The sequence below is a fragment of the Citrus sinensis genome, chromosome 2, assembly GCF_022201045.2.
Source record: "Citrus sinensis cultivar Valencia sweet orange chromosome 2, DVS_A1.0, whole genome shotgun sequence".
Taxonomy (NCBI): Eukaryota; Viridiplantae; Streptophyta; class Magnoliopsida; order Sapindales; family Rutaceae; genus Citrus; species Citrus sinensis.
Window position 1 is genome coordinate 18,743,787 of NC_068557.1, and position 71,213 is coordinate 18,814,999.

The 71,213-nt window shown below is 34.5% G+C and overlaps 7 protein-coding genes across 10 annotated transcripts; 2 read left to right on the forward strand and 5 right to left on the reverse strand.

Annotated features, from left to right (window-relative positions):
- Positions 1-16,329: 16,329 nt before the first annotated feature.
- Positions 16,330-17,402, forward strand: LOC102612230 (uncharacterized). The gene is made up of 3 exons (XM_006469630.3): positions 16,330-16,549; positions 16,785-16,864; positions 17,106-17,402. Exons 1-3 carry the CDS (start codon positions 16,436-16,438, stop codon positions 17,173-17,175), a joined length of 264 nt encoding a protein of 87 aa, XP_006469693.1. The 5' UTR covers positions 16,330-16,435; the 3' UTR covers positions 17,176-17,402.
- A 698-nt stretch (positions 17,403-18,100) lies between these two features.
- On the reverse strand, positions 18,101-20,127 carry LOC102611931 (septum-promoting GTP-binding protein 1). Its single transcript, XM_006469629.4, has 6 exons — positions 19,406-20,127; positions 19,142-19,262; positions 18,933-19,029; positions 18,807-18,846; positions 18,624-18,707; positions 18,101-18,518 (listed from the first exon to the last, which is right to left on the reverse strand). The coding sequence occupies exons 1-6, from the start codon at positions 19,727-19,729 to the stop codon at positions 18,354-18,356; spliced, it is 831 nt and encodes a 276-aa protein (XP_006469692.1). The 5' UTR covers positions 19,730-20,127; the 3' UTR covers positions 18,101-18,353.
- Positions 20,128-22,802: 2,675 nt separating this feature from the next.
- Positions 22,803-28,463, reverse strand: LOC102611633 (glutamate receptor 3.4). Of its 3 annotated transcripts, XM_006469628.4 has the most exons (7): positions 28,120-28,463; positions 27,209-27,606; positions 25,227-26,569; positions 24,633-24,910; positions 24,164-24,195; positions 23,637-24,046; positions 22,803-23,496 (listed from the first exon to the last, which is right to left on the reverse strand). In XM_006469628.4, the coding sequence occupies exons 2-7, from the start codon at positions 27,528-27,530 to the stop codon at positions 23,044-23,046; spliced, it is 2,838 nt and encodes a 945-aa protein (XP_006469691.1). In that variant the 5' UTR covers positions 27,531-27,606; positions 28,120-28,463; the 3' UTR covers positions 22,803-23,043. The 3 variants fall into 3 exon arrangements, with proteins under 3 accessions (XP_006469691.1, XP_015383006.1, XP_052291041.1); XM_015527520.3 differs by lacking the exon at positions 28,120-28,463 and having other exon boundaries at positions 27,209-28,107; XM_052435081.1 differs by lacking the exon at positions 28,120-28,463 and having other exon boundaries at positions 25,227-26,561; positions 27,209-27,357.
- A 6,894-nt stretch (positions 28,464-35,357) lies between these two features.
- LOC102611344 (glutamate receptor 3.7) lies at positions 35,358-41,052 on the reverse strand. 2 transcript variants are annotated; one of them, XM_052434622.1, is made up of 7 exons: positions 40,214-41,052; positions 38,285-39,627; positions 37,877-38,154; positions 37,752-37,783; positions 36,991-37,032; positions 36,460-36,866; positions 35,358-36,031 (listed from the first exon to the last, which is right to left on the reverse strand). In XM_052434622.1, the coding sequence occupies exons 1-7, from the start codon at positions 40,467-40,469 to the stop codon at positions 35,606-35,608; spliced, it is 2,784 nt and encodes a 927-aa protein (XP_052290582.1). In that variant the 5' UTR covers positions 40,470-41,052; the 3' UTR covers positions 35,358-35,605. The 2 variants fall into 2 exon arrangements, with proteins under 2 accessions (XP_052290582.1, XP_006469690.1); XM_006469627.4 differs by lacking the exon at positions 36,991-37,032 and having other exon boundaries at positions 40,214-41,049.
- Positions 41,053-41,705: 653 nt separating this feature from the next.
- Positions 41,706-42,227, reverse strand: LOC127900310 (uncharacterized). The gene has a single exon (XM_052434940.1). It carries the CDS (start codon positions 42,225-42,227, stop codon positions 41,706-41,708), a length of 522 nt encoding a protein of 173 aa, XP_052290900.1.
- Positions 42,228-47,175: 4,948 nt separating this feature from the next.
- LOC107175758 (uncharacterized) lies at positions 47,176-48,777 on the reverse strand. The gene has a single exon (XM_015527487.1). It carries the CDS (start codon positions 48,775-48,777, stop codon positions 47,176-47,178), a length of 1,602 nt encoding a protein of 533 aa, XP_015382973.1.
- A 619-nt stretch (positions 48,778-49,396) lies between these two features.
- On the forward strand, positions 49,397-52,398 carry LOC102611043 (50S ribosomal protein L6, chloroplastic). The gene is made up of 3 exons (XM_006469626.4): positions 49,397-49,563; positions 50,736-51,041; positions 51,938-52,398. The coding sequence occupies exons 1-3, from the start codon at positions 49,529-49,531 to the stop codon at positions 52,272-52,274; spliced, it is 678 nt and encodes a 225-aa protein (XP_006469689.1). The 5' UTR covers positions 49,397-49,528; the 3' UTR covers positions 52,275-52,398.
- Positions 52,399-71,213: the final 18,815 nt, after the last annotated feature.

Here is a 71,213-nt window from a genome sequence, read left to right on the forward strand (position 1 = left end):
TTTTGTAGCACATATACCCTCCTTCAGTAGCAAATCAAGAGTGCCAATATTAATTGATATTATGTTTTCTTTTGGATCACTCTATGATGCCATAAATTTTTTACAGCATCGATAATGTAAGAAATATGTACCCTTTGTATCTAATCAATGGTACAAATTATTTCTATTGATGGGAAATTTAAATTATTTAAAAATATTATAACCTATTAACAAACTGGTTAAAAAGGAGATCTTAAATATATAAAGAAAAGAGAATAGAGATACGATGAAATAAAATATCTCTACTTATCTCATTTCGCTCTCTGATCTTTATCTCTCACATTCTTTTATGCGAAATTGAATTCTTGAAAACTATTTTGACCTAAATCATTGAGTCTTGCACCATAAGAAAGAAACAAACATTGGGCAAAAGACTTATCATGTATATTTCCTTTCATATTGTTCCACAAATTACATATAAAGGCTTTTTTAATTATTATTTTGAGTTCATATATCGGTTCAAAGCATTATCTAATACTCGGTTTCGGAACTCATCCAAGAAATAGTGGCTCGAGTTCTATTAACCTATAGAAAACTAGCAGAACAAAAATCACATACTTTTGTCAAACTTCTTTTGCTATTTTTTTTATTTATTCGAACGAATTCTTTATCCTCTGATTCTTGTAAACATCAAACTTGTCACAATCCTTTAAAAACAAATTAAACTACTTATATAGGAGGAGATTAATTTAGTACTTTTTTATGCAATTATCTTTAATTTCTCTCGTGAACTGCTACTCCAACTTATGGTTTGCTTTAAAACTTTCTTAATCATGATTTTGGCAGCAATGATGATTAGGAATGAAGAAAGGTATTACAGCATATGGCTAGACAAACAAATACATCAATGAGAGGGGTCATTAATTATTAATTTATATGCATATTATTGATAATCTTAGACATTTCAATATATAAAACTACATATCATGTCACAAATACTCTCATTATTTACAACATAAAGTTTTAACAACTTAAGAAATTAGGGTGTGTTTATTGAGAGTTTAGGGAATGAGAATGAAGGAATTGGAATGAAACTCATGTTTACTTGACAAAATATAATTTGATAATGAAAATAAAATGTGTGGGTCTCACACACTTTGAAAATAAGGAATGGGATATAAAAAATTAGAGGCGAATAATATTAAAGCAACAAACATGGATTAAATTGAGATTTTTTTTTCTTTACATTTATCTGCAACCTAATGATTACATATTATCTTTTAATTAGTTTTTTTTAGCATTACATTAAATGAATAATTGAGATTAAAACACTTAAATCTAAGGGTCAACAACAACCTCAGTATTAATGTTGTAAAAGTACCTACAACATCATAAAGAAATTATATTTTCTCTTATTAAAGATAAAATATGAGTTTTTGATTAAAAAAAAATCATGACTAATTCAATTCCTTAATAGATTTTTCTTATTGTGTGATTATTATTGGGTATAACCATTATCAAATAGCTTTTCAAAATTATAATGGTTATAAATCTCATCATAAGAAATCAACATGCGGACATTATACCACTAGAAGTGGTATAAAATTGAACCAATATTGGTGATAAACTAGAAGTTCAAATCCAAAATCTTCAATAATTTGCCTTAGTAAATTTGCTATTCAAGCTTAATAGTTTTGTGAAAGTTCTCCTGCGATTAGGGGAGCAAAGTAATATACATTCAATGGACAATATAAATTGGTTTTATTACTTTTATCCCATTTTGATATTTATATGAGTTAATTTTTTTGACTTGAAGTTCAACAAGATTATTATAATCAATTATTCGATGAATTTATTGACATGGTGAAAGTGAAAAATTCACAAAAAAGATATATGAATGTGGGTTGATGTATATGATGTCCTTAAAGGAAGAAATAGTAAGACAAATAAATATATGAAAGCTTGAAGCATGTAATAGATCAATTGGTTCAAAAATTTAATTCTCGAGAAATTGAAGTGAAATAATTTAGGCTTACGTGTTAACTTGTATATGTTCACAATATTGATTTTGATGATAACAAACTTTAAATGCTTTTGATTAAAATGGATATATGTCAAACTTCAATTGGAAAATGACTTCCTGCAATTTTTGGCTAAAACTGTGATTCTGGAAATAAACGGTTCATCTTTTATTTTTTAAACGGTTAACCGATTAAATCCAGAGAGTAACAAAATGATTAAGCTCTAACCGGTTAAGAAAAACAGATAAGGCTCATGTGTTTTGCAGGTTACTGAAAATAAACGGCGAATCGTTAATAACAAACGGCTAATCAATAAATTTAAGAATGTCATTTCATGTTAATCTTTAACCGTTTAGTAAAAACGGATAACTGAAGCTTATCTTGCAGGTCTCTGGAATTTAACGGTGAAATGGTAAGCCTAACGGCAAACTGGTTATTTGAAATTTGGCCCAACGATAACTTTGACCATAATAAACGGTTAACCGTTAACGGTGAACCGCGATCCGTTTACGGGCAGACAAGTCAGGAACGGTTATTTTTCAGCTCCAACTATAAATAAGCCCATTCAAATTCAAACAATGTTTCATCACAATATTATTATTGAGCTTATATTCGTGAATACAACATTCAAAGAGCTTTAAACACATTCATTCTTCATGTATTCACACATTGGGCATTGATTTGTAATCTTAAATATTGTGTGAGAGAAAAACAATTTGTATTTTTTTTTATTTTGAGTGATTGTAAGTGTTGGGATACACTTGGGTTAAGCGATTAGGGATAATCTCTTGTTGTAAAGGCTTATGTAAAGAATGTGTTTTATAATTGAATTTCTCACGCCCCCTTTCATTAACAAACTCATGCACATATATATACAGATCACATCCCTATAATCAAGGAGCCAATATTCTTACGTAATCAATATTCCTACGTATCCCTATAATCTAGCAGTTGTCATTGTTTACAACTAATATTACAGTTAATATTCCAATACCCCCCTCAAGTTGGAGCATGCAAGTCCTGAATGCCCAACTTGCGAAGGAAGAACTCAAATTGTTGTCTACCCAATGCCTTTGTAAATATATCAGCCAGTTGTGCATGGGTCGAGACATAAGTTGGTCAAATGTTACCAATGCGAACCTCATCACGAACAAAATGACAGTCTATTTTAATATGTTTGGTCCGCTCATGAAACACTAGATTTGCTGCAATGTGTAAGGCTGCCTGATTGTCACATTATAGCCTCATTGGATTTGGATGCTTCACATCAAGTGTCAATAGTAGCTCTTTTAACTATTTTAATTCACAAGTGGTTGCTGCCATAGACCGATATTCTGCCTCAGCTGACAACTGAGATACAGTATGTTGCTTCTTAGTCTTCCAGGAGATTGCTGAATTTCCTAGTAGAATGAACCATTCAGTCAAAGAACGACGAGTTAAAGGACAACTTGCCCAATCTGAATCACACCAAGCAGATAGTTGCAGGTCACAGTCTAATCTTAGCAAAATTCCTTGACCAGGATTCCCTTTCAAGTAGCGCACAACGCATAGAGCAGCTGCCCAATGTTCTTCCCGTGGCTATTGCATGAATTGTGCCAACACATGCACATTGTAGGATAACTCGGGATGTGTAACGGAGAGATAAATAAGTCGGCCCACCAATTGTCTGTAACTCTCAGGATTAGATAAAAAAAACTCCATCGGCCAAAGCCAAATTATGATTTTGCTCTAGCGGGAAAGATGCAGGTTTAGCTCCGAGTAAACCAACCTCAGAGATAATATCCAGCTGATGAGCATAATTTATATACATATTTTACCCTTAATTATATAATTGCCAGTTATTTTATTTGTTATTTTTAATTAATTGAATTATTTTATTGCATAGGGAATTAATTGGAGATTATGGATGAAAAGTACGTAAACAATAACAATTGGACAGCATTGAAGATCAAATCAATTTGTAGAAGTAATTAAGAAGATGTGCAAGAAATTCTGTTCGAAGAAACCGAAGCCAATAAATTGAATTCTCCATGTTCGTGCAAACAAAGAAGAAGGTTAAAGCTAAAGTGGGTAGCACATAAAACAAAGCTTTTAATTAAGTCTTTGAATGGAAAGTCAAAGTAAAATAAAGGAAGGAAATCAATAGCTTTTGGCTTTTATTGTTTTCAATTACGTGGCAAGCTTAGGGATTTAGCTTGTAAAAGTTGGTTTAGTTATTAGAATCACAATAGGATTCGGTGGCCAAGCAATATAAAAGGGAGTTTTGCTTTTGAATAAAAAGAAGAGAGTGCAGACACAATTCGAGCAGAGGAGAATCAGCAACCAAGAGAAACTGAACAATTTGCAGCCGCTTGAATTAATCTCTATGACTGGTTTTATCAATTCTCTTATTCCTAATTCAATTATGTTAGGCTAGATTTTTACTTTGGTTGAGGGTGAATTCAAACTCCTAAACATGCTATGCAATTAAATTTAAATTCTATCATTCAATTTATTTAATTGAGATTGTTTATGTTCTTCTATAATTAATGTTCATGGTTTATTCTTTTTTTATTTGAGTGGCCAATTAGATAGGACTTGAATAAATTTTATTGCTAGATTAAAATTCTTGATCCGTAATTGTCTTGATGTTTTAATCATTAGTAGCAAGTTGGAATCAGTGATTTCGATTATAGAACATAACTTAGGTTAAATAATCCGAGCTTGTGTGTTTATTGCCTAGATCAACCTAATATCTTTCTTTGTTTAATGCTTCCATTATCTTAAATTTAAAGAGCTTGTTTTAAATTATTAATGGTTAGAGATTATGTGAAGAGCTTGTTTTCCCTAACAACACACTAAGGAAAAATTGAGACTAACAGAGCTTATTGTTGTCTACGGTTGATAGTTTCAATATAAATTGATGATATAATTGATATATTATGTGCATGTTTGGTGGTGGCGAATGATCCTTTAACCAAAGTTTTCATCATTATTATTTCTTTCTCCTTAATTAGAGTTTTTATTAAATTCTTATTCGTAGTTTTAATTTCTCTATTTCTTACTATTTAGTAAAAAATTCATAAACCCCCTTTTTATTTATAATTGGCATTTTCTTTAGTTAGATTAATTTATATTATTACTACTATTATTTTATTTTAAATCTTGCTTTAGAGTTGATAATAAATATAATTAGCATAGTCTATGTGGGATCGATCCTTACTCGCTCTGTACTAATTATTTATATTAGTGGTAATGTTTTAAATTTGGTGCACCTTACGACACTACCACCAGCGCGTATTTACGTTGGCACTAGAAAATTCCTGTACGACTTCAAGCTACTTCAATTCCTAGGAAATATTTCAACATTCCTAAATCCCTTATATGAAAGCATTTGCTCAAATACTCCTTGAAAATCTGAATAGCTGCATGATCATTACCAGACACGACAATGTCATCAATATATACAAGGACATTGATTTGTACCTTGCCTTGGCGCAAAGTAAAAAGAGAGGAGTCCAAGTATGATTGTTCGAAACCATAACTCTTCATAGCAGTAACCAATTTTGCAAACCAACACCGGGGAGTTTGTCGTAATCCATACAAAGACTTCTTTAAATGACATACCATCCCTGGGTTCTTTGAATGAAAACCAAGAGGCATACGCATGTACACCTCTTCTTCCAAATCGTCGTGTAAGAACGCGTTATGCACGTCCATCTAATGAAGTTCCCAATTCTTAGCTGCTGCTACTGCCAGAAAAGCGCGAACTGTAACCATCTTTGCCACTGAAGCAAGCGTCTCGTTGTAGTCAATCCCTGCAACTTGCATGTTCCTGAGATTACCAATCAAGCCTTATAGCGCTTAATTGTTCCATCAGCATTATATTTGATCTTGTATACCCATTTACAATTTATAGCTTGTTTTCCTAGTGGTAAGGGTTCTACAGTCCATGTCTCATTATCTTCCAGTGCTTGTATCTCTTTCTTCATTGCATCTCTCCATTTTTCATCTTTTACTGCTTCAGTAAAAGAACTGGGCTCAACTCCTGCAGTAATAGCAGCCAAGAAAGCACGATGTCGCAATGAAAACTTATCATAGTTCACATAATGTGTTATCGAATAAGGACTACCTGAGGAATATGTATGGCCAAGTGAGCTTGCAGAGGGGCTCGAGGAGGAGCTCAACCGTTGTACTGTGTGTAAGACATAATCTCGCAATCTAATGGATTGTTGTCGTTGCCTGCAACCACACCCTAGCACAATTTCAGATTGCTCATCGTCCATAGTCTCATTGGCACCCCCCCTTGCTACAGATATTCCTTGATCTTATTCATCATATATAGGGGTTTCAGCAGATTTCCCATAATCTATATCCCTTATACCTTCTTGATCCTCTTGTCCAGGTGATGTTTCTCGCTCGTCGTCTCTTATACCATATTCCTCTTGGTGTGTTATCCTAGAATGGTGCTCTAAGTTTTCACTCACATCAGCTCCCCACATCATTTCCTCTTCGGCAACCAAGCCATCTACCTCATTGTTTTTCGTCTTGGATTGTTCGCTAGTGCATTTGTTCACATAAGGAAACACATGTTCCTTGAATACAACATCCCTTAAGACAAAGAGCTCACCTGAGTTCAGATCATACAAACTCTAGTCTTTCTTCCCATAAGGGCACCCAACAAAAATGCATTTTCTACTTCGACTGGCAAGTTTATCTCCTCCATGCCTTTGATTGTAAGCATAGGCCAAACATCCAAACACTCAGATATTTTTATACGAAGGGGTTTCACCAAACAATATTTCATAAGGTGTTTTTTCTTGTAACAATTCAAATAGAGTTCGATTAATCAAGTATGCAGCTGTCAATATGCACTCTCCCCAAAATTCAATGGGCAAATTTGCTTGGAAGTGCAGTGCTCGTGCTATATTGAGTATGTGACGATGTTTCCGTTCTACTCTCCCATTTTGTTGAGGGGTTCCAACACACGAGATTTGATGTATTACACCTTTCTCCACAAAGTAATCATCTAAGCAAGTGAACTCAGTCTCATTATCACTACGCATTATTTTCACATGTTTATTAAATTGTCTATGAACCATAGCAAAGAAATTTCGAATAGTTCGCACCACTTCGCCTTTATTATTCAATAAATAAACCCACACACCTCTAGAGTAATCATCAATAATAGTCAAAAAATAATATGCGCCACAAAAAGTTGGAGTTCTGTAATGATCCCATAAATCATAATGAATCTTCTCAAAAATATTAGATGCCTTATTATCACTAGATACAAACTCTTCTTGACAATGTTTTGCTCAGAGACAAACATCACATCCATCAGTACACTTATTATTATTTCTATTAACGATGGGTAACAACCTAATGACTTTGTTGGAAGAATGGCCCAACCTTTGATGCCAAAGATCAATTGAGCCTTTTTTTTGCTACTTTTATAACTTTCACTGATGTTATGCTCTGAAAGTAGTAGAGCCCCTCACGCTGCTCACCCGCACCAATCAGCATCCTTGAATTGTGATCCTGTATAACACAAAATTTATTAGTGAACTGGACTATACAATTCGACTCCTTAATCAATTGTGCTACTGAAATCAAGTTACACTTCAAATTGGGTGCATATAACACATTATTTAGTTTTAGTTGTTTATCCAATATTGTTGTTCCTTCTTTCTCCGTTATTGCTTCTGTCCCATCTAGTAGCCCAACAGGACATGAGAGGACTTTCTTCAATTCACTCATCGACTTAAGGCTTCCTGTCATATGATGAGAGGCCCCGCTTTCAATTATCTATTCCATTATCTTATGCTTACCATTCAATCTTCCTTGATTTCCTTCTTTTTGCCCATTTAATAGATTAAGCAATAGGCTCCATTGTTCGTTGCTTAATCCGTTCAATCCACTTTTGTTTACTTCGATTATCTATCATTGAGCCGTACTTCCCTGTGTTGTTACCTGCGCTGCGTTGGCCCGAATCCTATCCACCGCATCCTCTTCCTCCAAATGCAGCAGGCTGCTTCTGTCCTCCTTGTCCACGGCATGTTCCACGTCCACTTCCTCGAGGTCGATTCCCCTACCAATCGGGGTACCCAATTTGCTGGAGACATGATTCTGTATCGTGTCCCGTTCTCTTGCAATTTGAGCACAATACAGTTTTGTCATTGCTTTCGGTCCGTACTTTCGAGTTTGTTGTTGTTTGAACTGCAAAAGCCATGGCCTCGACTTGTTGTTCCTTCCCGCGGGTTATGCTACAAACTCACTCTTCATGGATAATCATAGCATATGCTCGATTCAAGGTTGGCAATGATTCAGTGCTCAAGATATTGGAGCGCACCGTCCCATAAGTTGAGTCATCCAAGCCCATCAAAAACTGATGTAGCCTTTCCTCTTCACGCCTCTTATCTAATTCCACGCCGATGTTGCATGTGCATCCTCCACATCGGCATGTCAGGTATTGCTCGTAGTTTCTCAATTCTTCCCATATCATCTTTAATTTGCCATAGTAACTCATAACAGTTATGCCTCGCTGTTTACATTCAGCCAACTCAGATTTAAGTTGGTTGTTCCACGTCCACTTCCTCAAGGTCGATTCCCCTACCAATCGGGGTACCCAATTAGCTGGAGACATGATTCTATATCGTGTCCTGTTCTCTTGCAATTTGAGCACAATACAGTCTTGTCCTTGCTTTCGGTCCGTCCTTTCGAGTTTGTTGTTGTTTGAACTGCAAAAGCCATGGCCTCGACTTGTTGTTCCTTCCCGCGGGTTATGCTACAAACTCGATCTTCATCGATAATCATAGCATATGCTCGATTCAAGGTTGGCAATGATTCAGTGCTCAAGATATTGGAGCGCACCATCCCATAAGTTGAGTCATCCAAGCCCATCAAAAACAGATGTAGCATTTCCTTTTCACGCCTCTTATCTAATTCCACGCCGATGTTGCATGTGCATCCTCCACATCGGCATGTCAGGTATTGCTCGTAGTTTCTCAATTCTTCCCATATCATCTTTAATTTGCCATAGTAACTCATAACAGTTATGCCTCGCTGTTTACATTCAACCAACTCAGATTTAAGTTGGTTGTTCCACGTCCACTTCCTCGAGGTCGATTCCCCTACCAATCGGGGTACCCAATTAGCTGGAGACATGATTCTGTATCGTGTCATGTTCTCTTGCAATTTGAGCACAATACAGTCTTGTCCTTGCTTTCGGTCCGTCCTTTCGAGTTTGTTGTTGTTTGAACTACAAAAGCCATGGCCTCGACTTGTTGTTCCTTCCCGCGGGTTATGCTAGAAACTCGCTCTTCATGGATAATCATAGAATATGCTCGATTCAAGGTTGGCAATGATTCAGTGCTCAAGATATTGGAGCGCACCATCCCATAAGTTGAGTCATCCAAGCCCATCAAAAACTGATGTAGCCTTTCCTCTTCACGCCTCTTATCTAATTCCACGCCGATGTTGCATGTGCATCCTCCACATCGACATGTCAGGTATTGCTCGTAGTTTCTCAATTCTTCCCATATCATCTTTAATTTGCCATAGTAACTCATAACAGTTATGCCTCGCTGTTTACATTCAGCCAACTCAGATTTAAGTTGGTTGTTCCACGTCCACTTCCTCGAGGTCGATTCCCCTACCAATCGGGGTACCCAATTAGCTGGAGACATGATTCTGTATCGTGTCCTGTTCTCTTGCAATTTGAGCACAATACAGTCTTGTCCTTGTTTTCGGTCCGTCCTTTCGAGTTTGTTGTTGTTTGAACTGCAAAAGCCATGGCCTCGACTTGTTGTTCCTTCCCGCGGGTTATGCTACAAACTCGATCTTCATAGATAATTATAGCATATGCTCGATTCAAGGTTGGCAATGATTCAGTGCTCAAGATATTGGAGCGCACCGTCCCATAAGTTGAGTCATCCAAGCCCATCAAAAACAGATGTAGCATTTCCTTTTCACGCCTCTTATCTAATTCCACGCCGATGTTGCATGTGCATCCTCCACATCGGCATGTCAGGTATTGCTCGTAGTTTCTCAATTCTTCCCATATCATCTTTAATTTGCCATAGTAACTCATAACAGTTATGCCTCGCTGTTTACATTCAGCCAACTCAAATTTAAGTTGGTTGTTCCACGTCCACTTCCTCGAGGTCGATTCCCCTACCAATCGGGGTACCCAATTAGCTGGAGACATGATTCTGTATCGTGTCATGTTCTCTTGCAATTTGAGCACAATATAGTCTTGTCCTTGCTTTCGGTCCGTCCTTTCGAGTTTGTTGTTGTTTGAACTACAAAAGCCATGGCCTCGACTTGTTGTTCCTTCCCGCGGGTTATGCTAGAAACTCGCTCTTCATGGATAATCATAGAATATGCTCGATTCAAGGTTGGCAATGATTCAGTGCTCAAGATATTGGAGCGCACCATCCCATAAGTTGAGTCATCCAAGCCCATCAAAAACTGATGTAGCCTTTCCTCTTCACGCCTCTTATCTAATTTCATGCCGATGTTGCATGTGCATCCTCCACATCGGCATGTCAGGTATTGCTCGTAGTTTCCCAATTCTTCCCATATCATCTTTAATTTGCCATAGTAACTCATAACAGTTATGCCTCGCTGTTTACATTCAGCCAACTCAGATTTAAGTTGGTTATTCCACGTCTACTTCCTCGAGGTCGATTCCCCTACCAATCGGGGTACCCAATTAATTGGAGACATGATTCTGTATCGTGTCCTGTTCTCTTGTAATTTGAGCACAATACGGTTTTTTCCTTGCTTTCGGTCCGTCCTTTCGAGTTTGTTGTTATTTAAACTGCAAAAGCCATGGCCTCGACTTGCTGTTCCTTCCTACGGGTTGTGCTACAAACTCGCTCTTCATGGATAATCATAGCATATGCTCGATTCAAGGTTGGCAATGATTCAGTGCTCAAGATATTGGAGCGCACCGTCCTATAAGTTGAGTCATCCAAGCCCATCAAAAACTGATGTAGCCTTTCCTCTTCACGCCTCTTATCTAATTCCACGCCGATGTTGCATGTGCATCCTCCACATCGGCATGTCAGGTATTGCTCGTAGTTTCCCAATTCTTCCCATATCATCTTTAATTTGCCATAGTAACTCATAATAGTTATGCCTCGCTATTTACATTTAGCCAACTCAGATTTAAGTTAGTGAATACGTGGTCCATTTCTTGCCGAGAATCGTTCCTTGATATCATCCCAAAGTTCTTTTGCAACCTCCCTGTAAGTTATAGTCGAGCGCAAAGTTGGTTCAATTGTGTTCAAGATCCATGTTATCAGCATGGAGTTAACTATCCACCAATCTTCATGTGCCGTAGAATCATCCAAACACTGTATCACTGAACCATCGATGAAGCCAAATGTTTTCTTGGCCCGCAACTGATGTGAATCCCACAATGAAACTTTGAAACGCACACTTAATTTGTAGTTTCAACTTCCTAAGAAAGTTCTAAACAGATTTATGACAAACAAAACCCTGACCCAATGCTTAAGAAAACATGAACCAAAGGTATAGAGAATGATATTGACGCCACACTCAAGAAATAGATGAGAATGTGAGTGATAAGTCTAAATTTAGAATGCCACAAGAATGCAAATTCTTGATAAGTTCACTAGTTCTCAAAAGAACCAAAGAAAAAATAATCTTTCAAATTCAAATAAAATTAATCTCTACTGTTCTTACATACAAGGTTGCTGAATTTAAATAGGCTAAAAGAAACCCAAGATCCTAAAAATACAAATGGAAACATTGGAACAACCCTTCAAGTAGGTTTGTCAAAGGATGCTTCAAAAGTCTTCACCAACCCACCATAATTAATGCTATCTTTGACAAACTTAATGCTAGCCTACTATAATTAATGGTATCATTAACAAACTTAATGTTAGCCCACCATCATTGATGGTAGACTTACCTTACACATTGACAAACTTGAAACAAAACAAACAAATGAAGTTGAAAAACAAATGAGTCGTTGAAAATCCCAAGTCTAAACAAGCTGTAATGAATTGGTCATAACTCCTTCTAGAGAACTCCAAATCCAGCTCTGTAAAATTTATTAGAAAGCTAACTTAATTATCTTTCCAAGGTATATAGCTTGCACATTACTTCTGGCTCAATCAATATAGTTTTTATTCCAAATTTGATCTTTCTGCATTTGATACAAATTGTGTATTTGGCTGCCCAATAACTGGAATAATGCCCACAATGCCTTGTTTTCTCTTCAAGCCCAATTCATGATATCTTGCATCTTGAATTGCATTTTCAATCCATATTTTCTCAATTAATCCATTTAAAGCAGCTTGCATCTTTTTGGCTTTTGCTCTTGTAATTGGGCCTCCATGAATGTGCAAATGATCACTTGAAGTTTTAATAGTATTCCCTTGATGGTTCTCATCAACAACGCCGTTCTCATTGCTCGTGCCCATTCATGATAATTGTCACCTTTCAATTGAACTTGCGTGATGATGTTTCCTGGATTGTCGTTGGCCGAGAGATAATACGATGATGTCGTGTTCTTCGACGGCCTATCATCACCTTCCTTCTTCTTGTCATCTCTGTCGTTCCTAGCCATATCTGTGAGGCTTTAATACCATGTAAAGAATGTGTTTTAGAATTGAATTTCTCATGCCCCCTTTCATTAACAAACTCATGCACATATAGATACAGATTACATCCCTATAATCAAGGAGCCAATATTCCTACGTATCCCTATAATTTAGCAGTTGTCATTGTTTACAACTAATATTACAGTTAATATTCCAATAGTTTATTGACACCTTGGAAGTCAATTGTAAGCATTTGAAGCCTTAGAGGGTTGTTTACTGGAATCCTCATGCCCGGAAAGCTTGAAGGCGTGGACGTAGGCGAGGTTGGTCGAACCACGTAAAAATCATTGTGTTTGAATATCTCTTCCCTTATCTTTTTATATTGTGATTGATTTATTAGTCATTACTTTAAATTCGTTTTAGATTTGCATTAAGGTTTGCATTAGAACTGAATAATTTTTAGAAATCCAATTCACCCCCCCTCTTGGGTTGCATAACTAAAATTTCATTCTGAAGAGACCATATTTGCATGTATAGTAAAACATTTGATCTATATTAAATTATTGAGCATATTACTCCTAGAGTGGCATAAAGTATCAACTAGAAAATAAATCACAAATGCCCTCGAAGAGGTAAATGATAAGAATTAAAGAGATTCAAATTGCCCTCTAAAAGATATGCATGCACATTAAAAAAGAGAGATCTTTAATCCTTGCAAAGGCATGTATATTAGAAGTTTTGAAAGATCTCAATTAGGCATGTATATTAAAAATGAGAAATAGTTCATTAATGCTAGTACTTGGTACAAGAGAAAATATTGAAATTGATATAAGATTTTTCAATAAAAATTTAGCTATTATGATAAAATTTTTAGGATCCTGAATTAATAAATGTGAAGATCATTGAATTATATGATTGGTCTAGATTGTAAAATATTTGGACTTGTAGTCCATACGCTAGAGAACTTAAAACTAATTAGTAAATTTAAGAATTCTGGACTTGTAATCCATAAGCCTGAAGTCGTGAAATTTATTAATAAAATGTGAGCCTGAACTACAGTGTGTCAAAATTAAATTGAACAATTTAGATACTTGTTCTTAAAGCATAAAAAGCTTGAAACAAGTACTTGAAGTACTAAATTAAAAAACATGCACATTATATGTTCTTGATAAAACTATAATTATAGTTGTATAAATTATAGCAATCTAGACTTATAAAAGTATAATCACTTGAGTGAATTTATTATAAGTTGGATATGTCATTATCCACTTTGCTAGGTGATTTATTAAAAATTAGAAATTAAATTTGTAATATTTTTAAAATGTGTGATGATTTCAACATGAAAAGACTCGTGAAGAGCTTATGAACTTATTTCTTTTAAGAATAAAATTCAAGATAAAAGATCTTAAAATAAACAAAATTTCTTTCAATTTATGAATTGAAATTTATCAAGTGGAATTTCGATATTAAAAAAGTACCAGAAATATTTATATTAAAAAATTGATCTACTTTAAAGTATGTTGTATGTATCTTAGTCCCTAAGAACTACATTTTATTCCAACTTGTGCCTACAAAGGCATTGAGATATTGCATAATTGCAAATTAAAATACGTTCAACTTAAACTTTAGAACGTCAAAATAGTATGAAAATCATATCACACTCTTTTCTTAATATGGATGCTAAAGCTCGGTTTTGTTCCAGAATATTAAAAAAAATTATGAAGATATATACGTAGCGATATTCTTCAATGAAAACAACAGTGTCTCCAATTTATTTTATGTATTCAAGCTTTTAAAATATGGTGTTGATCATGTAAATTGTTTCATTAAGGTATTACAAAAAATATTTCTTTTAAGAATAAAATTCAAGATAAAAGATCTTAAAATGAAAGAATTTTATCCGGTGGAATTCTGACATTATCTTTAACCCTTTCATATTAAAAAAACTAATCTATTTTAAAGTATGTTGTATGTATCTTTGTCCCAAATAACTATATTTTATTTCAACTTGTGCCTACAAAGGCATTGAAAAATTGAATAATTGCAAATTAAAATATGTCCATTACATCTTGAAAACGTCAAAATAGTGTGAAAGCATATCACACGTTTTCCTTGATATGGATGCTAAAGCTCAATTTTGTTATATATATGGAGATACTCTTCAATCAAAATGATGATACCTTGACTTTATCTTATGTATTCAAGTTTTTAAAAGATAGCATTGATCATGTCACCAAAACATTACAACAAGTACGATTGATCATTGAAGCATCCGTATCACTTTTAAGGGGGAGTGTGCTTATTAAAAGGAGTTATTGATATAGAAGGTTAAATGCATTGTACTATTTTTCTTTTTCTTGGTTTTTCCTATTAAACTTTTCCTAGTAAGGTTTTAAAGAGTCAATTTGTTTCTCCTTAAAATACAAATGAATAATGTACTCTTTTTCCTTCGCTAGTCTTTTTCTCGTAAAGTTTTTACTAGCAAAGTTCTAATGAGGATTACTCATTTTAGGATGAACATATAAGGGACAGTGTTATGAGATTTTTATATTTTATATGGATGTTCATCAAAATAATCTTTTATCTCCTCACAGGCGACTTTTTATCATTTATTACTATAAAAGGAGACCTTTACTTCTTATTTATATACACTTGAGATTGAATAAAATTTCTTTCTAGATATTGTCTTTTATTTGCTTTTTTTTTTCTCTTACTGTATTGTTGTGCTCCTAATTGGTAAATAATTTAACACTTAATTACTTATTTTAATAAGAAGTCATTAATAGGGAGATTGTCAATTTTCTCCCCACTGTAATCAATATGTACCAATTGTCCCCCTACTGTTTTTATAATTACCAATAAACCCCCTAATAACATAAGTTTACAATATTATCCTTATTTTCAAATACTCTTTAATTCATATTTATTATAAATTAAATAAATCACATGAATGGAAATTAAAATAAAAAAATTAAGTATTAAAAATAAGAAATATATGTTTTGATGTGAAAAAATTAATAATAAAAATATTTTTCTTGTACTTTTTTATTTTATAAACATTTTCTTATAATAAATATATAAGAAAATTATTATAAAATTATAAAAATTATTATAAGAAAACTTGAATGATAAATAAAAAATTCTTATAAAATAAATAATAAAATATTTTTCTTGTAATTTTTACATTTAATTTTAAAATCTTATAAAATATTTAATAGAAGAAAATGTTTTACAAAATAAAAAAATACGAGAAAAAAAATTATTGTTAATTTTTTTGTTCACATCAAAACATATATTTCTTGTTTTTAATACTTAAACTTTTTATTTAGTTTCTATTCATATGATATATTTAATTTATAATAAATATAAATAAAAGTGTATTTGAAAATAGGAGTAATATTGTCAACTTATATTGTCAGGGAGATTATTGACTATTATAAAATTAGTAAGGAGGTAAATTATATATATTGATTACAGCAAGGAAAAAATTAATAATTTCTCTCATTAATATATGTGTTAATGAGATGCACATTATATACATAATATACATCAGTAAAAGTCTTTTTGCCCATTAAAAATGGCCACTTTCGAATAGTATATAAATGAGAATTTAAAAGATAATTTTTAATAGATAGAAAATACATATATGTTTTTCTAATTTCTCAAATAATTGAGGTTATTGTTTTTTTCCCCTTATGTCATGCGGGTAAATTGTAGTAATTTATTAGGCCCCATCTCTCGAGGAGGAGGAAAAGAAAAAAAAAAATGGTACTCAAAATTAAACGACGTAGTCTCTTGAGAATATACGTATGAGACAACCGCCACTCGGATGAATCGGTTGATTGAGTCACGATAACTGATAGTTGCAGAGACAAAGAAATGAGCGAGACAAGACCAGTGCCTAGGAGAGAGAGTCCATGGGGAACGCCAGAGGGCGAGCATCGTCAGCCAAAGGCGCACAGATGCAACGATCGAGCTGAGGATGTTATCCAAGTAATGCCAAATCTTCTTATTTTTTCTGTTTTGTGGGTTAAATTATCCGTTCAAATGTAATATGTCCATTTTGTTTATATATATTTTTGTTTATTTCGTTCCAAAGTCTAAGCGAATACCCATAATTTATTTTCGAATTAAATGATCAGTACCATGTGGGGTTTTTGCCAATTTGGTAGTTAGTGCTGAGATTGACTTCCTGAATCTGATTTGTAGCTTTTTCTGTGTAATGTAGGCATGTTTTGAGGGAAATCCATTTAAAACGGTTCCAGGCCCCTTTAAGCTCTTTTGGCAGTGTATGCGATCAAACCCAGGGTAATGTACTCTTTAATCTGCTCTTGTAGGCAATAAATTTAACAAATTTTAACTTGATTTTAACAGGAGCTATAGATTCTGGTAATTGAATTAATAGAATGGATTGCAAGTTTCTTTATCATCCTCGGTCTTATGTTCTTAAGTTCATATTCTCCTTTATGTTTGTGAGAATGTATCAGTTGGATCTTTTATGACTTGTTACTTTATCCATGTGTGTGAACAATGTCTGCGGGTTGTGCAGGGAGGAACCAACTGAGCCATTCACCTATTTGCAATTGGATCCCCCTAAGAGAGAGGTGAAACTCGAGTAAAATACTTTCTAAGAATGCAGTTGTAGTTGTTTGCTTTCTGCTTGAAGCCTCTTGTGTTTTTTAGTTAGGCAGTTTTTGTTATAAATTATGGACAAGAAAGGGCTAATGTGGTGTGGGACTGATAGATTGTGGTCTTATATGTTCAATAATGCAAAATGATCAGGTGAACAAAATGCCTTTTGATGTAATTTTTTCCAATATATAATCATTAGATTTTGTTACCTCAATTGTCTCTTCATGATCTTTTTTCAGATTTATTCTTCACCATAAACAAAATAGGCTCACATTAAGAGATGGATGATGCCACGTTAGCCTATGTTTGTTATTATTTTAATCTGAAATTCCTGTTGTTTCAACTAGTTCGTGATCAATGATTCGAAGTGGATGAGAAACAAGATTGGGTTGTGAATACAGGGCAATCAGTCATCTTTGGCTTGTATGTAGTCAGGCCTATATGAAAGGTTTGTCTTTGACGTGTGGCAATTGAACAAGTGTTTTCTTATTGAATGATCTTTAGTTCTTGAGTTAATATGGATAACATCTGCATCTAGGAGGTTTCTACTAAACTTTGCTAGCCATTGGACTGGGAAAACAAAATGCATGTTTCTGTATGCTTGAGACTAATGTTTGACAAAGGGGTTTGAGTTTCAATTTTCAAAGACCATAGAAGTTGAAAATACAAAGGGTACTGCAAAATTTTTATCCTAATAAAATTGTTGGTCTTGTTCAGACTGTTTCCTCCTTGATTCTGCTTATTTTACCTCAGCCATGGTATAGCTTCACCAGTCATGTTATGGGCTGCATCTTCATCCTATTTTAAGGTATTATTTCTTAAGTTACCATACAGATGGTGCATTTGCTCCTGAATGCATGTGAGACTGTGAGGGCTACCCGGTTAATAGAAAAAATGAGCTTCATGAAGGAATATGAGAAAGGAGATTGCAGACATTTTGTATTTTAAACATTTTTCTTTCTTTTTTCTGTTTTTCTATCTTTTCTACAATTGTTGAACAACAAAAAGTTATTCTTAAATGGAGATGTGGGCTCTGAGCCTCCGCCTTCCTCCATAGTCGTTCTTTCGCCTGGTAGACAATTATAACACTTCCGGCGAGTGGTTGACTGGGATAACTTTCTTAGGATCAAACCAGTTTTACTATGCATATAAAAAATCCTGAACTCTAGAAATCAATAATAGGCTCTCCAATAGTGAGATTCCGCTCCAGAGTCCATGGTATGTCGAAGAGCTTCGCTGTGATGAACTTGAAGATCTTGTTTACATTAATGTTGTAGGTCGCACTTGAAAAGAAGAGTGTGGCATTCAGAGCCTTTGCATATGCTCTTGCCTGTCACCAATAAAATGTAGATCAATTTTACCATTGTTTTAAATTGTACCATAAAAATAAATAAAATAGGCAGTTGGGTTATTATTATTTAGAAAAGAGGCACACCTGACTTGCGATTGTCCATTGCAAATCTATTGGGAGCTGAATGAAATCATCAAACTTTGTTCCTATTATAATCGGAATTGCAGTCTATAAACAATATCAGGAAGAAATGTCCGTATGAGACTCATAATTCATTAACCATTCATATATAAAGGGGAAAGTAAAAATGTGAAATGAAACCACTACCTGATTACATTTTCTTGCTTGCTGATACCATCTTATGACACTGAAGTAATAAAAAACAAAACCCTCAGCATTGAAATATAAAGAGAAATATTTGCTGCATATTCTGATTGATCACTGATCACAAACCTCTTTAGTGTACACCGACTTGTGAGATCAAACATAAACAGAATTGCTATCGAGTCTTTGCAGGCAACAGGAAGGTGATCCTGAGCTTTTGCATCACCTGCACCACACCCACAAATTTAAACACTAATTTGTTGATCATCAAGAACCCAAAAAAAAAAAAAAAAGAGCCCTAAGAATGAAAGAACGAAGAAAATATATATTATGCAAACCTGTTACTTCCCATATAGAATAAGAAATTCTTGCCCCTCGTACTAATAAAGTTTTATCCATCATGTTTAATCCTTCTCCTGGTGACCCTCCTTGTTCTTTCTCATCTCCCACGTACTTTTCCTATAAAATATATAATCCAATATAAGAGGAAAAAAGAAAAAAGAATGTCAATGTGTATGGAGTTATGAACCCCAGAAGAAGATTTCTATTTAAAAAGAATAATATGAAACCTAAGTTATATATATATATATACATATACAAACCAGAAAACTGGTTTTGCCAATGTGGCAGTCACCCAAGAGACTGATCTTCAAAGCAACTAAATTATCAGCATCAAGGTGGCGGTGGCTGTGACACAAGGACGGCCTGACGGTGGTGCCGGGGACTAAGCCGCTCTCGAGGACGGAAGGAGACGGGGAAGTCACGGTGGAGCGAGGCAGCAGACGGTACCGAATAGGCTTCCCTACCGAACACATGAGCAGTTTCTCCCAGAAACAGCTTATGCACCGTCTAAGAATCAAAACTCCTCGCTCAATTCTACGCTTTAGATTGAATTGAACCATTTTTTGGCTAAGTAATTGTGCCATTTTTCTTTTGTTGTTCTTCTTTTTGGTTATTTGGAAACTTGAAACTTTGAAAGGGGATGGCCTCTAGAAGAAGTTGCTGCTCCGTGTGTGTGTGTCTCTCTCTCTCTATATGGCCATGAAAATTGTAGCTAAGCTTTGAGTGCGATCATATTTTCAAAAACTTTGGTTATTTTTAGAATATGCTATATATATACATCTGTTATAGCTATTTTTTTAGATGAACGCGACTACTTTTGACGGAAAATAATTTTGACCAAAATTTCATTCGATAAATGCCACCAGAATTAGTCGGATATTGCCGGCAATTGTGCTTTAAATTTAATCGGTCTTCACACAGGAGGCCATTTATTTTCGGAATTTTGGATTTCTTTTTTTTTTATTAAAATAAGGCTTATGCTTAGATTCAGTGTAAATTTCGGATCTTTGTAATTTGTACAGATCTTACTAATGCGGACCAAATTATATCTAAATCACATTTCTTTTTTTAGCATCCATTAAATGAACTAATTAAAATACTTGTCTATTTGACGTGGGTTAATGGTAGCAGAAATTACAATGGGACGGAATTCTTTAGAGATTTTTTTTATTTGGGGAGGTTACCTAACTAATTTTACATTTAATTTCTTATTTTGAGAAGTAATGTGGATAATTTAATATCCATTATCTTATTTGCAGAAGGGACAGAAATTCTGTAATATCCCACTCCTCCCTATTTTCCCATTTTTTTATTTTTAACTTCTAATTTTATTTCTTCTAAAATTTTTAGTAAGTATGTTTAAAATTTAAATTGTAATGGTATGGATGTAATAACAAATATCATGATATTTATGAAAGTAATATAAATGATAGGTAATATTAGCACTTGAAGATTAGCGAAAATAATTTTGCTGATGATTTATGTAATGTGACTTTTATGGATGTGTTCAACTTTAAAACTCTACTTTTCCTTAATTTCATAGATTATCTTGTAAATTTGACGAGATTGACTTAGTTTAATAGAAATTATTTGACTTAGTTTAATGGAAATGATTTTAATTGCTTTAGCTTACTCTGATGTTTTTATTAGTAATACAATTTTATAGTTTTATTTTAATATAATTAAATCAAATTCAAGAAATAAAAGTATAAGTTATTTAAGGATTGAATGCTCTTAGATATCTCTTTTTATTATACTGGATGTAAAACAATTAAATAATGAATGGGATCGTACCTCCAATTATAATTATTCAAACTTTAAGTGTTCTCTACATTTATTAAATTTCATAAGGTGTCTTCTAGCATATTCCACTTTAGTGTTTATAGCCTTTCTCTTGTAGTATTTCATAGATCTGACAAGTTTAAGGACCTTTTTTTATAGTAGTATTTCATAACTTAAAAGACTTTATCACTTCTATTATCAAAGTGGTTAATAAATTCTACCACTATCATTTAAAACAAGTAAGTGGATCATTAATATTGGATAAGGAGCTGAGTTTTTACTAAGCATTGAATTAATAATTGTTAGGTGAGAGAAATAAAAAAATAAAAACTCAAAATAAATCTTGATTATTGATTCAATGCTCAGCAAAAAAAAAAAAAAAAAAACTTAGCACTGAATTCTAATCCATTAATATTAGTTTATCTATTTATTTATTCAAACAACTGACTTATCATATAGACTCCATAATAAAAGTTTTTGCATTGTAATCCCCATCCCCTCTCATCTAGCAATTTTAAATAGGTCGTGAATATAACTAGAATATGTGTTGGACAAGAATTCTTTTAATGAAAAACAATCACCTATAATTCAGGAATATTCATGTTGTATTATCATGAATCAATAACAAATTATACGAAACCGTACATGAATCCATAATACTTAATTCCTCTCTGGAGTAGTATGGTTGGCCTTCCATATTAATATGTTATCCTAGAAAATCCTTTAATTTTCTCCGCACTCTTTTTCTCTGATGATGAGATGTCAAAAAAATAAAAAGATACGTGTGACCTAGGGACATGACTAATTATATAAACAACTTTTCCTATTGTCTTTAAATATTTCTATTTTATTCCATTATAGAAATAAAAATTATCCTTTAAATCCCTACATATTAAAGACTCACACCTTATTAAATACATAAAGATTTATATTATCAAAAATCTTAATAGATTATTTTTTATTTGGCTTAACTGTATATGATAGTCTGCAACACATAATTATTCATATATAAGTCTAATATTAGATTAAAAATCTAACAATATTAGGATAAAAAATTCGAACAATATAGGGATGTGGATTCCATCACTCCTCATTGCCATCCCTACGTGGGTGCATGTACTCCACCGACTCATAGAAACATATATGATATGATCACCACCACAATGTTACGTACTACATAGCTTGTGACTTTGCTCGTCTCTATTCACATATATAGTTTTCTAATTTAGTTAATCAAATTGCGTTTGAAATTATTGACGAAGATAAAATTTCCTTGATGTTGTTTCCGTACGCTAGGCCCATTTTTTATTTTGATTTTTTATTGGTAGGCCACTTTTGTTGGAAATTTATTCATGATGTAGACATCTGGACTAATTAATTAATCAATTGAATAATATGGAATCGGGGCTAATAATGCGTTAGGAATAAGAATATTCCTAGTCCTAGATGACAAAACCCAAACTTCGAATGTATTCGGCATAATAAAGTAGAAATTTTGGTACTTTAGACCATTAAAAGTTATAATAATTATTGGTATAGTAGGATCAATGCATCTTGATTTCATTGGAATTGTTTTATAATAATTTACAGTATTTTATGACTCATTTCAAATTTCTATGCTTCGATTTAATGGGCACCGATTGATGTGTCTTCAACCTAGGTTTTTTTTTTTTTTAATTTTATTAATCAAAAAGTAAATAACCAATCATAATGATAGTTAAGATAGATAAATGAAAAACTTTAAAACCATGATTATTATTTCATTTCAGGCATTTGAGAGACAATTTTTCTCATGGTCGTATGCCTCTCACATAGGTTGAAACAAAGCCAAAAATATTTCAAGCATTTCAGTAAAGAAGTGCTTTTATGCCGTGATAAGTATGAAAAACTATCTACATATTCATTCCTTCAATAACCACATGAGGAGTACAAAGCATCATTTTGTAATACAAAATGGTTGGTGATTACACAAGATTTTCTAATGTTCTTCTACAAACTAACCTAAATCTTGGCTTTGAAGAAAGAAGCAGATATATTAGTGTAGATGAATTCGTATTTTGATCATGACGCTAAACAACAAAGAGGAGCAGGGTAAAACCTAAGCAGGAGAATTCGTCTACCCATCAGAGCTCTGGCTAGGCCGTTTGTTATCACTATTCCTCCGTTTAAGAATTTCCTTAATTTCGGCCTCTTTTCTATCTATGAAATCAATTAAGTCCTTGAAGCTAGTTGAGCGGAGTGTACGTCTACCAGATGTAGACGTATCATGTGCAATGTCCTCGGTCTCGATGCTCTCCTCGTCCTCTGAGCCAAACCTGCGAAACTGACCACAGACCCTACAGAAGAAGAAAATAAGAGCGAGGAAGCATGCAATGCCACAAATGAGGAACAGTCCCCAGAAGCTTTTTAGAGAGAGTCGGCTGCCACCTCCGTCAGCTGGGCTGAGGTCCATGGAGCATTCATTATATGTTAACCATTTATTATGGATTTTTTGCAGGTCACCATTTTCTGAGAGTTGAAGAATGGCAGTTGACAAGTCAATTGCCAGAGGAGAGTCTCTTTGGAATGCCTGGCACAAGAAATCATATTTCAGTTTAAGATTAGATTTGCAATAACATATTCATTTCATTTCGTAAACTTTGAAGTCACCAGTGTGCTTGTTGCAGCAGATATGATAATTGACTTGTGGATGAAAATGTTTTTACTTACAAATCCCCATCCGCTTTTTGTAAACTCCTGCCCCACTGTCCTGAATTCACAATTAGTTTTGGACATGAAGAGCTCAATGTAAGGAAGCTCATCAACAATTGCAGCAACCCCACCGCCTTTGGGTCCTCGAGCAAGTGCAATGGAATATTCTTCCATGTTTTTTAACTTTACCAGCCTAGATTCTGCTATTTTGAGCTCATCTACTAGATAGTTCCATGCAAATGACCCATCTTGAACTCCTATTGGCTCAGTACTGGAAATCAAGCTGTCAATCCCTTCAATTTGTGATGTCAGTTGTTGTACTGTGAGGATTGAAGTCAAACTAGCTGTATAGCTTGAATTGATAATCAACACTACAAACAGCCATACAATCAGTACCACCCTTCCCAAGGAACTCACAGTGTTCTCCCCTGCATCAAGTCCAAGCAGCGTTTTAAAACTAGAGAAATATCAGATATCAGTATTAGATGAAAGAACTCATGTTTAGACAAAGAAAGCAGAAAAAAATTGGGCACAAGCAAACATACTGTGTGAGAAAAACATTGTTGAGAAGCTAAACCTGCAAGAATAGAAGCAACTTCAGTATCCTCTCATATACATTAAGCAAAGCAAATAAAAGCCAGTGTAGATTGATGGTAGAGGACGGTTATTCTTTTTTCTTTTTATTTTTTGAAAGTTGGTAGTAGTAGAGGACAGTTTAGGCAGGAAGCTACGCTATTAGAGTTCATATATTTAACTAGAAGTTGAAATTTTCAAATATTTGCTTTAGTTATTGTCTTATATAATCTATACACTGCCCAACTGCTGATTTCCAGTAGTAACACAGCAGCATATGGCATAATCATATAATAATGGTTTTCACTGTGTGTTTTATAAGGAATTTCCAAGGTTGTTAGGCATTTGCCTTGTCAACTGCCTAGAGGATTTGGTCTGGTGAAACATTCAATTGTTCTAGTTAAATCAGAGAGCTTTTCATCAAAGTTAAATAACACTTACCAGAAGATAGTTACAAGTTGCTGACTAGGAGGACCACGGAATTCATTATTGAACCGATGCTCAAGAATCCAAACAACGGCTCCCACGAAAAGAAAGAAGCCTCCAGTGACGAGCCACATTGGTATAGTAAAAGGCTTGAGAAAAGCCCAAGGACTAGACTTTAACTTTTGAACTGGAGCAACAACAACAAGACCAGATTCCATGTAAGGCTGTGTAAAATCCACAAGCTTTGTCCGATTTGTAACAATCGTGATGTCACCAACAGCTGCATCAAATTTCTGAGGAAGAAATGAAGGAATTCAAGATAATTACCAGAATTTAGTCACCCAGCTAGGGCCAAGGCCAAGCAAAATACAAGCATGCATTGATGCATACATAAAAAACCTAGGTTCTGAAAGCCAAAATTGAATATCAGAATACGCAGCTCAATAGCTCCTACAAGGGAAACATAATACTGATGCTTTACCCGTTCACCAGGTCAACAATACCGTAGATCTATTCAGAAATAAGTACTTTTTTTGGATAGCAAACAGTTCAGATATAAGTTAGACCACTACTTGATTGAAGTAAACAATGATGAAGCAAGAAACTCACATTCAGGGCAACCTGTTGCACAATGTCATTGTAGATCGGGTTTCTCTTCCCATTTCCATACATTATATAGTTGTGTGGGACAGGATAAGGAAGCAAGTTTACTGCTGCTTCAAATACATCAATACAGTACCCTTTCACCCCCGGAGGGCTCTTGTCTTTAGCCACAAATTCATTATAACTTACTCGGTTAGGCACCGCAATTCTTAATGGCATCCCATTGTTAGGGAACACCCATCCCCGAGGTGTTGCCGTAATTTCACCAGGCCATATTACACTGTAAAGATGTCGATTACTGGAAGAATTAGGAGGCTTTGTATATAAGATCTCTGGAGCAACAACAGAGAGACCAGAATAATTTGACCAATAACCAATCCTCCGTGACCCAGTTCCACCAATGTTAAGGACATCATAAGCTGGATTAACTAAATTCTTATCAGCATCAAATCTAATCTCACCACTTAGACCTGTGAAATTCATCCTCAACAAAGTCTGGAGAAACTGTTGGCCTCCATCAAAAACACGGAGGGAGGATAAGTTCAGCATGCTTCCATTTGTGTCATGTAACTTTGGGTCATTAGAGAAAGTAAATTTTCCCCCTTCATTTAACAAGGCATCAAGAGCATGGGCGACTAACCAAACAGAATCATACGCATACAGCGCGTAAGAATTAAAACCCGAAGGACTATTCTCTTTGTACTTGAGGTTCTTCCACCTGGAAATGAAATTCTTTTTAAGATCCGTATCTGGGGTGTGATGGCGGAGAGCAACAACTCCTTGTAAGAGGTTCATTGTGTCAATATCAACTGGTTCCGTTGAATCTAAAACAGAAGGAAGCCAATCTGTAGCAATCCAAACATAGCTACCGGCTGTCATCCCAAGACTTTTTGCGACTGAGAAAATTGTCAAACCAGTATCTGGATTAACATGTACAACAAAAACTCGTGATTCCATCAGGTTTGCACCAACTAACAAGCTATTAATTGCACTTCTGGAGGCTCCAGGACTGAAGGGAGCCTTGTAAGAAATCTTGGCACGCTTCTTTGACAAGGCATCACCCAATACAGAAATCCCATTTCTGCCATAATCATCATCTACAAAGATGGCAATCACCTCCCTCCATCCATAGTACTCGACTAAATCAGCAACTGCATGCATCTGATAATAGTCACTTTGTGTTGTTCGAAGGAAATAGGGGTATTGCAGAGAAGTGAGAGTGGGGTCTGTTGCTCCAAACGACAGAAGTGGTACATTGAGTTCATTGACAACATGGGAGATTACATGAGCTATTCCAGAGGATTGTGGACCAATTGCAGCAACCACTTCATTTTCCATAAGCTGCAAAGCTACATGGCAAGGACACCCATCAAAATTTATCTTTCTATTCTTCTAGGGAGAGAAGCAAAGCAGAATTACTTCACTTTTAATCTAAGACTTCAATTAACAAAGGCAATGACAATGAAATCATAGATAGTTTCAGTGGTTGAAGAAGCACCCATCAAAATTCATCTTTACATCTAGTTCATAAATGGTTCTACGTGGCAGGAAATGTCAAACAGTAATAACTTAATAAAAAAATTTTAAAAATACATCATGTGACTTTGTCCTGTCAACATGAGTTGGTCTGGTATATTACTTTGCAATAATACAATCTGCTGGTGCAGAAAGCAACAAAAGCAACTACTAAATCTAAAGTATAATCAGACCCAAAGCTAAGTATCAAAGTGACTTCCCATGACAAAGGGCAACAATTAACCCATATGGAAATTGTAACCTAAATTCAGACAGAGTGACAGCCATAGATAAGTTCAGCACACAAAATGAACTACTATGACTGATTTGCAAGTTCAAAGACAAATACTTTCCCTTTGATTTATGTTCTGCATATGCAATGAAGAACTCCTAGAACTAAGAGAACAGTCTAACTCAATATCCTCAGGGAAAGGCGGCTATAACAGAATTAAAAAATTGATTCCAGAAATTACCTTCCATAGTCCCAACAAATCCACTGCAATTTGTATCACGAATAACGAAATTTAATGTCGTCCCTGGAAGAATACTGGGATCAGAATTAACATCATCAACTGCAGCTGCAATTGCAGGTCCTGCTGCCCTCCCTATGACTGAATCATAAGTAAACAAAGCTCCAATCCTCACAGAGCTTGGCCTTGAAGACGAAGACGATACATTCCCATTTCCAGTTCTACCAATTACTTCCATGGGTACCCACATAGAAAAAACAATAAAGAACAAGATTTTTCCTCTTGTTGTGATATGGCAAGGCTTAGGAATTAAGAATCCCACCATTTTTAATAAAAGTTTGAAATTAACTGATTAATTCTTCTGCTCCAACTAGCATTTGTTCAAAAATAACAACCAGCACCTGCCAACAATGTCAGAGTGAACATGGATTCCAACAATCCAGTTATCAGATAAATATTGAAGCCATGGAATCAAGAAAATCATATAGTATGATTCTACTAAAAGAAGCATGGATTCTCAAACCGTGAAATTCTAAAAAAAGAAAAGAGAAAAAAAAATGGAACTTGAAGCATTAAGTAGGCTCTCTCAACTTGAAGCCTAGACAGCTCTGCCCATAAGAGAAACCATAAAATTGAAAGTCAAAAAAATATACAAGAAATTGTTAAAGAAACTACCCATATATAATATATAATATTGGCTTGACCATGGCAATGACAGCCACTAAAGGAGGAAAAAAATATTAAAATAAAAGAACAAGTTGGAACACAAACATAAGTTGGAGAACAAACATTCAAGTCTACAGCAAAACCCACATGCAAAGGATATATATATATATATATATAGGGAAAAAAAAATACCAACTTACGAACAAATCAAGAAGAAGAGTGGTAGTGGCTTGGGTTCAGGGATTTACCTGACTGAGCAAAGGCAAGCGAAGCTTTGAACAGTTGAGCCCATGATATAAATAAGCTTAAAAGACGCACACAACACAACAACAAAGTATTCACAATCACATTCCAACCACTAAGTAAAGACTAAAGAGAGTTTCAAAGCTAACAAATAGTCTTGCAAGAGTAAGCAAGGTATGATTCTATTTGCCCAACAATAGTCTAGGGCCTAGGCTGTAACCTTTTCATTTTTTAAATTGACTAATTTTTTAGCCTTCTACTTCTACCAGTGAGATACTTTAGTTTATATGTCATGGATCATGACATAATACTTTGTACATATGTCCTGAGACAAGACATAATAATTGAATTAAATTTTTTTTCTTTTTATAAAAATTTATCACATCATCCTTGCGTATCTCACTCGTTGGATGGCTTTCCTGTATAATTAATTACTATATTCTGGATTTCAAACTCAATAGAGTAAATAAAAAATAAAAGAGTATTATGTGAAATCCGCCAAGCGACAAGGGCCAAGTGTGAGAGTGTGAAACATGTGGTTTCTATGCTTCTGTGCCGTGCAAAATGTTTAATAAATGTTCTCCCAGTAAAAGCCAAGAAAGTGGGGCCCAAATGTTGAGATTTGTTGGCTCTTTAACTTTTCAAGTCAGATTGTTTACCAGCTTTCATTTTCCATACATGTATGTATGAGTATGTATGAGTGTGATGCAATGGTGCTTATGTAATTTGTGTAGCTTACCAAATGGACAATGGGCTCCCACCAAATTTTTGAACTAGTGACTGGAATCTTGAATAGAGATCGCAAGATAACAATTTTTTTTCAAGTCTCATCGCATTCTGATAGTAACATACATATTGATAGAATTGTCTTTGTGGTCAAGTGATACGTCTCTCATTTCAAATTAATATTCTAGATTAGCTTTAATTGCTGTTGTGCATATCTTTAAGAATAATTCAAATAACACAAAATGATGGAAACCTTTCGCAGCCCGGCAATTCTCTCTATCACCCTTAAAAAATGCACTAATTTAGTTGCATAAAATTATCACTTCATACCATGGCTTTTCCCGTAATCAGTTTGTTGCATGGTCCAAAACTGAGCAGTTTATTTTATCATATTTGGGGGAGCTCCCGAAGGGTGCCATTTGCTTGCTTTGTTTCCACATCCAGGGACACGTGGAGTGCATGGAATGGGGGATGTATGTTACAGAATCTGTAACGTAGACTTCTCCATATTTGGGTAGTTGCCATGGAGAAAAGTAAAAAGATAAAGAAATGATGGTGCTAATCAAGCGGTCTGACTGTGTGAGAGAGATTATATTAAAGGGAAATTTACACTCGTCCACCTGTTTGTTTTGCCTTTTTTAAAAATACACAAACACTTTTTTTTTTTTCAGTGCGCCACCTGAAATTTGCTTTTTGTTGCATTTTTCCACTTCCGTCTAATTTCCGTTAGTAGATTTAACGGAATGTTAACGAAATGACCTTTTTACCCCTCAAAATTACAATTTAACCCAAAATAAATGGAAATTGGAGATAAATTGGATGTATTTAAATTTTTTCAAAGGTGGATGCTAGAAATTGGAGGAAAATAGTGTTTGTTGCTTGCTAAATTTAGAAAATTTATATTTATTTTTTTGAAAGAGAAAAAATAAATACAAATTTTCTAAATCTAGCAAGTAATAAACACTATTTTCCTCCAAAAAAATAAATACAAATTTTCTAAATTTAGCAAGCAACAAACATTATTTTCCTCCAATTTCTAGCATCCACCTTTGAAAAAAAATTAAATCCATCCAATTTATCTCCAATTTCTATTTATTTTGGGTTAAATTGTAATTTTGAGGGGTAAAAAGGTCATTCCGTTAAATTTGCTAACGGAAATTAGACGGAAGTGGAAGAATGCAACAAAAAGTGAACTTCAGGTGGCGCGCTGAAAAAAAAAAAAGTGTTTGTGTATTTTTGAAAAAGACAAAACAAACAGGTGGACGGTTGTAAATTTCCCTATATTAAATGCTGTGAAGCTCTAGATTTCCTCTTCTAGCAAGCAACATTGCAACCATGTGACTGAAAAGAATAAAATTTTAATAACTGCGAGAGCTTTAATAATAAAATACAGTGACATTGGTGAATCAAACAATTTACTTTAAGAAGATTGAAATTGACACCAGCTTTATGAAAGTTTGTGATTGGCTTTACAATATTTTCCAGGTTGGGGAAGATCACGCTCTCTTCAAATTGGGAAAAGAGAATGCAGAGAAATTTATTAACTAAATTCCTTTCAAGTCACAAAATTGTTGATTTATTACTTGGAAATTTTAAATTAAAGAAATTGGTTGAATTTTAACGATGACACATGCTTTGAAAAAAAGAGAGAGATGGAATGACATGTCTATTTATTTTTTATTTTTCTGTTTGAACTTGCTTTTGGTGTCTGGTTATAAAAGTGATAGGATTGCGTCTTGAAAATGATAGAAATATAATTTATTTTTCTGTTTCTTTTTTTATGTTGAAAAGTTCATTGAAATTATTGTCAATAGGGGAATAATTATTGCTTGAATGAAATAAATGGCAGTAGCAACATGAGTGACAGCATTAGCACTAATGCTTGAAGATATTGACAGTAGCACAATTGTTTTAAATATAATTAAGATATTTAGGCAGTATTTATTTTTTTATCTGAAATTTAATGAGTGTGAATTTTTTTTTAAAGTTTGAATTGGTCTAAATATGAATATTTGATTAAAATATTTTTTTTTAGATATCTGAATATAAATGACATGTTGTTTATTTTTATAGATAAAAAAATCTTAAATATAGTTATTTGACATTTATATCCTTACAAATTAAAAAAAATAAATTTTATAGTTTAAGAAATAAATATATTTTATAGAGACATTTTTAGAATATAATATTTATTTCTGATTCAAACCTTCTTGCATCCAAATAAAAATCATAAAATTATACTTTTTCTATTCATATATGAATGTCTGAAAATTAGACATAAATTTCAAATAAATAAACAAGAAAATTAAAGGTTTGAAATAAAAAAAATTAGATTTCAGACGTTTAACAAATAACCTCTTATTTATGATATGAGTTGAATTAAAAAATATGACAATAAATTTGTCATTTCAATATGGATCATGAGCTTTTTTCATACAAATGAACAAATTTTATTCTTATTAGGAAGACATAAAAACTTAAGAATCTGAATTATCATCTCTTTTTATAGTTTCTCATTAATTATTTTGTAATATGTTCTCAACAAGAATGTGCTTACTTTATATCGAATGTATGTTGCAAGATTGAAAGTTTGCCATTATTGTACTACAAGATTTCATTTCCATTTGGGTAGTGGGAAAGCATAATTTCCAGCCCAAAAGAATAAGAAATACCAAAACTACATTGCCCATGTTATCAAATAAGATAACAAAAGCATAAAATCAATTCTGTTTGCTGATGTTTGATGTTTGATGACACGAAGGTCTTTCTTTTTTTTTTTATGATAAAAAGATGGAGAGAAATTTATGTAAGCCAGTCCTATTATTATATAGGGTGAGGTGGTAGGATCAGCCACTAACGTATTGCTAAATGACATAATAATCGGATCCTATTATAAGACTTATTATTTATTTATATTAAATTTTAGTCGATCCAATGTGAGATTCGCTTAAAATCCCAATATAAAATCTATTGTGTTATCAAATAACAGACCCTTAAATTGCAAAGATGTTCTATTTGGTGAGCACGAGATTCTAAAGATAAGCTTCACATTTAATTTGGTCCTACTTTGTACGTCAACATTAATTACTACCATCAACTAAAACGGGGTTGGCACAAAGAATTATTTTTCCTGATATTATTCGTTGGCATATAATTTATGGGTCCAGTTATGGTGCTGCAGTTGTATGGTATTATAGATGGATCCAGTCATTGAATTTAGCTTTGGTGATAACTGTGGGTTAGATCCAATAATTAGATTTAGTTGTGGAACCATACAACTGTTGTACCATACAACTGTAGTACCATAAATTTATCCTAATTTATGACATTTAAAACTGGCATAACATAATTTTTTTTTTAATATTATATACAATACAACCTTTCTGATATAGATTATAAGGTCAGTGATGAGAAAAGATATATAAAGAGAGTTTCTAATAAAGTGAAATACAGTTAATTTAATGGTGCAACGAATTTGAATTAAAAGCATAAGTGAATCAAATCAATTGATGCAATAAATTTTCTACTTCAAGGAATCAATTAATTTGTAATTGATTTTTAATAAGTTAAATTAAAGTTAAAGAGTTACCGTGTTGATTGAAGTACAACAAATAAGACTTTGATTTCAGTTCATTAGCACCAAGAGAAAGGAAATTATTCCTTAATCTTTAAACTATTATTATTTTTACATCTCTCTACAATGATATGATTTCCAAATAATTGTGTTTAGGGAATATTTCGGTATTATTAACTACAATATTGCAGTTTTCTTATATTCTGGAGGTAATTTGCGTTAGAGCTCGTTAGCAAACACTTTCGAGTGTACAAATAAATCCTTAAGGAAAGTATAATACACGCCTCAAAACCATTGACCTGTTATATACATTTTTTTTTCTCTTTTCTTCAACAATATTTCCAACATGTAAATGTACCATTAAAGATCAAAAATTGCAAAGCCCAAATTTAAAATATGCACTTAAGCCTAACATGAGAAAGAGTAGTGACATTTGACTCTTAAATTTCTCACACTAACCCCCATTTTTTTCCATTTTAATTTAAAATGTCTCAAATACCCACTAAAATAACTTGAAGTTTCTAATTTTACCATTTTTTCTCTCTCTCCTTTCTCTGATTCTCCCCCACTTTCCTTCATCTTCGTTTTAGTCAAAAATTGAGAATTAACATATTTTCTTGATCATATCCTTATTCTCATGGTCCCTCTTCAGCTTCTATATCAATTAAAGGGAAAGATTACAAACGATTAAAGATTAAGTTCTAACATGTTATAACATTTTTTCCCCCGAGTGCTAACATATCCGGCTTGAAGAAGTGAGCAAAAAAAAAAGAGTTTGAGATCAAGATGAAAGTGGTGCATAAATAATAATAATTTTTAAAAAAAAAACTACATTTCCACTGATTGTTGGGAAGAGAAGTGGATCGTGCCCGGTTCCAAGAAGACAAGTAGTGGGTGTGAGTGCCACAAAATCATACAAAACGGCAAGGGCCAATGAGCGGGATTTATTAGATATCTCTTGTGAATTTTCAAAAGGAAGTGATTATATTATTACATCAAAATGTGATGGTATGGTACCGGTACCACTATGTGGTGCCTAGTTATAAATGAACAACATCAGATGTCTAAATAAAGAGTTTTTTTTTTCTTTTCTTCCCTAATTGATTTGATAACTACTGACTTGACAATTTCATTCGGGGGCAACTCCAGTACATGCATTGCATGCATGTATCTTATACATGCATAAAAAACTACCGTTGGATTAAATAGAGTGGATCCAATGGCTGAGATTCATCTTAGTGTTAAATAATAAAAAAATTTGCAAGAAATGGAAACCTATAAAACCAGTAACTTGAAACTTTGGACCACTAAATATGAAACACATACCACTAATGTTGATATTAGAACCATTAAATTTGAAACCAAAGTAACTTAAAATTTTGGGCAACGAACATGAAACTTGGGATCATAAGCTTGCAATCGTAAGAATCATACAAATTATGAACCAATAAATATGAAACAACTACCATTAATCTTGATATTAGGACCATTAAACTTGAAACTTAGGGCAATGAATATGAAACTTGAGATCATTAACTTACAATCCTAAAAATCATACAAATCATGTACCAATAAATATGAAACAACTACCATTAATATTGGTATTAGGATCATTAAACTTGAAACCAAAGTAACTTAAAACTGAGAGCAAATGAGCAATGAACATGAAACTTGGGTTCATTAACTTGAAACCCTTAAAATCATGCAATTAATGGACCAATAAACATGAAACGCCTATCATTAACTTGATATTGGGACCATTAAACTTGAAACCAAATGAACTTGAAACTTAAGATAATGAACATGAAACTTATTATCATTAATTTACAACCTTGAGAATCATGTAATTAATAGACTAATAAACATGAAGCACATATCATTAACTTAATACCGAGACCATTAAACTTGAAACCAAAGAAACTTGAAAATGAGTGCAATGAACATGAAACTTGGAATCATTAACTTACAACCCAGAAAATCATATAATTAATGGGTCAATAAACATGAAACACCTACCATTAACTTGATACTGAGACCATTAAACTTGAAACCAAAGGAATTTGAAACTGAGGGCAATGAACATAAAACTTATGATCATTAACTTGCAATCCTAAAAATCATGCAATTAATGAGCCAATAAACATGAAACATCTACTGTTAACTTGATATTGTGACTATTAAACTTGAAATTAAATGAACTTGAAACTGAGGGCAATGAATATAAAACCTATGATCATTAACTTGCAACCCTGAAAATTATGCAATTAATGAGCCAATAAACATGAAACACCTACCATTAAGTTGATACTCGGACCATTAAAATTGAAACCAAAAGAACTTGAAACTTAGGGCAATGAACATGAAATTTGGGATCATTAACTTGCAGTTTTGAGAATCATGTAATTAATAGATCAATAAATATGAAACACCTATTATTAACTTGATACTGAGACCATTAAACTTGAAACGAAAGGAATTTGAAACTGACGACAATGAATATAAAACTTAGAATTATTAACTTGTAATCTTGGAAATCCTGATAAACATGAAATCCCTTCTATTAACTTGATACTCAGACCATTAAACTTGAGATTAATTTTTTATTATTATAAAACTAATTTTTTTTATTATGTGACCTTTATTATTAAAATAATAATAATTTTATTATTAAAATAATAATAATTTTATTATTATTATATTTATTATATTATTTCATAATTTTTTAATCATTTAAGGAGCAACTGTTTGCTCCAAGTTTTTTTTTTCTTTTTTTTAATGTTTGGCTGCCAAGTGGCAACCAAACAATGACAATGTTTTTTTTAATTTTTTTATTCCTCGCATGTATGTGATATTATAGCAAAGGCCATTTCATCATCCTCTTAATAGTACTCACGACTGAATCCGTTACGCATAGGACAAGAAAAGAAAATTGAAAATAACAAGTTGAGAAAACTAGAATGCTCTTAATTTTAATTTTGAGTCTTAAGCAAAATTTTAATGCAATGCTACAAGCCTACATATACATCAGCAACAGTGCTATTTACAATTTTGCATGCTTTATGAATTCTGGGAAGTAATATGTATATAAGATGATATATATATACAGAAACTTATCAAGATTCTCTTTCAGTAGTAGTCTCTAAATTGCACAATAGTACGGCTGGTCCTCCAATTTCCTTCAAACATGTACATTATCTTCCTGAACTCCCATGAACTTGAGGATAATCACATTGAGTAAACATTTTCTTGATAGCTTCTTCCTTCTCATCAATGAAGTCAAAGAAATTAAAGACAGCCTTAGAGTAGCGGGTACTAAATGAACTGGAGGATGAAGGTGAGTGTGGGTGCATCTGCTGTTGTTTGTAACGGACATATTGGCAAACCATCCTTAGGAGAAACACTAGAAAAGCAGTGAAAGTGATGGTACCACATAGAAGATATAGACCCCAGAAGCTGATTAAACGAAGTTGGTGCGGCTCGGAATGCTGTCTCCTCTCTTCTGGACAGCCCTCTTTACAAAACCACTTCTCATGAAGCTTCTGAAGCATTCCATTTTCAGAAAGTTTCAAGATTGCTGTGGACATGCCTACAGCAAGTGGAGAATCCCGTTGGAAAGCCTGATTCATTGCAATGAAAAAAGTTATAAGTTGTAAAAAGAACACTACCATAACAGTGAAAGAGATCGTGAGCACATTCTAATCAATTCATGAGTAGAAACGTCTAGGCTTAAATACATATATACCGTAAACAGCACATTCATGCATTCCCATTCTACATCATGGATCCCTAGAGTGTAAAATTGATAAAAGAAAATAAAAGTGGAATAAAGCTAAAACAATAAGCATCTTCTGTTTTAGTTTGTCACCAGCTTTCTCTGTTAAAAGAGAAAGGGGGTTGCAAACCCACATTTATGAAAAATTTCAGATCACCACATATAGAGAAATCTTGTATATGCAAAAATTACCTATTGCCCAGATTTTCAGAATATAATGCAATGTCTAAATGTATAAAATCCATTCTTTTGCTTGTAAAAGAAGCTACTTACAAATCCCCATCCACTTCTGGTAAATGGTTGCCCAATAATCCCAAAATCAGTTTGGTTTGACAGAAACAACTGCACATATGGAAGCTCATCTACGATAGCTGCTACCCCTCCATTCCTTGGCCCTTGCCGGAGAGCTCTTTCGTAATCTTCTGGGGAGCCAAGAGAAATGAGTCTTGACTTTTGTATGCGAAGACTGTCCGAAAGATAGCTATAAGCAAAAGAACCCACTTGGTACCCAATTGGCCAGTCATTCGTAATTAAGCTCTCAATTCCCTTAACAGAAGTTGAGAGCTGCTGGACTGTAAGAATTGAACTCAAGCTTGCAGTGTAGCTTGAAGTTATCACCATCAATAGGAAAAGCCACACCACCATCACAAACCGTCCCAGTGAGCTTACAGTAGCTTCCTCTGTGATTTAACAGGGAAAAAAATTGAATATCTATCATATTTTAAATGAGAATGATCTGAAAATAGTCACAACTCAGGACTATAATAAGAGAGGATTAAAAAGCAAAAAATACATCCTTGTTACCTTTTCTTTTCAGTTTATTAAGAATGTGTTTACATACCAATACTACACACAAACCAAGAAGATGATATTAGGAACAAAACTAACATTCTAAACCCACATTGCTTGGAACTCTGGCTAGAAATATTATATTGTGAGCACAATAAATTATAATATAACTGAACAGAAAACAGCTACCTAAAATGGCAAGCGAAATCTGATTAAGGACGAAAACAGATAACAAGCATGAATCAGAGAAGCAAAGCAAAGTTACAACAGTAACAGAAACATAAACCAAATCAGAAAACCCGAGACCTGTACCCAACAGCTTCCTTAAAACAAATTTGCCACCGACTGTCGGGTGCTTTAGGTTTGAATGGCAATTGTTTCTAAGGATACAATGGGAACGAAACAATTTCAGCACCACCTTTGAATTGTTTATGTGTTTCATGTGTGGCAAGTTGTGCATTTCAATGGAAATCTAAACTTTAACAAAATTAACAATAGTGCCTTACAAGTCAGTAGTGCAAACATGAAATTTTACAGACAAATTTGTTAATAAAATTAACAATGTAGATAAGGAATTGTGTAAATTACGGAGTTAGTCAACATTTTCAGTTACAGACTAAGGACAGAATAGATAATATCAAGCCCAAGGATGCCTTGATCTTAGATTATCACTGCTATTTTACTGACAGATGGACAAAGCAAGTAAAAACAAAGAAAGAAAGAGAAGGGGAAAAAAAAAATCATTACTGACTACAAAAGCCAAAGCTTTTACTTACGATTTGTCTTAAACAATGTTGAGAAACTGAACCTGAAACATGAAAAGGATTAAATAAGTTTACAGATTAGTCCTCCGAGAGAGACAATTGATTTCATCTCTGAACATTCTACTGAAAGGACTTACAAAAACATTGTGGCAATCTGTCTTCTAGGAGGACCTCGAAAATCATCATTGACTCGATGCTCAAGAATCCAAATAACAACTGCAATCATCACGAAAGAAGCTGCAGTGACACACCACATCTCCACTGTAAATGGCTTGAGAAATACCCAAGCACTTGCTTTGTGATTGTTAATAGGAGCCACGATGACAAGACCGGTAGAAATATAAGGCTGAGAAAAATCCACAATTTTTGTTCGATTTGTGACAATTGCAATGTCCCCAACAGCTGCATCAAACACCTGAAACCACAGTTTCAGGGAAAAAGAAAAAAGAAAAAAAAAAGATATTCTCATCAAATTCATCTGCCAACAAATCTGCCCTTTTGCAATTCTTATTTTGAAATTTATTAAGACAAAGCGATCTACTTACATCATTTGCAACCATTTTCACAAGCCCATCATAACTAGGATTAGACAGACCATCACCAAAAAGCTCAAATTTGTAAGGCACATCATATGGGACTAGTTTCAGTGCTTCAAGGAAAATATCAATACAGTATCCTTGGACTTTATGACTATCGTGCTCCTCTGTAACAAATCCAACAAAGCTGGCTCTCCTTGGCACTCCAATTCTCAATGGTCTTGCATTATCTGCAATTACCCAACCGCGTGGTGTCTCAGTTTTTCCACCAGGCCAAGTAATATTTTGAAGCTTCCAATCGAGTTGGGAATGACTAACATTTTTCCCTTTAAGAGTTTCCGGGGGTAAAACTGAGAAACCAGAACCATCAAACCAATAACCAACCCTGTGAATTTCCATCTTGTCAATGTTAATGACATCATAACCACGACTCACTATGTTCCTATCTTGATTAAACTGAACTTGACCACTTAAACCTGTGAAGTTTGTCTGCAATAATTTCCTGAGTAGAAACGTCCCACCATCAAATACTTTGAGCTGTTCTAGTTGAACTCTAGTAGCTTTTGAATCAGGTAACTCATGACTGGCAGAAAAAGTGATGTTGTGTTCATTTATAAACTTATCAATTGAGCGTGCAACTGCCCAGACTGTATCATAAGCATAAAGCCCATAGGTATTCAACCCAGCACTCACTAATCCTTTCTGCTGCATCCCACTCCAGCGAGATAAAAATGCCTTCTTAGGGATGGAATCAGGAGTATGTTGACGAAGCCCGACTACCCCTTGGAGGATTCGGAGAGAAGTTTGATTCATTTTAGAGAAAGATTCTAAGGTAGCAGAAAGCCAGTCTGTTGCAAGCCACACATAGTTGTTGGTCATCATTTGAAGTTTTTGGGCTGTAGTAAAGATTCTCAGTCCAGGATCAGGACTAACATGAACAACATAAACACGAGGACCAAGTGGTTTGGAGTTATTGAGCAAAACTGTAATGTCATGCTGATTAAATTGGACAGGCAAAGGCAGTTTATATGAAACCTTTGCCATGTTCTTCTCAAGCATATTACTTAAAGCAGATATGCCATTCCTTCCATAATCATCATCTACATAAATGGCAATAACTTCTTTCCACCCATAAAAGTCGATCAAATCTGCCATAGCAGCCATTTGTTGGGAGTCACTTTGGGTGCTTCGGATGAAATAAGGAAATTGGAGCGCTGACAAAGTTGGATCAGTTGCAGCAAATGAAACAAGGGGCACTTTGAGACCATTGGCAACTTCAGATATCATATGAGCTATTGAGGAGGACTGAGGGCCAATTATGGCCACCACCTCTTTCTCAATTAGTTGAAAAGCTGCCCAAAGAATCAAAAGTTTCCATGAAATAATTAGTTTGCAACAAACCCCAATCCCTTGTTCAGAACCATGAATACAAATATTTATTAATTCCAGGAAAAAAGAAGAAATGAAGAATATGTTAATCAATAATCAGCAAGCATAGCAGAAAGCAAAGAAATTGAACTTGAACATAAGAATAACTGCTCTATGTGAATACACACGATCACACTAGAAGCTCATAAAGGAATTCAAATGGACGGAAACTTCAGTTTCAGTAAATATGATGTAGAAAAGCAAAATTATGCAAGTGATGAGCTAAGTCAAAATCTGATAGAATTGCACACGTACAGTTAAAAAATCTAAAGGGGTTCACAGATAACAGATTCCTCACAAAATAAAATGGACATAAGAAATTGTCTCTCAAGAAGAAACTGATTAGAAATCAAATTAAGTTAATAATCTTTGCATCAACATAATTATTCATTACAAATGCTAAAAACCATCAAGAGAGTGCCATCATATCAAAAATTCTGCAAAACTTTAATCCAAGCATCCACAAGAAAAACAAAAAATGTAAATTCAAGCAAGAGATATTAAAGTCACCTTCAATGGAACCCATGAAGACATTGCACTTGACATCTCTCATGAACAATTTCAACTCAGTCCCATTGAGAATCATTGGGTCCGCATTAACATCAGAAACTGCCGCTTCTATTGCCACCTTTGCAGCTCTACCAATAACCGAATTAAAAGTAAAAATTGCACCAATGTTCACAACTGCAGGCCTTTGGCAGCAAACAATGCCCCCAAAAACTACCAACATGAAAACAGACAGCGGCACAAACACAAGATATCTCATTGTTGGACAAAATCAACCCAACAACACAGAACTTGTACACTAAGCTAACCTGCTAAGGTTTCACATACATAAAAGAATTGACAGAAGTAGACAAAGAACTAAATCACTTATGCCCAGATTAATTCTAATGAATTAAAGACTTACTATAAGAGTAAGTTCAATAACGAACTGAAAATGAACTGCCAACTACCCAGTTAAGGATATTTTTTTTGTTAATTTATTCCAGCAAGGTAACTACTTTAGTACATGAATGCTCATTTCCCAAATATCATGCAACTTGGGTTTGGTGAGGACATTATTGACGCCTGCTAGTCATAAAAAAAGAAAGAAACTTGTGAAAAATATGTTTCAAGAAAAGAGACTTTTATTCAACACTAAATCTTGCTGGAGTCGTGGAAAAATGGGTACCCGAAAAAAGAATGGAAACAGCCAAAAATTTATCTGGACAAAGGCTTCTGCCTTGTTTGATTGATTAGATGAACAATACCCCTTGTGTCTCATGTGTTTGATTCTTTCTGTAATAATTCACCACAACTTTAGATAGATCAGAATTGACCATACAGGTTTTGCGAACTGGAATCTAGTGTCTAAGGGGTCAATGGTACAGAAACCTGGGCCACTTTCGTCAATCACGGAACCCGTCAATATCACAGATGATTCAATCTTATCTTAATATTTATCAGGTCAGCTTGCTGACATTATTAACCAAGTTATTTAGAAAAATAAAATTTCATGGACCTCCCGTAACAGATGCTGAAAATACAGAAAAGTCTCGACAGTCCCAAGCTTCATCAAAGTTGTCCTTAAAACACCCATTTTCTAATTTCTATTGTAATGTAACCATCGTGCCCCTCTTTCTAGTGGACGAAGAGATAAGAAAGAAACGTTCTGAAATGCTTTCAGCACCAGGTGGGATTTGATTTGTCGCATATCTTTTCAACAAAAAAGATCCCGTAGCTATGTCGCGTGATAATAAAAGGTAAATATTGGTCCAATAAGCATATTGCACATATACATAAAATAGATTCTTATTCTCTAATGCAATTAGCTAGCATCTTTAGACAATGAACCCCGCCATCCAACTTTATACATAAATATCTCTTGCTTTAATCTCAGTTTTTTGAAATGTAGCCTGATGGAAACATGAATATGAATAGAGAATAAACATGTTATAACCATATCAAATGTTTCTTTTTTTTTTTTTTTTGAGAGAAAGTAATACTTTCATTCCATCAACTATGTGAATAAGTACAAAAATTGGTCTGTAATATCATCCACCCAATAGACAAAATCATTAAGTTCTAGTGCTAGCTTTGCAAGCGAGTGAGCTACACTATTACAATTTCTTGGAGTATATTGCACTTTTACATGCTTTAACCTTTTGATCCGATCATGAACCTCTGCTACAACCCAGAATATCTCAGTTCTTGTGCTTTTTTCACAAGACATTAAGCTCACAACCTCTTGCGAATCAGATTCCATAATCACTGGAATGCAACCTGCCTGCTCTGTTATCTCCAACCTAAACTGAGTTGCTTCAGCTTCTGCATAATCCAGTTTATCCAAAAAGATTGTGGTCTTCATAGCTGCTGCTACAACCTTGCCCTCTGGATTCCTTATGACTACTCCCAATCCAGTTCTTTGCTGATCAATCTTCATTGCTGCATCCACGTTAGCTTTGAACCAGCCTGCTGGAGGAGGTTTCCACCTTTTTTGGACAACATCTTCATGCTTTGAGCCTTCTTGCATCAGTGGCATTTGGATTCTTCTGTACAACTGCTTCTGCTGCCGCAACTGATGACTGGGAATCTTCTCTTTTGTTTTTGAAAATGAGGAGATTCCTTGAATCCCATATACTCCAGCACAGTGCAGCCATCAGCTCCATTTCAACCTTGTTTTTTCTTCTCGTCATAAATTGAAAAAAACTGCATACATCCTTGTTTTTGCACAACCCAATTTCTTCTTCAAAACAAGTCAACTGCCATAATTTTTTAGAAGCTTTACACACAAAAAGAGCATGAAAAATGGACTCTCCCATTTTATAACACCTCTGGCACCGAGGGAATTGCACCACCTTCCTCTTCCATAAATTCTCCATAGTTGGCAACAAGTTATTAGATGCTCTCCACATGAAAATCTTTACTTTTCTGGAATTTGAAGATACTAGATAGCGTTCCAAAAATTCTGCTTCTCCTTTGAACAACTAGCCATGTCTGAGGTTTTCATCTTTAACGCCAATTGGTAGCCACTCTTCACCGAGTACTCCCCCTTCTTGTCATAGTGCCATACTACTTGATCTGGATTTGGTTGCCTTGGGAGCGGGATTCTTGTAATCTGCTCTGTATCAACTTTAAAATTTTTTTGTTGAATCAGCTCTTCATTCCATTCATGTTTTTCATTAATGAGCTCCGAAACAGCTGTCTCTAAGCGCAATTTGGGGGGGGGGGATATCAGCTTGAAAGTGTCAGGCCTTGGAAGCCATTTACTCTGATACACCTTCACTTGTTCACCATTTCCAATCCTCCACCTCAATCCCTTCTCAGTCACTTCTCTCCCCCAAAGAATGCTCCTCCATATGAATGATAGTTGATAACCAGCTTTTGCCTCCATAAAGCTTGAGTGTTTAAAATATCTAGCCTTCATTATTCTCGCAACCAAAGAATTCGGCTCTTGAATAATCCTCCAACCTTGTTTTGCAACAAGAGCTTGGTTGAAGCTAGACAAATCTCGAAAACCCATTCCCCCTCTACTCTTAGCTTGACACATTTTCTCTCATCTTCTCCAATGAATTGGCCTGTGGTCTTTGTTGTTCCCCCACCAAAATCGAGCTATGGCTTTTTGCATTTCTTTACAGAGACATAAGGGGAGCTTAAACACACTCATAGCATATGCCGGCACTGCTTGGGCCACAGCTTTTATCAAAATTTCCTTTCCACCACACGAGAACAGCTTTGCCTACCAGCTGGAAATTTTGCTGAGAATTCTAAGCTTGATATCATTGAAGAAAGTGGTCTTGTTTCTATCAATCATCGAGGGCAACCCAAGGTATTTCTCATGTCTAGAGACCATTGGCAGTTGGAAAGTGTCATTTATTACCGAGATCAGCTCATGCTTTGTGTTTTGACTAAAAAACATGGATGACTTTTCGAAATTAAAGATTTGGCCTGAGGCATTAGTATAACAGTCAAACACTCATTTCAATCTCCAACAATCTTCTTTTGTGGCTTTTACGAATATCAAGCTGTCATCCGCAAATAAGAGATGGGTGATAGAGAGCTCCTTTCCGAACTTGATTCCATGAATGTGCTTGTTTATTTCGGCTTGGCTTAGGAGATTAGAAAGCACTTCTGCACAAAGAATGAATAAATATGGAGACAAAGGGCATCCTTACCTTAGCCCTCTTTGCGGCTTAATCAACCCTTTAGCTACCCCATTTATCAACACTGAGAAGGATGGTGTAGTTATACATCTCATAATCAGCCCTACAAATTTTGAGGAGAAACCCATTTTTTCTAAAGCACATTGCAAGAACTTCCATTCCACCCTATCATAGGCTTTGCTTACATCTAGTTTCAAAGCTACAATCTCATGCTTCTTCCCTTTGCTAAGTCTTATTTTGTAAAGGCATTCATAACCTATGATTATGTTATCAGTTATGAGCCTATTAGGAACAAAGGCGCTTTGAGTTGGGGAGATAACATGATTCAAAATTAGCTTCAACCTATTTGCCACAGTTTTCGCAATAATTCTGTAAATAACATTACAGAGGCTGATAGGTCTATAATTGTTGAGTGTTAGAAAATGCATATTTATAAAGGAGAAAACCGTCATTTTACATTTCAAGTCTTACTAACAACCCTTACTTTAATGTATTTAACCTTCTTGTGATTTAATTACATGTGTTTTATTTTAATTAAGTATTTTATATATTTTAGGGGCATTATAGTCATTTCACAATAAAGGAGAAATCAGACGGCAAAACGAACATCACTTTTGAACTCAGGACGGTAAAAAACCTTAGGAGGAGCATAAAAGAAAAAATGACACTATTCACATGTAGGGTACTATTCACGTGTACGGTACTGTATACGTTACTGTTCACGACACTGTTCACATAGACGGATGATGACGTGGTATTGACCGATGATGTGGCATTGACTGATGAGGTGTCACGATCCTGTTGGACTAAAATTCTTATGTATTGTTGATGGTGATGTGGCAGTATATCAGTAGACGAAAAATCTCGCATACGGTGCATGCATCACACAGGATTATTTTCAACTAAACCGCGTTACTGTTCATCCGCGTGGTCAAACCGCGTTACTGTTCATCCGCGTGGTCAAACCGTGGACTGTTGACTGATGACGTGGCGCATCCTGAGCGTCCAAACTGTTTTTAATCCGATGGCCATGATTTACTCCATGTATCTATAAAAAGGGGGCCTCTCCCCCCCTAATTTGATATCTCTGAATCCATTTTTGGGATCCATTTTCTGTAATTCCTTCTCCATCTTGTATTTTCTTCGTATTTTAATAAATTTCCATTTTGCCCCTAGTTCAATTATGAGTGGCTAATTTTCTTTCAAGCTTGGGTTGAAGGTGAAGTCTCAACATGTGTCATGGGCTTAATTTGGTAAATTTATTTTCTCTTCCCCTCTAGTTTTTGTGGATGTTTTGACTTCTCGTCGACAAATAATACTAATCTTGTCTAGTACCGCCTTGGTTTCATCGGCCCTCTAGTACAAGGTTATTATTATTTGGCACGATAAGCCCTTAGCACCATATTGATTAGAGCGTGGTTCATGAGGTGTGGATTCCCCCCTCATGATTTAATTGACATTAATACGGATTATTTAGCCCATGATGCATGTTGATACGGATCCAGATACCCAAGTACGTTAATTTAATAGATTTTCTCTTCAATTTATTCTCTCAATTGCAATTCCAATTTTAGAATTTATTCTCGCAATTTTAATTTAATTATTAGCATATTCCAAATCATTTCCACCATAAATCCAACTACCCATTTACAAAATTAATTTCTACACATAATTAAAATCCACCTCCTCGTAGGATCGACACTCGTCACCATTGATCTATACTACAATAGATTCGTGCGCTTGCGAGTACATTAAAATTTGCACAACAATAATCCCCCACTTTCCTAGGCTTGTCAATCTTCGGACTTAAAGCAATAAACGTATGATTCAAGGGGGTGATATTACCTCCATCATTAAGGACTTACAGGCAGACAGTTATGACTCCTTGGTTCACAGACTTCCAGTGCTTTTGAAAGAAGACTGCTGGAAGACCGTCTGGGCCCGGAGCTTTTGTTGGGTGCATTTGACTTAGAGCTTCTGTGATTTCAGCTTCTGTGTAGGGTTGATCGAGGTGTGCATTCATCTCACTTGAAACTTTGCAAGGCATGCCTTTAAGCGCTGACTCCAGTTGATGCATCGTTGGATTATTAGAGGTGAACATGTTGTCGAAATAATCACAGAGGATCCTCTCAATTTCATCAGCTTCTTCTGTCCATTTGTTCCTTTCGTCAACAATTCCTCTGGTTTTGTTTTTCCTCTTTCTTGCAGTAGCCTTGGAGTGGAAATACTTTGTATTTTTGTCTCCTTCCCGTAACCACACAACCCTTGATCTTTGTCTCCAGTAAACTTCTTCATCAATGAGTAAATCGTCTATTTGTTTCTCTATTGCCTTTAGTTCAACTCCAATGCAATATTGTTTACTGCTCTCCTTGTAAATCTTCAGCTCTTTTATCAGCTTTTCCAATTTTTCCTCTTTGCCCCAAAATTCCTCCTTTCTCCACAATTTTAATTTAGCCAGTGAATCTTTTGTTGTCTTTTTAAATTGTGAAATCGGATCTTCGCAATTCCAGCTTCTCTTTGCTTGCCACTCATCAAAAACAATCTCTTGACATTTCTCATAAGGGCTCCACATATCTTCGTAATGGACCCTTGAGAAAGTTCTTTTACTGTACTGCTTCCTTCTGCCTCTTTCTTCTACAATCAACAGAATTGGACTGTGATCGGACGTCCATGTCTCAAAATGCTCTGCAGCTATTTCATGAAACATGCTTCCCCAAGTTTTGCAGCACAGAAACCTATCTAATCTTTCTTCAACCAAGTTAGGGCCAAACCTCCTGTTAGACCATGTAAATAGATAGCCGTTGTAGCCTAAATCTTTTAGCTCGCATCCATGGACAGCTTCGTGGAATTCATTTATACCAGCCATACATCTATCCTTTCTTCCCGTCTTCTCATCCAGCTTTAAAATCTCGTTAAAATTTCCAAAGCAAAGCCATGGTAACGAGAGTAACCCAGCTAATCTTCGCAGTAAAGTCCATGTATGACGTTTCTGATCTGTTTCAAGATGCCCGTAAATCCCCGTGCACCTCCACAAGCTACCATTTTCAGAGTGAACTACTGCATCTATATGGTGCTGGCTAAAAGATTTTATATCCACCACTATCTCCAATTTCCATAACAAAGCTAACCCACCACTCCTACCTCTACTACTCACAGCAAAACAATTATTAAAGTTGAGCTTCTTACCTTTATCTTGCATTTGCCCGGATCTCATTTTAGTTTCGCACAAGAACAAAATCTCAGGCCTATGCATTTGGAGAATCTTTTGGGTTTCACAGAACGCTCGATCATTCCCCAACCCCCGAACGTTCCAGCTGATAACTCTCATTACTGTCGGCGGGGTTGGCAACCAGTTTCCGCCGTTACTTCTTCCATCCATGTTGCTGCTGTCATCTCCACTTCTCCATACTGAATCATTTCCCTCCCATTTGTTCTTGTTTCTGTTGAGGAGCAAAGAGTAATATTTTTTTGGCTGCACATTCTCCTCCGTTTTTCAGTTGAAGTTCCTTCACAATTGTCTTCCTTTGGCCTCTTTAATCTCTTTGACCCGTTGTCTGTATCCATTTTTCTCTCTACTGTTCGAGCCTGGAGTTTCCACTGCCGTTTCTTTATCTTTGAACGGGTTGTATTCGGCTCATCAGCTTCCCCATATTTTGCTTTAAGTTGGGTTTGTGTTGCGTTTTTTTCTAATTGGGCCTCCTTATCATTTGGGTTATGCACAATTTTGTTTTCTTCATTCTCGTTTTTTCGTTGGCCAGTTCCTCTTTCCTCTTCCCTCTCATTTGTGCACGTTTTTCCCGCCTCACCTCCACTTGTTTGAAATACTATGTCAACCCCACCTGGTTGTATCAGCGTTTGGCCGTATTTTTCTGACTTTTTTGGGTTTCTCGCCTCTCCCATCCTTGGCCCACCCGTATTCTCCTCCTCTTGACTCCGGGTTAACTCGCCTTCGCTTTCTGGATCACTGTTACTATCTCTTGCTTGATGCCGCTGCAAATCTGTGCCGGCCTCGCCTCTTGTGTGTATTTGCCCCTCGTTGCTCTGTTTATTGGCCTCATTCTTCCACCTTTCTCTCCCTCTGTTCATTCTCAACTTTTCTGCCATTGTAATCGCTCTCAACCATGGCCCATATGCCATTTCTTTTCTAGCTTGGTTTTTATATTGAGCACATTCTTTATATTGATGTCCAATACAGCCACAGACAAAGCAAAAATCTGGCAGCCTTTCGTATAAAACTGGCATGGGAATGACTTTCTTTTTGGCTTGTTTTTGTCCACCTTCTCTTGTTGTTTCTGTGTCCCCCATGTTCTCATCTTCTTCTTCCACTTCTTCCGAGTTCTCAGTTTCTGCCGCATCCTTATCTCTTAATTCTACTACTTTTATTAGAGGTTTAGTCACATCCACCGAAATTCTGAATCTAATAAACTTGCCAAAGCATTCTCCAGCAGCATTTGTCCCCACTTCCTCCACCTTTCCGATTTCTTCACCAATCTCCTTGATAGTTTCTTCATTCATGCACATAATAGGGACATTATATAGTTGGACCCAAAAAGATACATGGGTAAAAGATTGTTTGGTTACTTCACCGATACCACTTGGTTCAACAAGGGCTATGAGAGCTCTATCAAAATGCCACGGCCCCCCAGCTAAGATGTTCCTCTTATCAGCCTCCGTTCCAAATCTGAAAATGAAGATATTGTCTCCCATTTCTTCGATTTGAACTTCTCTTATGGTTCTCCACACTTGTTGCAGAGCAGCTTTCAGTCCCACAATTTTTACTTCTCTGTTCACCATGACTTTTCCAACTAAGCATCCATCTACCATCTTCCTCCCTACCACCTTCATTTTGTTTTTCAGGGACACACTTCCTCTCCTTTCTCCACTCAAAGATATTTCCTGACATTTTCGAATCAGTTCTTCCGTATTCATCTTAACAGACTGCTAGATTACGAATAGAACCGAAGCTGAATCCAAGCCAATGAATAGCTTGGAGGAAAGAAAAAACAAATGAACGAAAATGAAAAGCACCCAACCTGTGTGGGCGATGAAATTAGCCTCCAAAGGCTCACTTTTCAACTCATTCTTTTTCTCAGAGAGAAAAAGAAAAGGACCGCAAAAAAAAGAGTTGAGTTAGTTAAAGAAAATATAGCCATATCAAATGTTAAAGACAAATAATCTTAAAATTCTAATATTTTTACAAAATTAACATTGGAGTAACAGTAAACAGAGTAATTATGTCATTGTGTGCTTACAAGTATTTATGAACGCATGGGCAGATATATGTGGAGGACATGTATAAAAGTAAGAAAATATAACGTTTTAAATTGAAATTCTTGTTATTCCCTCTTAAAAGTATCATCCTTTATATTATATCATAACGTTTCCAATTTAGAGAAGCAAAAATTAAATGAATTATGGGTTGGCCCATAATCTTTGGTTCCAAGGACAGGACCCTATTTGGCCCATGATGAGGTCTGCCAAAAGCCCAAAATCCAGAAAGCAGAATGATACATTTGAGAATATTGTTCGGTAATGAGGGTATTTATGTCATTGTACGAAAACGTTCATGTCTCTGGTCTGGATAACAGTCAGTTCCGGATAGAGAACTCATTTTCACTATTGAAAATCAAAGGCAGGCAGGTGTTAAAAGTTGATTGATGCTCAAAGCCGCTTAAGCGAAATGGCTTCTTCTATCGCCTCTTCTTTCCATACCAGGTCAGGTTCAGGTTCTAATCCCAAAATTCTTTCTTCGTACTGTATCTGCGTTTTGCTTCAAGGTCTCATTGGATTAAAACTTCAGCTTTACGTTCTCCTATTGCGGCCCTGGCTCCCACGTAATGTTTTTAGCTTGTGGGTATCAATAATTTTGTTGGGAAATTTAGAATGTCTCGACTTTTTTAATTATCTTTTTCTTCTGGAGTGTTCAAAATATTCATTGAAGGGCATGCGCTTTAATGTGTTTTAAGTGAAACTGGTTTGTTGGACTCATGTAGGACTAGGTGTTTCAGAGGGGGTTTCTGAGTATAATGAACTTTTGGAACTGCATTGTGTTTAGAAACAGGATTATTGAGTTGTGTATGTATTGTTTAGTTGGTGGAATTTTGGAGGTGCTTCTATAGGTTTAATGTGCAAGCATGAAAGAAAGATTTTGCTCTTGAAAGCTAATTTTTTTTGCCTAAAATGTTAACAAGAATGTGCCCTTTAGTGGGTGCTTGGTTTACTTCTAATATGGGTGGGAAACCTATTGTTTGATGATGATGATGAGAAAACATTGCACTTTAATTTGCATGGTCAATGCCAGAAAAATTTGAGAACTTTCTGAAAACGAAATCTTGAGTTAGTTTGATAATTAATTTGAATGGACATGGCGCGACTTTACCAGTAATATCTTCTAATGGACAATGGTAGAAGATGACATGGATTAGACAGTTAGAGGCAAGGTGTTCCAGCTCCTTGGTTGCTTCCATATACTTGTTAGATTGTTAAAATGGATTATTATATGAAGATATAACACATGCTTTCTCTCCACATAATTTTACATCTCAGTTCCTCTCTTTAATTTTTCATTTTTAACATGAAACTCTGTCAGAAGCTCGAATCAAATCAACCATTTAGTTGTTTTGAGCTTAGTTGAGTGGAATATGATTTTCTTGGGATTCAAGTAATGGTATTGAGATTTTCCTTCATACTATATTCTGTCAGTGATCAAATAAATTATTTGGATTAGATTGTGAGCAGTGTGCAATATATCGGAAACCTGCGTCTTACTTCTTCTGGCAAGAAGTATATCTAACGGATTATATTCCTTTCTCATGTAATTTTAAACCGATGAACTGAATAGTAGTATTCTGAAAGTTGAGACAGTCAATTTTGCTATGGTGTTGCAGCAATTTGAAGTCCATATTTTTTGGTGAGAGAAATGGATTCAGCATGTCTAATGTTCCTGTAAATCGTGTTGGCTTTTCAAGGAAGACTATAGAATGTAAGGAATCAAGAATAGGAAAACAGCCTATAGAAGTGCCATCCAATGTGACAATCACATTAGGAGGTCAAGATCTAAAAGTAAAGGGTCCACTGGGAGAACTTTCACTTGTTTATCCACGAGAAGTGAAGGTTGATAGGGAGGACTCATTCCTGAGGGTCAGAAAGACTGTAGAGACAAGAAGGGCCAATCAAATGCACGGGCTTTTCAGGTATAACTCTTCCTTACTTTAGCCCTATTCTTGGTCATCCTTGTTTTTCTTTTAACTTGTTCGTCTGAACTCTTCCTTAAACACTAGTTACTTTCTTTCTATCACAATTATTCAAAGTTCCACTCTTAATATACTCATAGGAACATTTTATGAAAAATGTAAAAACTCAGTGATTTTAAGAAAGAACAGTCTCGAAAAATACCACCATTCTAGTTCTATGAAATCTATGTTCAGTTCCTCGGAGTTAATCTATATTCTCTCAAGTAACGACACTGTTCAAGTCATGATCAATCATCATGTTTCCTTACTTTCTTGTAGAAGTTATATGGTGCCCCTGCAGCCCCACAAAATACTTTCTTGTTACATATTTGAGAACATTGTTCAAGTTAAATTACTTGAGGGGAAAAAGTTTTCCTTTGCATTACAAGCAAAGCAGTTGTATTAGAATAAACTAATTGCATTTCAAGGATGCTCCCATCTCTGGCTAGTTGTATTTCTTTCGCAAAGATGCTGCTGCTACCTCACTCTTGCTCTTGCTCATTGGCATCTGGCCTTAAATTTCTGGTGGTGATAGTTATGGAACTTTCCATTTATACCCATGGACCTTGCTGCTTAGCAACCTTTTAAGACGATATCTCCTCTTGAGATCTGCAAATATGACTTATTCCACCAAATTAGAGTTGTTGATTTTATATGGACACATTTTTCTTTGTTGTGCTAGTACAAGTGTTAGGTCTTATACAATGCATGACGTGTTTATCATGCCAGAGAAACATTAGACGGTAGTGTCCAATAGACTACTGCATGAAATAAATTTGTTTTTCATTGTGTTTTGACAGTAATTTGTTATTGTTATTCAATTATAACTAGTTCTTGGCCCCTTTTAATTTGCTTAGGACACTGACTGACAACATGGTGGTTGGAGTATCGAAAGGGTTTGAGAAGAAGCTTCAAATGGTTGGTGTTGGATATCGTGCTGCATTAGAAGGACAAGTCTTGGTATTGAGTCTTGGGTTCTCGCATCCAGTTAGGATGACAATCCCAGATGGCATAAAAGTGAATGTGGAGGAAAACACCAGGATCACTGTTAGTGGATACGATAAAAGCGCAATTGGTCAGTTTGCTGCTTCCATCAGGAAATGGAGACCCCCAGAACCGTACAAGGGAAAAGGAGTGAAATATGTTGATGAAGTTATCAGAAGGAAGGAGGGAAAAGCAGGGAAGAAGAAGTAATAGATCTTCGATTGTTTTTTCCATTGTCTCATTTTTTTTTTTTTTTGTTATAAATATGCGTTGTTGAATGTACTTAATGCAATTAAAGCAATGCCTTGCAATCTATGAGTAGTTGATTATTTCACTCAAGTGTGAATAGTGCGGTTATAGGATCATTATCAGGTTGTTTTAACCAGATCTTCAGCCCTTAAACTACGCTTCTCTTTTATAAACTGATAAGACCTCAAACAAAGGAAGTTCAAATAAGACCCAAATCACAAACGGTAACCAGAAGCAAGCATAGTTAGGCTTTTAGCAGCAGTAAGAAAACTAACAATGAGAAAGGAAAAACAATAGGGTGCCAAACTGCCATCTACTTGATGATTTCTTCAATCACTTCCAAGTTCAACACTGAAAACACCGAGATGCTTCAACTTCTTTACAATGATGGCTTCCTATTCTGCCTCATGTACAGCAAACCCCCCATCCACTGTATTACTTGGCTTCGCAGCTTTACAATCCTTGAATCCTTGTTCGTGACCTTGTATTTTGCTCTTCAGATTCACTATGTCAAGAGTAATGAGCACAGAACCCGACCTCCTCACCGTTCTTTTACGCCCATCTTTCTCCTTTTGCATTGCTTTTAGCTCGGTTACAAGTCTCCGATTCATTTTTGTTTACATCCTCAGCCGCAGCAACAAAGTTCATGCACCTTATCTCCACTGACTCCCTTCTTAAAGTTTCTAGTTCTGCCTGCCTAACTGCCCTATCCAATTCTTCTTGAAGTCCATGAAATATGGACGAAAGTTCGAATAAGATTCAACTTCAAGACAAGTGACAAGGGAGTAAGGGACCAAATGCTCATGGTGATTTTGAGACTAAGAGTGTCTCCAAAATGCTGATCTCGTATAGTATATGTATTATGTGTCCAATTTTTTTAGTGTCAATTATTAATATTCTGACAGAATTTGTCAAAAAACAAACAAAAATTGTGTGGATTTACTCAATTAATCGAAAAATAAGGTAATTTTTTTTTTCCCGTCCGCGATTAATACCTTATTCTGGAGCTTTCAACCACAGGAATCAAATACATAATGTACTTTTTTCGTGCAAAATATTAGAGTTGCTGATATTGTGTAAGGTCTTACAACGCGTTATATATGGAAAATTATTCTCAGAAACTTTGAATAATAGTTTCAATTGAAATAGAACAAACTGAAGTAATTAAAAAATTTATAATACCAATATATAGGAGAGCTAGCTGGCTTAATTTCCCATTGTGCCTCATACACTACAAACTCTCCATTCAGTGCAATACTTTGTTTCCCAGCTCTGCTGTCCTCGTAGCCTTGCTGATAGTGTGTATTTTTGTCTCCCTCAAAACTTGAGAATAATGAGCACAGTGTTAAGAATATATTTAGCTCAGTATGTAAGCTAGAATAGTTAGTTAACTAACTCTGCTGATGTGGCAGCAGAGTAAGCAAAGTCGTTACGAATTGTTTTCAGGTTGTTAATTAGCTCATGCTTCTGGCTTGTGCATAGAAAGTTCTGGACATTAGTTTAAATACAGGTTGTAAACTCAGATTCATTATGAAAAATAATAAAATCAAGCATTTATCAATTTTCTCTTCAAGTTACAATTTTCTCGTTGCTTTTCTCTAGAACCAAACAAAATAAGTAATACAAAATAAACTCGGATTCACAGGTCTTGTTAATCGTATTTCCTTTAATCTGGTTTTTCTCCTGCCCCATATCTTCTAGCTCCGTTACAAGTTTCTTTTTCTGCCGTATCAATTTCTCATTTTCCCACAGCATCAGCTCCAATTCAATCTTGCTTCCATCCTTGGAACAAATTAAAACTGCCATTTGTAGCTCTTCTTTAGTTTCGTCGGGTCTTTTCTCAGCCTCTTCTAGCCCTTGTTTTGTTGAACTTGCTCATTCTTTAAGACTTCTCACCTCATCTAACAAAGATTGCTCATTACTGATGGAATTATGAAATCTGGATTGCAATTCGGAATCACCAGAAGCAACCTATATACAAAAAGAAACAGCCCGTTGATTAGGTTAAGACTAATAACAAAATGGAAACATAATATAAATAGAGGACTTACACTGAGAATTCCACGGGCCATTTCTTGAAACAAATAGGAAATTGAAAGTTGAGTAAAGGAAGCTTTCATTTTGTGGACGATTATGCTTCTTTATAAATGAAATGGCTGAGGCCTCGTCTCCTACAATGGGGAATTAATGGAGCTGACCATGATTATTAATTCTTTCTGCGGACGAAGACCTTCTCTTCTTTCTATGATCACTGTCTTCCTCATTTGTATCAAATCTTATTGGTGTAGGAGAGTAAGATGGAGACCCGGGAGACGGAGATGAGGAATGTAATCACGTGGAGATTCTGCCCTACCTAACCCTAACGGTAACGATGAGGAGACGCTGCCCTTGACTGAGAATGTGATATGGGGATTGGAGGAGGGGAAACGCTGAACAGAATATCAAGATTATCTTATCGGAAAGAAACCCTAACAAATTCAAGAGAAGAACCCTTAACCCTAGTTGTCGTAAAAATAATGTATTAGATTAGATGTATTCTAAAATTCTTCTCATCTAAGTTGCTCTTTAACTAAAGCATGGACGAAGTATAGGCTGTTTCCCATATGCACTTAAACTTGTCTTCACCAGCTTTACGGGCTTAGACTTCATCAAATAAAGACCCATCAGTAGGGATGGCAAAAATTCCCATGGGGACGGGTACTCTCGGGGATTTTCTCCATTTGGGGAGGGTATGGGAATAATTTCATACTTAATTTCTTATTCGGGGAGGGGATGGGGAAATATTTTTACCCAATTTCTTATTCGGGGAGGGGACGGGGATGGGGAACCCATTTCCCCATTTTAATTTTTAATTTTATTTTAATTATTTTTAAATTACTAGTAAATAAATAATAAAATTTAAATTATAAAATTATAAATATTGGTAAAAATAAAAAATATCAACATATTTATATTATTAAACTTTTAGGCCTAATTAATTAATTAAAGTCCTAAATTTTTATTTAGGACATTAAAAAGACCGAGTAGATTCTATTAGCCCAAAATTTTTTAATTTTAATATTCTTTAAATATTTTAAACTTAAATCTATTTTTTATTTATTTTTAGATGTTATAATTGCCCACAGCGAATCACAATTTTAATATCTAATCTAATCTAATCTAATCTAATATTTGCTCTTGATTTGCTCCGATTTAACTATTGTGTTTATAGCCCACACTTATAAAGTGCCCACGCTACCATTGAAAAAGTTAATTTTGAATCTAAATTCGATTTTATTTGTAACAATTTTGTATTAGACTATTAATTTGTTCATGATAGTTTATAAAAGAAGTTTGTATTCCTTGCATGCTGCGTTACTTACTAATTTAATGTATATGACTTTTGTAATGGATATTAATATAAGATATATTTCGAACTTTACTTTTGTTTGAATTTTTTATTTTAATATGATTAACTCAAAATCGAAAATAAAAAAAATGTATTAGTTATTCGGGGATCGGGGACCCTCAGGGATCCCCTGTTATTATTCGGGGAGGGAATGAGAATTCTCTCAAGTAATTCTGACGGGGACGGGGACATGCGTAAAATATCGGGGATGGGTATAGGGAGATTGGTCCCCTCCCCTCCCCTCCCCTCTCCATTGCCATCCCTACCCATCAGTGCTGGATAAATGAGTAATGATATTTGACATATTAGATTATCTCATCAATCTTTACTTTTTCAATTTATCTTTTTATTTTTTAAAATCATTTTTATTAAAAAATTATTTTTATTTTATTTTATTCTATTCTCTCTTCCCCTCCTTTGTCTAGCATAACAATCACCACACCACATATCTTCATAAAAAACAAGTTCATCATCAGCAACACCACATATCTTCTTCATCATCAATCCATCACCTCCATCAATGTTTGATGAGTTTCAACATTGAATTTTTATTAAATTTTATGGACAAGCGGTGAATTTTATTGTTATTGATGATATTGGTTTTGATTTTGTGTGATGATCAAGATTTTATTTAATTTCAATTTGGAACTTGATTAGAAATTGATATTCGATTCAAATTATGAATCAATTAAAAGAGAGAGAGAGAGAGAGATGTGAGAGATGATCTATTGGGAGCTTGAGAGAGAGAAAAATATTTATTTTTTAAGTTATTTTTTATTTGTCAATAAAGGCAACTTTGAAATAAATAATATTAATTGAAAAGTGAATTTTATTGTTATTGATGATATTGGTTTTGATTTTGTGTGATAATCAAGATTTTATTTAATTTCAATTTGGAACTTGATTAGAAATTGATATTCGATTCAAATTGTGAATCAATTAAAAGAGAGAGAGAGAGAGATGTGAGAGATGATCTATTGGGGGCTTGAGAGAGAGAAAAATATTTATTTTTTAAGTTATTTTTTATTTGTCAATAAAAGCAACTTTCAAATAAATAATATTAATTGAAAAGTGAGAGGTAGTAATATAAAAATATCACTGCTATGAAAAAACTCAAGTAATCAAGTGCAATTGCAATAACTAAATTCACCAACCTCATCATTATCTTTTAAAGTTTAAACAGCTAATTAAGCTAATAACAATAGAATGATCCCAAACAGTTATCATGTGTATAGACCAAAAGTTCACCAAACCAATGCTGCATACTTGCATTATTAGTATCCTACTACAAGCAACTCAAAGATCATAGCCAGTATTGTTACAGTTAGAAGACCTTTATAATATTTGTTTCATATTTGCCTTAAGGTTGTGCTTGGATATAGTTCAACAACCAACACATCACCGAATTTACAAATAGCAATCTCTTAAAGACGAGATTTTATAGTACCTCTATTGTATTACACCCACTTAATTTATATATAACATGTTCTCATGAATTAAATATAAATACTAATTACACGATAACTTTTTAAAACAAATGTAGGGCTGGCACTTAGGGCCTTAGGCGATTTTTTTTTTTTTAACGAAGCATTTCAATTTCAACACTTAAAGAAACATAAAATATCTCAAAATGCAATCAATTATTCACTACATCTTGAATACTAATAATCAACAAGAGAGTAAGAAATTAAAAAAAAAATAGTCAAGAAAATATTTTTTTTTACCTCTTTCAAAACTATTATTTGAAGAAAATAAAGTGGGCAAATAAACATAATGATTTTCCTTATAGAGAAAGGTGCAAGGAATTTTATATCTTAAATAATAAATTTTTTTAAACTCACAAAAATGTAATGGTTTCTCTTGGAATAACTAATAATAAAAAATACTATTAACTATAGCTCTTTTGCAATAATGCTATCAAATATTGAATTTGAGTAAAAATTCTTAATAATAGGATAATTATTAATTTAAATATATCAAGAAAATATGGAAAACAAATCTTCTTAACATATAGAGCCGAGACAATCACAATTGGGCTATCCTAACATGTGGGCATATGAACACGTATGCTGCGATACTTTGTTAGTTGAAATGGTCAACTATCAACACCGCCATTCACTACAAGTTTTCAACTTTTTTTTAGCTATATGTATATACTTTTGACTGCTGAATATGTGCAAGCCTTTTTGTTTTTTGGTCGGCTCTATCAATCATTTGATACAATAGGGAAAAAATTGAATCAATCTAATGGAAGGATAAAATCAAATCTTATAAACAGTAAGGAACATTGATAATCTATTCACAGTTGTTGACCAAATCTTACTAATGGATCATGAAAGCTGATCTATCATTATCTCAATCTCCTTATTCATACAAGCCAACTTGACCAAGTGTACGTAATTGATTTTTGTTTTCTTTAATAATTTCCTGGCAATTTAATGAGATAGTCTTATGCAAGAACCGCCCAATGAAACCAAATGAAGGGCAATGTAGACGTGTAAAGGGTCTTTATATTAAAAAATAGCTTCCCAATTGATACAAAGAGAAAAAAATCTAATAATAAACTAAACAAAATAATCACACTAAAAACGATAACATTAATTAAATGTATACTGAATTTGCCTTCATAATGCAACACGATATTAAAATAAACAGTTAATGCAAACAAACGCAGCATGTTTTATTTTCCTTATTTATGGAATCTTTCAATTCCATTAAAGTCACTGTAGCGAGATTCTCAATATTCATTCATATAAATAGAGGCTCATGACTTTATGAATTTTACACATCTCCTTTAACTCTAATTAAGTTGCATACAATTCACTTAATAAATAGAAAATGTCGAAGAGTCTTAGTTTCATCATCTTGGCTATGCTTGTAGTGGCAAGCACTAAAAGCACACTTATTACAGCTAGTCGTTTTAGCGAAGGATATCACCCAGATGCTTCATTTTCTAATAATCCCGCAGCATCACCTGAAATTGTTGATTGCTCAGGGCTTACAAGGGAAGAGTGTTTGATCCAAAAGTTAAAGAAAGCTCTTGGAGACTATATCTACCACTGTCCCCCGGGGGGATGCAAATGATTTTGATAATCAGTTATTTCATTTATCTTTTATGAGTGCTTTTGCAACAATAATCAATTGCAGTGAAATTGAAACTGTGTTTTAATAAAAGAAGAAATTAATTCATTATGAGTACGTAATGTTATGTCATGTGTTTTTGGTGTGTGAATTGTCTTTGTTTTGTTGTATACATATCGTTGAATCAATCTACGAGAAGACAATCTATTGAAATATTAATAAGGATCAAGCGATCATTATTACTATGTTAGTACCACTTGTAATATTTGAATTTTAAGTCCATTTTCTTTTAGGGTGAGGCTAATTGCATCCTAACAAAAAAAAATGAAAAAAACTTTGAACTTTTATATTTTATGGAAATCTTATATTACAAAACTGTCTAAATTAATTTGTAGCGTAAACTTCATTTTACGCCCCGTGAATCTTCAATTTACCCCTAAGAAATGTGAAAACATCAACATTCCCTCATTTACTGGTAAGAAAATAAATAGAAAATTTATCAACGTGCCCGTTATTTACGTTCATCTTCTGAACCGAAATTAAAATAAATTAAGATTTTCATACTTTTGGAGGGTAAATTGAAGATTTTTATTGAGATGGGGATGAATTGAGGTTTACCCCAATTAATAAATTTTTTCTTTTTCTTTTTGACACATATTTGCCCCATATGCTAAACAAACAAAAATCTTTCTTTAATTAGATGAATATTGTGGCGATGCTGTAAAGGTCCATTTGCAAATCACATTCAAATGAAAAAAAAAAAATTTATACAAGGAAATGGACAATTTGTTGGCTAGTTACAATTATTAGGCAGCACAACACAAGTCACACTGTCACAGTAATTAGAATTTTTATTTTGTCTCTTGAAAATAAAAATATTGGCTTCTTACTTTCTTCTATTTAATTTGTTTTATTTCATTTTAATTTTTTAAAATCACAAAACGGTTTAAATCAATTGTTTTTAAATGCAAATATATATTCTTCTATTTATTTGAGATGGCTAGTTTGGCTTTAATTTAACATACGTTTCTTTAACTAAAATTCAGATATCTCTTTATTTTTGTTATTTGGCTAAATAATCTAAAATTCTTACTTAATTGATGACTTAAAAATGATAATGTATTAGTTTGTTAATTTTTATGCAGCTAGCTAGTAAGATAAGAAAAAGTTTTTGATAAGAAAATAATGAAATCAAAGATAGTAATTAAGATTAATCATTTGATGATGCAAAATAAAGACTGCATGATGTTAGCTCCTACAAAGTTCAAGACCCGAATGTAGTTACCACTAAGAATAACATGTAGGATTAATTAGTACATGCAATTTAAGGACTACTTTAGTCCCTTAGCTAATTTGAGTACATTATGCATAAGATACCCAAATGTAGCTGCTAGGAGTTTTGAACTAAAACCTAGTTTGCTAAATTGTCTCTCAACATTCTATGGCCTAGAAAATGAGGACCCATATAATCATTTGAATGATTTTCATGCTGTTTGTTAAACTTTGGATATGAGAATTTTTCAGATGATGATGTTAAACTTAGATTATTCCTATTTTTTTAAAAGATAGAGCTCGTTCATGACTTAATACATTGTCTGCTAATAGCATTACATCATGGGAACAAATGGTAATAAAATTTTCGAATAAATAATTTTCAGTGTATGAAACCAATGCTATTCGCAGGAAAATTTCGGAGTTTATCCAGAGAGAAGACGAACAGTTTTTCGAACATGGGAGCGATTCAATGGGCTACTCTTGAAGTGTCCACATCATGGGTACGAGAAATGACACCAATGCCAATATGTTTTGGATGGATTATTGCCGCATGTACAAGAATTACTAGTGGCAACAAGTGGAGGAGAGCTAATGCCAAAAAGTGCATCAGCGATTTGGGATTTCTTCCAGTGATAAGCGGATAATTCTCAATAATGGAGTCGATCACTCAGGAATACTAAAAGAATTAAGGGAGTAAATGAGGTTCACATTGGCAAGTCAAGTTCGGAAATTAAAGAAGTTAAGGAAATGGTTGAAGGTCTTTCCCTACAAATAGCATCGTTAACGACTGCTAAATCATCAGAACCATATGACCATGACTCATACTCAGATCAAGCCAATGCCATACTCCAACACATATAACCCTGGATGGAGAGATCACCCTAATTTTTCATGGTCTCAAGGATTCCAACAGAATGGACCAGCAGCTGCAGCTCCACCATTGCAACCAATTCCTCAAATTCCTCAAGCCTCTCAGCTACCATTTAGACCATACAATCAACACCCGAATTACTCTAAACCTAAACCATGTGAGGATGCATTCCAAAATTTCAAGAATGTTACTCACTCCACGATTGGACAACAGAACCGCACCATTGATGATCTACGAAATGAGATGAGAGCAGGCTTTAATTCACAAGCCCAATCAGTTTCAAACCTCAAGAAGATGGTGGGACAACTTGCTTCTTCAGTTCAAACTTTGGCAATGACTGTTGAGAAAGGTAAATTTCCAAATCAATCAGTGCCTAATCCTAAAGGAGTGCATGAAGTAAGTACCAGTTCACCACAGCAGTACGGAAAGGTCAAAGCAGTCATGACCTTATGAAAATAGAAAGAAGTCGAAAACAAAGTGGAGATGCCGGTGACGAAAACGAATCAAATTATACCTGTAAATGTTGAAGACTCATCACCGGAGGAGAAATAAGAAACAAACCCATGAGAATACATTCCAAAAGCTCCATTTCCTCATAGGTTAGCTAAGGGAAAGAAAGGAAAATCCACAGGTGAAATTTTTAAAATCTTCAAACAGGTAAGTGTTAACATCCCTCTACTTGATGCTATAAAATAAGTTCTATCTTATGCCATGTTTCTTAAAGACCTTTGTACTAAAAAGAGAAACATTCACGTTCAATAGAAGGTATTTTTAACAGAAAACGTTAGTTCTATACTCCAACATAAAATTCCTCTGAAATGCAAAGACTCAAGCTCCTCCATTATCTCATGTAGCATAGGGAACCACACAATTGAGAATGCTTTATTGGATTTAGGAGCTAGTGTAAATTTGTTGCCTTACTCAGTTTTCGTAAAATTTGGACTAAGAGAATTACACCCAACTCCAATGGTGTTACAGCTTGCAAATCGGTCTACGAAAATATCTCGTGGTATTGTGGAGGACGTGCTTATCCAGGTAGACAAGTTTTATTTTCCTGTTAATTTCATTGTAATTGACACTCAACCAATCTAGGATTCAAGGAAGCACATCCCCATTATCCTAGGCTGACCTTTGTTGGCAACTGCCGATGCTCACATTCAATGCAGGACTAGAAATATGCAGTTGTCCTTCGGCAAAATGACTATAGAGCTAAATATTTTCAACATTGCCAAACAACCTCACAATGCAGATAATGGAATTGTTGATGTTGATTTAATAGAAGCATTAGTTGATGATACTTTTCTTTCAAACCTTGGTGATGATCATTTACAAACATGTTTAACTCACTTTGGTTTGATTTTGATATTGACAGATCAGTCGATGAGGTCAACGCCCTACTTGACTCAGCACCATCCATGGACACGAATAAATGGAAGTTAAGAGTTGAACAACTAGCACCATCAGATAAGAAACTCATCCCATAATCAGAATCACCACCGAAACTCGAGCTCAAACCATTACCCAACACTCTGGAATATGCGTTTTTGGGAGAAGAAAGCACTCTACCGATAATCATCTCATCATCCCTAAATGACGAACAAAAAGGTAAGTTGTTGGATGTTTTAAAAGAGCACAAAAGAGCATTAGGATGGACCATAGCAAACATAAAAGGTATAAACCCAGTAGACTACATGCATTACATTCACCTTGATGAAAATGCTAAACATACTAGGGAAATGCAACGTCGGTTAAATCTTAACATGAAAGAAGTTGTTAGAACTGAAGTCCTTAAGATATTAGACGCATGTATCATTTACCCAATTTCTGATAGTTTATGGGTCAGTCCTATAGAGGTTGTCCCTAAAAAGTCAGGAATCACAGTAGTTATCAATGCTGATAATGAATTGATACCCACTAGAGTGACTACAGGATGACGTGTATGCATTGATTATAGAAAGTTGAATTCTGTCACACGTAAAGACCATTTTTCTTTACTATTTATCGATCAAATGCTTGATAGATTAGCAGGCCATGAATTTTATTGCTTCATAGATGGCTACTCAGGATATAATCAGATTTTCATAGCACCAAAAAATCAAGAGAATACCACTATCACTTGCCCTTTTAGTACTTTTCTATATAGGATGATGCAATTTGGATTATGTAATGCACTTGCTATATTTTAACGATGCATGTTAAACATTTTTTCTGATATGGTTGAACGATTCTTTGAAGTCTTTATGGATGACTTTTCTATTTTTGGTTATTCATTCGATCAATGTTTACATCATCTAACACTAGTTATGTAGAGATGTATCGAGAAGAACTTAATCTGAAATTGGGAGAAGTGCCATTTTATGGTAAAACAAGGTATTGTTCTCGATCACATCATTTCAAACAAAGGTATTGAGGTGGACAAAGCCAAGGTGGATCTCATTTCTAATCTTCCTCCACCCAAAACAGTCAGAGAAGTAAGATCTTTTCTTGGGCATGCTGGTTTTATAGACGTTTCATTAAGATTTTAGCAAAATTTCAAGACCCTTATGCAATCTACTTGCTAAGGATGTAATTTTTATCTTTGATGATTTATGTCTTGTGGCATTTGAAAAATTAAACCAATTGTTGATATCATCACCCATCATTCAGCCCCCAAACTGAAGCTTACCATTTGAGCTCATGTGTGATGCATCTAATTATGCAGTAAGAGCAATATTAGGATAAATAGTTGATCGCATTCCTCATGTTATTTACTATGCTAGTATGGCATTGAATGATGCACAGTTGAACTATTCAACTACTGAAAAAGAAATGCTAGCAGTAGTGTTTGCATTAGAGAAATTTCGATTTTATCTCTTTGGTTGTAAAATAATTGTGCTCACAGATTATGCTGCTCTTAAATATTTTCTCACAAAGAAAGATGCAAAAGCTAGACTAATTCGTTGGGTGTTAATTTTGTAGGAATTCGACTTGAAATTTAATGATAAGAAAGGCACAGAAAATGTTGTGGCTGACCATCTCTCTTGTCTCAATTTTGACACAATTACTGAACCATTAACATTGAATGAGTCATTTCCAGATGAACAATTAATGAGTGTGGAAGTATTACCGTGGTATACTGATATAGTTAATTATCTTGTTACAGGTCTACTTCCAGAGCATTAGACCAAGCAAGACAAAGCCAAATTTTTTCAAAAATAAAGAATTTCTTTTGGGATGACCCTTATTTGTTTAAGTATTGTGTAGATCAAATTGTTAAACGATATGTCCTGGAAAATAAAATTTAGAATATCCTTTTATTCTGCCATGAACAAGCTTGTGGAGGCCATTTCAGTGTTAAGAAAACAACTACTAAAGTTTTACAATATGATTTTTATTGGCCAACTATATTTCGAGATGTTTACACTTTATATTCTTCATGTGATTGGTGTCAACGAATGAGGAGTATTACACGAAGGAATATGATACCACAAAATCCGATTTTAGTAGTTGAGATATTTTACGTATGGGGTATCGATTTCATGGGACCCTTTCCTCCTTTTTTGGCCATCAATACATATTGGTTGCTGTTTACTATGTATAGAAATGGGTAGAAGCAATTCCATGTAGAACCAATGATCACAAAGTGGTGATAGGATTTTTGAAAAGCGACATTGTTTCACGCTTTGGATTCTCTCGAGCAATAATCAGTGATGGTGGTGCCCACTTTTGTAACAAAGCATTCAAAACTTTTTTGACAAAGTACTCTATCACTCACAAAGTGGTGACCCCATATCATCCGCAAACCAGTGGCCAAGTTGAGATCTCTAATCGAGAAATAAAGCACATATAAGAAAAAACGGTGAGGCCGAATATAAAATATTGGTCATTAAGACTCGATGATGCATTATGGGCATATAGAACGGCTTTCAAGACCCCGATTGGGATGTCACCCTACAGGCTAGTGTATGGAAAAGCTGGCCACCTACCTGTGGAACTTGAGCATTGTGCATACTAGGCAATCAAGAAATTCAACTTTGACATGCAGCAAGCTAGCTCAGAAAGAAGATTACAGTTGGTAGAACTTGAAGAAATTTGCAATTATGCGTACGAAAATGCCAAGATTTATAAGCAACGAATGAAAGTCTTTCATGACAAGCAAATTATGAGAAAATCTTTCACTATAGGTCAGAAAATGCTTTTATTCAATTCTCGCTTGCACCTATTTCTAGGTAAGTTACGCTCTCGATGGTCTGGCCTCTTTATTGTTTACACTATTTTTCCACATGAGACAATTGAAATTAAGGACCCAAAGAACGGTGCCACGTTTAAAGTTAATGGTCAAAGACTAAAGCCATATCCAGAGTACCAACCATATGGAGAGGACACCAAAATAAATTTGAGTGACCCACCAGATTTGAATTGAGTTTTTTCTTTCTTTTCAGTGATTTGATTTTTTATTTTCTTCTTTTTACTATTCTTTTGCTAATTGAAATTATTTTTGCATAAGTGTGTTTGTTTAACTATTAAGTTTTCTCTTATCACTTTTAATCATGCATGCCTTATCTAGACATATCCTATTGAACCTTCTTAGACAACTCCAACGTGTGAAATCTCATCTCAGAGGTCAAATACAATTTTGTAAAACACATCATATTTGGAATTTACAATCACCAAAGTTAGTATCCCATGTTGAGGGTTTAAAAAGACAACTCAGAGAAATTGATGGAGGTATCTACGACATCCAATTAGAGCTTAAGGTAAATTCAATAAGAGGATGATTGTAAAATTATTTTCTTTGTGTGCTTTAGTTTGTTACCCCAATTAAGTAACGGATAACGGTACTTCGTGACAATCAAAGTTGATTACTTCAGTTTCCCATAACAACTGATATTTTACGGCGAAGGTATAGACAAAAACTCGATTTTAGCAAAGCTTTACAATCGATTTCATTTACTTTCTCAAAATGCCCCTATAAAGCTCGGTCCGAACACATGCGATTGTTTATGATGAATAACATACCTGTTGACATCCGTTGGTTAATTGAGACCAAAGTACGATTGCTAGGTGAGTTGCCTCCCAAATTTATTGCATACATGACTGGTTGTGGTAAATGAAATTATGCAAAAAAATGAAGAGCTCGAAAACTTTCTGTTGCTTGTCATAAATGTGCCAGAATGAGATGCAATAAAAATCCATTTTCTTTAGGAATGACGTCTAATAATAGGGAAGACAAGATTCAATTCATTAGGGATGGCTTGAATAAAGAATCATTGGATAATATGCTTTTGTCTCTTGAAATAGATCCTAGTGGATACGTACAAAGAGCAATTCTCCAGTTATGGTCATTATTCCAAGAAGAGCGTGTACGATATAGTCTCGAGAATCTGACTATAAACAACCATGTTTGCTAATTTATAAGAAAATTGGATAGGAAGCCTATCATTGACCCATAGAGGGTGTTCAAGTTGTTTCTTGACGTAAAACCAAAATAAGATGTGAGCTACCATCAAAACTACCTGTAAATATCCTTTTATTTCACTGTTGTTTTATCATTTGCATTCTAATCTTTAATAACTTTATTTTATCATTGTTTGCTTTTTCTTTTTAGTATTTCCTTTTTTACTCTCGAGGCATGTGCTTTACACATTAATTGACACAAACATGCTACCTCATACACTGCTGTGACCCATTGTCACCAAGATCCTTAAATATAATTTTTATTGTAAGCACTCACAAATTATTTTTGAGAAGTATCCCAATGGCAGCTACTCTCAATAAACAACTCAAGAACATTTGCGTACTCTCTGGGCTTAATTATGGCAAATATCAAGAGTTCATTGAGGCAGCCTAAGTCTTGGTCGAAGCATAGCAGTAAGAAAATTACACTTGGTATATGGAGGAGGTGACCGAAGGTTGTCAAAACTGGTCTCAGAAGCTGCTTATATCAGAGGGAGCCAAGTGTTATGCATCATCCCAAAAACCCTAAAACCTTTAGGCTGTTTGTATGACTCACCAATTGGAAAAGAGTTAGTCATCTCAAGTATGCAAGAGAGAAGAACTGAAATGCTAAATCATGATGATGCTTTTATTTTTCTACCAGGAGATCTTGCAACTGTAAAGGCACTTATCACATTAGCAATTTGAGCCCATCTGAATATTCACCAGAAATCCATTGGTTTGTTAAATGTCAATAACTTTTATGATGGTTTTATCGCATTTCTTAACCATGCAATAAAAAACTATTTCATTCCTTATATAGCGAAATTTTTTTTATTTATGCTCATACTGCTAACGAGCTACTTGATCTATTACAAGCTTATAGGCCCGAGCTAGATCCCATGACCTTTGTATTGGAGTGGCCAACTAATTATGGTAACAGTAGCAGCAGTAAGAAGTGTAAATTAGATTTAACTCTCCGCTTGTAAATATTTGCTTTTGTGTTGTAACACCCAGGTGATGCTTTCTAAACCCTACTTCTTTCTTTGAAAACATTGAGGACAATGTTTCGTTCTGGTTGGGGGGAGAGAACAGTTGACAATTGTGGAATGTTTCAATCCTGGTGGAGTTTTTATTGATTTTTGTTGTAGAGACTAACCGTGACTAAATTTTTAAGTCGAAGATGGCTGAATATGGAGTGTAGTGACTCTAGAAACGCATCTTCTTAGTTTGGAAGTAAAAAAAAAATCCAGATTTTTTTTCTTTATTAAGCTTTGACAATGTTTTTTATTTCAACTTCTTCTTACTAATTTCTCCTTTATAAATATACACTTTTAAATTTTTGAGTCGAAGATGGCTGAATATGGAGTGTAGTAACTCTAGAAACGCATCTTTTTAGTTTAAAAAAAAATTAGTTTCTGAACATTTTGTTTTTCTTTATTACCTTATTATTAAGCTTTGACAGTTACTTTAAGTGTGATCTTTCTAGCTTCTTTTTTTACGAATTATTTTTTTCTACATCTTTTTTACCTTTCAGCATGAATATTTTTCATGTTTAAAATAGTTTTGGGGGTAGAATGTCACATAAAAAAAAATTGTGATCTTTTAATGTTGGATGACATGGTAACTTTCAAATTTTAGTATTTGTATTATCTTCAGTCTTGAGTTATGTTCCAACATGTTTGCCACTCTATATGTTGATGTCAGAGACAAATATGAGTTGTTTGAAGGAATGCACATGTCATAATAAATTCCAAGTGAGTTTTTGAGCCTATTATTTTTCTTGGAGAGTAACCAATTTTGCCCATTCTTCATGCAGCTTAGCAGTTTATTATTTTATACATGATCTTTAGATTTCTTTTGAGTCAACTCTTTAAAAAAATATAAAATAATCATAAAATAATAAAACAAATTGTGTTGCTACATCTGAAGGTTCATTTAACTCGTAAATATAGAAGATTATTTAGAGCCCAAAAAGATGATGGAAATGTCATTTTTGACTCGTTTGAACATTTCTAGCCATCCTTTTTGTGAAATATCCATAGTTAACCCTTTTGAGCTTTTTTTTTTTCAAAAAAAAACTTTTCTTTGTCAATCATCTTGACCCACTCGAATTTGGAATACTACCCAGTGTCTTACAAATTCCATCACCTATTCATATTTGAGAAAAATGTAAATAAGTATTTTTTTCAGTAAAGTTATGCCATACAAAAAAAAAAAATTTAACAAGAGAAAAATAACAGTAATAATAAATAAGCAAAATGTACTTTATAATCGCCAAAAGAGTTCTACTTTTTTTCAAACATATATTTTATTTTTTTCTATTTCCCCTCCTTTGTTAGCCATATCCCTATCTTACGTTACGTCTTAATAAAAGTCCTTCTTTATTTTAGGGATCTATAGTCGGAAGTAAAAGCTAGTTATATGGGTTAAAAAGATGTAGTGATGCATAAAAAAAAATGAATACATTGGTTTGACTGGCATTTTGTTTAACTTAAGATCGTGTTATTTCTAAGCTGTGGGCCTATTTCTTTTATCTTGGTAAGAGTATGTGATATTATTTGTTTATTATTTTCTCTCAATTTACCATTCATTAGAGTGACTACTTTTATTGGGTTTAATTTCTTTGTGAGAGTGTCACTAATACCGGTGAGATTTTGGGGTTTGACATGTCGTTCTTAAAAGTGGCTTGGTTACTGTAGTTTTGACAAAGTCTACTGAACTAATTCATGTGGATGGATGATGTTAGGGGTGGGTAAATAACCCGACCCGATTCGATCCGAAAAATATCAGGTTCGGATCGAATCGAGTTATCAACCCAACCCGATAGGATTCATTTTAGCCAACCCGATCGGATTGTGATCGGATTTGGCTTAAAAAAATAATTAAAAAAAAAAGAACGCACACTGACACACAAAATCACCCGCCCCCCACACCTCGCAGGCCCCCACACACAAGCCACACACACACCACTCACACACACATACACAGGACACACACACGAAGCCTTCACTCACTACTCACATTTGACAACCTCACGCTCTTACTCTCTTATTCGTTTCTTCTCTGTCTTCACTCTTCAATCTTCACAGCATCTCTCTCTTCTTCGTCTTTACTCTTTATGTAACACTCCACTATATTATTACTTAAAAACATAGTTACTTTTAATATAATTACGAATTTTAAAAAGTTTAGTACAATCCAATAAAACATTCTTACAGAAAAGTAAAAGACATATAGAGATTCTTAGTTTATTTAAAAACTTAATTATTACATAAAGCCAAGAACTTATTATTTATTAACACAAATCTAAGCCCATCATAAAATCCCAAGGTCGGTTATGCCCATATGCACTTCGTCTTGGTCAGGACTTGACGCCAGCTTGCCCTACTCATCGTTACCTGCAATGTAAGGACTTATTGAGCTAATGCCCAGTAAGATAACACTTTATGCATGTATAAATTATGATGCATATGGATGACCATATTAAGCTCTAATACTAAACTTAGAAAATACAAAACAACTTTGTTTGGGCCCTAGGTATGTTGCACTACAAAGCTGGCACTTTTACTCTTTAAACATTATGCCCTTAGTCCTCATTAGTTGATCTTTTGGGTGTTACGTATTGCCATCCCCAATAGATTTCTTTCAACTTAGCTTTGAAGGCTTGCCCTCCTTAGAACTTTGCCACCTGGTAGTACAACGACCTATTTTTCATAAATTCATTTTCTGAAACGTCTTCTTCATAATGTTATACATGTTATGCATGCATCCAATGCAACTTATAACATTTGAAATTCCTCGATGCATAACAAAATCAACACACAACATTATTTAAAAAAAAAGTCTTTAGTACAGGCGGCAAAGCCGACCATAGCATAATTAGTATAAGTATCACATATTAGGCGGCAGAGCTGACCATCACATCACATATTAGGCAGCGGAGTCGAACATCACATCACATATTAGGCGGTAGAGCCGACCATAACATCATATATTAGGCGGCAGAGCCGACCATAACATCACATATTAGGCGGCAGGGCCGACCATATAAAAGTTTAGAATATAACTAATCACACTATAACAGCCATCATAATATAAAGGGATTGTTAAAACTGAAACTTAAGTATAAAAGTAATTTTGTCCTTACATTGCAGTTGAAGTGTTATTTATCTCTTGATCTTGATTTCTCTAAACTTTTCTAAGCTAAGGATTCCTCTACTCTTGTTATTATGACTTAGAATAGAAGGGAATGAAATTTCTAGGTTGCATTGCAAATGAAAGGTGGTGGGGGGTATTTATAGGATTTCTTAAGGCTAATGGATGGCTAGGATTTTGCCACCATAACTCTTGATCAATGGTTGAGATTAACCTTCATAAATAACTTACTAAATTCTAGAATTCTTTAACTTTCTCTACACTTCTTCTTAAATCATTGCTTATATCGCTTACGTCATTATTTCTCATGTCATTGTTTATGTCATCATTCCTTAAAATTAAATATTATAAACTCAAGGGGCTTCTTAGCTTAAAAATAAATTCTAATATATTTAAGAAAATTGTACCTCACACTTTAGTCTTCATAGATCGAGTTTCATAGATTGGGTTTCAGTGCAGCAAGCGTCGATTATTTGCAGACGTAGCCACCAGATCTGTTGCAACTACATTTGCTGCTACTGTCCTTCACCACAAGATCTGTTGCACTGGATTTGTTGCTACTGTCCTTCCCCAAGTTCCTCAACTCCAATGCAGCAACCCGAATTCTCCAACTCGACAACCCCATTTGTGTTTTGAAATTTTGATGGTATTTCTTCATATTGTGATTATTATCATATATAAAATTGTAAAATTTTAATGTTCAGCAACCACT

What these genes read in the sequence shown, in the direction of transcription:
- LOC102612230 (XM_006469630.3), top strand. Translation starts at nt 16,436, where the DNA reads ATGAGCGAGACAAGACCAGTGCCTAGGAGAGAGAGTCCATGGGGAACG. An exon ending in GAGCTGAGGATGTTATCCAA is followed by an intron (nt 16,550 to 16,784) that starts GTAATGCCAAAT and finishes TGTGTAATGTAG; the next exon opens with GCATGTTTTGAGGGAAATCC. An exon ending in TGTATGCGATCAAACCCAGG is followed by an intron (nt 16,865 to 17,105) that starts GTAATGTACTCT and finishes CGGGTTGTGCAG; the next exon opens with GGAGGAACCAACTGAGCCAT.
- LOC102611931 (XM_006469629.4), bottom strand. Translation starts at nt 19,729, where the DNA reads ATGGCACAATTACTTAGCCAAAAAATGGTTCAATTCAATCTAAAGCGT. An exon ending in AGTCGGTGTACACTAAAGAG is followed by an intron (nt 18,847 to 18,932) that starts GTTTGTGATCAG and finishes TTATTACTTCAG; the next exon opens with TGTCATAAGATGGTATCAGC. An exon ending in AATGGACAATCGCAAGTCAG is followed by an intron (nt 18,519 to 18,623) that starts GTGTGCCTCTTT and finishes TATTGGTGACAG; the next exon opens with GCAAGAGCATATGCAAAGGC.
- LOC102611633 (XM_006469628.4), bottom strand. Translation starts at nt 27,530, where the DNA reads ATGGTGGGATTCTTAATTCCTAAGCCTTGCCATATCACAACAAGAGGA. An exon ending in ATTTGTTGGGACTATGGAAG is followed by an intron (nt 26,570 to 27,208) that starts GTAATTTCTGGA and finishes CTTGCCATGTAG; the next exon opens with CTTTGCAGCTTATGGAAAAT. An exon ending in CAAAAAGCGGATGGGGATTT is followed by an intron (nt 23,497 to 23,636) that starts GTAAGTAAAAAC and finishes TTCTTGTGCCAG; the next exon opens with GCATTCCAAAGAGACTCTCC.
- LOC102611344 (XM_052434622.1), bottom strand. Translation starts at nt 40,469, where the DNA reads ATGAGATATCTTGTGTTTGTGCCGCTGTCTGTTTTCATGTTGGTAGTT. An exon ending in TGAAAATGGTTGCAAATGAT is followed by an intron (nt 38,155 to 38,284) that starts GTAAGTAGATCG and finishes CTGTGGTTTCAG; the next exon opens with GTGTTTGATGCAGCTGTTGG. An exon ending in AACATTGTTTAAGACAAATC is followed by an intron (nt 37,033 to 37,751) that starts GTAAGTAAAAGC and finishes GTTTGTGTGTAG; the next exon opens with TATTGGTATGTAAACACATT.
- LOC127900310 (XM_052434940.1), bottom strand. Translation starts at nt 42,227, where the DNA reads ATGCCACTGATGCAAGAAGGCTCAAAGCATGAAGATGTTGTCCAAAAA.
- LOC107175758 (XM_015527487.1), bottom strand. Translation starts at nt 48,777, where the DNA reads ATGAATACGGAAGAACTGATTCGAAAATGTCAGGAAATATCTTTGAGT.
- LOC102611043 (XM_006469626.4), top strand. Translation starts at nt 49,529, where the DNA reads ATGGCTTCTTCTATCGCCTCTTCTTTCCATACCAG. An exon ending in GCCTCTTCTTTCCATACCAG is followed by an intron (nt 49,564 to 50,735) that starts GTCAGGTTCAGG and finishes ATGGTGTTGCAG; the next exon opens with CAATTTGAAGTCCATATTTT. An exon ending in CAAATGCACGGGCTTTTCAG is followed by an intron (nt 51,042 to 51,937) that starts GTATAACTCTTC and finishes TAATTTGCTTAG; the next exon opens with GACACTGACTGACAACATGG.